At 43.0% G+C, this 71,596-nt stretch overlaps 5 protein-coding genes across 5 annotated transcripts in view; 2 read left to right on the top strand and 3 right to left on the bottom strand.

The window, feature by feature from the left end:
* apcdd1l (adenomatosis polyposis coli down-regulated 1-like) overlaps positions 1–5,429 on the top strand; it is an 11,877-nt gene extending 6,448 nt beyond the window's left edge. Inside the window, exons 2-4 of the mRNA XM_080001447.1 lie at positions 2,159–2,342; positions 2,503–3,022; positions 3,435–5,429. Of these exons, the coding sequence (XP_079857573.1) occupies positions 2,159–2,342; positions 2,503–3,022; positions 3,435–4,199 (1,469 nt within the window). The 3' untranslated portion in view covers positions 4,200–5,429. The remainder of the gene's footprint in view (positions 1–2,158; positions 2,343–2,502; positions 3,023–3,434) is intronic.
* A 6,996-nt stretch (positions 5,430–12,425) lies between these two features.
* On the bottom strand, positions 12,426–30,291 carry LOC307229889 (vesicle-associated membrane protein-associated protein B/C-like). Its single transcript, XM_080000002.1, has 6 exons — positions 30,049–30,291; positions 24,389–24,541; positions 19,403–19,506; positions 16,365–16,445; positions 15,237–15,416; positions 12,426–12,608 (listed from the first exon to the last, which is right to left on the bottom strand). Exons 1-6 carry the CDS (start codon positions 30,104–30,106, stop codon positions 12,447–12,449), a joined length of 738 nt encoding a protein of 245 aa, XP_079856128.1. The 5' UTR covers positions 30,107–30,291; the 3' UTR covers positions 12,426–12,446.
* A 1,298-nt stretch (positions 30,292–31,589) lies between these two features.
* Positions 31,590–46,699, bottom strand: rab22a (RAB22A, member RAS oncogene family). The gene is made up of 7 exons (XM_080000788.1): positions 46,288–46,699; positions 42,822–42,901; positions 42,223–42,304; positions 38,273–38,344; positions 37,392–37,498; positions 35,042–35,151; positions 31,590–34,882 (listed from the first exon to the last, which is right to left on the bottom strand). Exons 1-7 carry the CDS (start codon positions 46,321–46,323, stop codon positions 34,785–34,787), a joined length of 585 nt encoding a protein of 194 aa, XP_079856914.1. The 5' UTR covers positions 46,324–46,699; the 3' UTR covers positions 31,590–34,784.
* Positions 46,700–48,039: 1,340 nt separating this feature from the next.
* Positions 48,040–65,088, top strand: ppp4r1l (protein phosphatase 4, regulatory subunit 1-like). Its single transcript, XM_080001259.1, has 19 exons — positions 48,040–48,081; positions 49,252–49,381; positions 50,111–50,217; positions 50,377–50,519; positions 50,708–50,854; positions 50,955–51,062; positions 51,625–51,690; positions 51,922–52,080; positions 52,631–52,755; positions 54,338–54,870; positions 57,556–57,893; positions 58,000–58,086; positions 59,849–60,034; positions 60,785–60,946; positions 61,154–61,254; positions 61,859–61,979; positions 62,225–62,359; positions 63,380–63,521; positions 63,800–65,088. Exons 1-19 carry the CDS (start codon positions 48,072–48,074, stop codon positions 63,943–63,945), a joined length of 2,946 nt encoding a protein of 981 aa, XP_079857385.1. The 5' UTR covers positions 48,040–48,071; the 3' UTR covers positions 63,946–65,088.
* Positions 65,089–69,242: 4,154 nt separating this feature from the next.
* bcdin3d (BCDIN3 domain containing) lies at positions 69,243–71,060 on the bottom strand. Its single transcript, XM_080001664.1, has 2 exons — positions 70,681–71,060; positions 69,243–70,178 (listed from the first exon to the last, which is right to left on the bottom strand). The coding sequence occupies exons 1-2, from the start codon at positions 70,873–70,875 to the stop codon at positions 69,618–69,620; spliced, it is 756 nt and encodes a 251-aa protein (XP_079857790.1). The 5' UTR covers positions 70,876–71,060; the 3' UTR covers positions 69,243–69,617.
* Positions 71,061–71,596: the final 536 nt, after the last annotated feature.

Below are 71,596 nucleotides of genomic sequence, written 5' to 3'. Positions count from 1 at the left end.
AACCCTTTGGTGAGCGACTTGATGTCACAAAATATGTTCGATTCCTGAGTGAGCGTAAGCTTGTGCCCGACAGAAGCGGAACCCAAATCGGGGAAGCTGCACGAATGACGAGTGACCTCAAGAAACACTCTGCAGAAAAGCTTTGGCAAAGCAGAATGTGAGGTGAAACATGCCAAATGATTCATTGTCACATACTATAACTTTTTGCCTCCTGCTCCATTCATTGACTCGCTTAACTGTTTTGGCAGAGCCGCGCACCGTTTCAGAGCCTTTTTAACGGGAAACAGACCAATTTTTTTGTAGGGAGCAGTGGAATTGAATCATTATTAGTGTTTCAGATTTGAGTTCTGCCCTGGGAGATCAGGTGACTCCATCCGTTGGTCCTGCTCCAGTTGCCAAATACATGGAAGATAAATAAACATATCATCACACGTTCCAACACCTTAACGAAAGAGCCCAAATCAAAGCGCTTGAAGCGGAAGGAATGCGCCTCGGGCATAGGTTTGTCTTTATAGTGTGTGACAATGTACTTGTTTTCCACATCCTCGGCTGCGGGTGTTTACTGTGTATATGTCGGGTGAAAAAGACGTGAGGAAAAAGGAACCGGGCTGAGAAACCGTCGGCGGTTGCGGTCGACTCACAGAAACCGCGCTCCAAAAACATCCGCCTTCAGACTCTGGTGAGCCTGATAAACATCGTCCTCGTCGGAGCACTTCATGATGTATTTTTAACAACAAAGTCATTCGTTGTGTTCAAGCAAATGCAAGCCAAACACCAAAACGCCAGCAATTTCCCTATTACCCAGACGCAGGCCCTCCACGCCAAAGACATTGCCCAACCATGAGGTTGGAGGCGGTGAAGTCCAAGGAGGAAAATGGCTCCGAAGGACGTCCCAGATGACATATATGAAGCTGTTTGTGTCTACAATGGAGCCGCAAAAAGAAACGCGGTGGCCTCGACTAGAAAGGGCGACTGAAATATATGGGCCGGGAGAGGAAATAAAGTGGATTCGATGGGTTTAGGAATAACAGATGGGCCAGCGAGCGGACAGACAGCGAGTCTGATAGAACCAGATAGAGGAAGAAAAAGTGTGGGGACACGGGGGAAGGCTGTGATGAATGATTCCCCTCGCTGTTTCCTATTTGGCCACGGAGGATAAACCAACAGACTCACCCACACGAGCGCAAGCTCAAACGGTCTGCCAAGACCCCAAAGACACGCTGCTCACGCTCCAACCATCATGGTCCAATCAGAGATATAACTGGTCTTTGTCTAGACGACGGATCTCAGCCCCGCGCCGTCAGGGATGGGCATTTATCTTTGGTTCATCAAGTGGATACATCAAATTTCGCGGTCACGGCTAAGGACGGGGAGAGAGATTGCAGATGTGCATGTGTCAGATCAATACGCGAAAATAGAATGAGTCGTGTTTTCATTTGGATTATCTTAATTGTCAACGTTTGTGGGGAAACTCCTAAGCAATGGCATTATTCATCAAAAGCGCCTTTTTGAATAAGATCATCAGCAGATGTTTTTGGCTTGCTGGCAGCTGTCAGTGACCCACTGTTTGTTACACATCAAAAAAGGAGATGTGACACACACACACACACACATCTCGCGTTCACAGAGATCCATAACCAGGTTAACCTGGTTGCAGCTGCAAGTCTATTGAAGTGACAAGCCACAACTACTATCACTACAGTGTCGTGATTCAGGAAGATTTTGTACGGTTTCTGTAGTGGAAACGCCACACACTTAGAATCTGTACAGTTCCATTAAAAAGTTATTGTATTTCTCTCTCTCTCTCTCTCAAGCACGCACGCACGCACGCACGCACGCACGCACGCACGCACGCACACACACACATACTTACGTCATGGAGGATTTACAGACTTCACAATACTCACACTTTTTGCAGTCAACCCAAATTTTGTTGAAATTTAAAGAGGACTGAGGGTGAACATTTCCCTCCCGGGCGTTATTTGTTCCTTTGATTTTCTAATGAATCAGACTGATAATCATCTCTGTACCATGAGGTCAAATCAAGCCTCAAACAGAATGACTTGACTATTGCAATGAAGAATTGCAATGAGTTGTGTAATTGTAGTGGTGACTGAGGGTATTTGCTGACCGTAGTTTATTGGTTTTTCGCACACAGCTGTACTTGTGGTTGGGACGGGCAGTAAACTATGGGAGGTCCCGACGTCCCCATTCAGCTCTTCTTCCAACTCCAGTGAAAGCTTGCGGTGGGAGCCCTCCTGTCAGTACCGTCACCTTCAGGATGCGGTGAGAATCACGGCCGACATCCCCCCGAGACTGGAGGGAACTTGGGTGTCAACAAGGTAAATATTCTTTGGTTGATTGCATGGGTGGTATGGTTGAGGCAAATATGGCCGCCGACATCATAAGCTGTTGTAGTAATCAAGCAGACAGGTGAAGAGATATTTCACATGACCATTATACATATAATTATACACATTTTCTTTCTCCTCCCGTCCTAAGGTGTGAGGTCCGGCCCGGACCAGAGTTCCTGACCCGCTCCTACACGTTCCTCCCCAACCGTCAGTTCCGAGCTCTGCAGCATTACTACACCAACAGTGGCTGCGAGGACCCGGCCTACTCCCTGGTGGTCAGAGGGAAGCTCCGGCTGCGTCAGGCCTCCTGGATCATCCGCGGGGGCACTGAGGCCGAGCACCACCTCAACAAGGTGGGCATTGTGGTCCACAACCCCATGGTCATGCAGAGGCTGGCCGCCCGCCTGCCTCCGGTCTGCCTGGGTTTGTCCTTGGGGCAGATGGCACCAGGCCGGGTGTACGAGCTGTACAACGCCCGGGCTGGAAGGACCTGCCTGGGCATCCTGGGGTTCTCCATGATGGAGATGGCTCTGATCAGGGTGGAAACGCAGCAGCACAACAACGGAAGGGAGATCCAGGAGCTGTTCCTGGGCGATATACACACTGACTGGGCACAGAGAAGCCATTACAGACCCACAGGGTATCAGCAGCCACTGCAGAACGCTATGGTGAGACTCTCTGGTTATTTTTTTACACAAGTTATTTTCTGATTGCTATTGAACTCGGATGCTTGACATTTTTTCGAGGGACTATTGTGTTGTCAAGTATATAATCTACATATCTCTATTTACTATCACAATCAAAGAGAAATTCAAAAGCTGTTTTGAGGACGTGGAAAGTGTTAGTCGTAGGCTTTTCTGACTCAGCACATACCAGATGGCAAATGAAACTCATGCGCTGCTTCAGCATGACATTTTTTTGCTCGCTGTGTCATGTTGCATCATATTCATCTGTATGATCCCTCTAGAAATGACCTATGGAGGGACAGAAAATACTCATGGCCAATATATCCAAGTTAGATTAAAAAAAAACATCTATAAACAAAACATATTTTTAAACCTGTCTCTAAATCCTCTGCAGCATCACGTGCATCCCTGCCCGGTGTGCGCCCTTGTATATCGCTCCTCAGAACAGCGCCCTCCGGTGCTGCCTCAAGCCTCTACAGCGACTCTATTCCTGGACGGCCGATGGGTCAGCCGGCGTTGCGAAGCCCGGCCCGCCGTCCTCTTCCTCACCCGAGACTTCACCTTTGACCCTACTCGGCACGCTTGGGAGGGCATTTACCGCCACTACTCGGACCCAGCCTGCTCCCAGCCTACTTTTACCCTGAGAGCCACAGGGCACTACGCCCTGGGGAATCCCTCCGTCAAGGTCTCAGGAGCGACTGAGTTCATCTTCAAGGTGACCCAGGTGCGAGTCATGGCCCTGGAGGAGTCAATGGTGAAGGTGCTGAATGGGACGAAGGAGGGTCACTGTGGCCAAGCGGGGGCGTGGGAGGTCGGGGTGGAGCAGGATGTGACACCCACAGACGGATGCAGTGTGCTGGGCATCAAGCTGCCACACAAGGAGTATGAGCTCTTCAAGGCTGAGCTGGACCACAAGAAACACCCCTTGCTGTTCACGGGAGAGAGGCCCACCGACGGCTTGAGCCCGGACCGGTCTCAGAGGAGACCCACGTCCTTCCAGTCTCCCATGGTGCTCTGCAGTGGGAGGGAGACGTCGCCCTCGCGTCGCTCCGGCCCGGGGTCCAAGAGCGAGCAGGTTCAGCTGGCAGCCAGCGGGGCAGAGACCTTGGTCCAGCTTGTGCTGTTGGTGCTGGGATCTGCGCTGTGCAGCTGGCTCTGAGTGAATTAAGAGACGCATTTTAAAGAAATACAGTAACACATTCAAGCAGTCCATGGCCTCTGTATTCTGGCAGCTGTTTGACTCTTATTATTATTATCTGCCATATAATGGTCAAAAGGTTGCGTGAAACTTTGAGGTGGTGGTGGTTGGAGTGGGTGGTGCTCTGAGGAGGTCAGTCTTCCAAATGGCCATTGCATCCAGTCATCTTATTCTGCTGCCTGTAGCCTAATGACTCTTATTGCAGTGGTGTATAATCCATCTCTCACTGAACATCTGTTCTCCCTGTATAAATTGCCAATATAGACAAATGTCCCTTCAATGTGTAAACTATACTTTAATATACCATGTTGTTTTTAACTAATGGGCTCAAATTAGCATTCCTACACCACACAGAACATTTCATTTTAATACTCGGAACCCACACTGTCAATTCTTCACTAATTCAGCTCGGGGTGTTTCATTGAAATGCAAGTGATGGACATTCCACTTGGACTTGACGGGTGACCTCAGAAAAGCCAAGATGGAGTATGAGTTCATCTCTCCAGACAGAAAATGATTACCGTAGCATCTGTATAGGAAAAAAAAAAAGAAAAAACCAAAACAAGTGTAGTTAAATCTTAAATCTTTAATAGTTCACATCTTCATTGATCCAATGCCAGTATAGCAGAACATGTTATTATAGGAGCAAATATTTGATGTATTCCTGTCTTCTCTTTCACTAATGTACATAATTTCTTTCTTCCCATACCATTAACAGTCGATTTAATGAAATTGTTATACGTATTTATTTTAACCATTTACTTTATGTGATATTGAAAGAGACAGATTATAATGCTTTTACTGTAGATGGAGGTTTGTAGATTTGTCATTTATGTCCTTTGTGAATCAAAATGCCCTTGAATTCAGTTACTTGGAAACAAATCAACGCTTGCCTTTTAAATCCTCAATGATTCTAATGTATTCCGCTTTGTTTTACTGCAAGAATAAAAAAAAATAAAAATAAAAAAAGTAATTCGGGAATATCAAACCAGAGAGGAGGGCTGGATTCTGTTCTTCCATACTGTGGTTGGATCCAAACACTAGGATGTGGCGATGTTAAATAAATTACTGTCCTAAGTTTCACACATTACACGAAGTCCAACGAGTCCACACAGAGGGAAATGTGTTTGGAAGTGCAGTGTATCATGAGAATATACACCAGTCAGCCGACAAAATGCATTAGAAGGTTGTTCTGATGGTGAATGTATCCAGAGGAGCGTGAGTTAAGGGACAAGCGGGTCGGTTATTTTCAGATCAGACAAACTGGAGCTAACATTTCACCATTACGACTGAAACAATCAAAGCATTATGTTCAGAAAGAAATAGCGTCCCGATTGTTTTTTTTTTTTTCCTTTTGGAAACCTCTATGGAGGCAGAATGACTTCTGGCTTTGAAGTTTAGCTCCCTGTGGAAAATGGTCAACCCCATTGTTATATGATAGGAAATTAAACTAAGATAACCGTTTGGGCCGAAATGGATATAAACAGCATTTTGCAAATGGCACTCACATTAAACCGGTCTTTGTTCCAGACTAAGGCCGCATAAAAATGAGGAAATTAAGAAAAGGTTTATGAGTTAAAAAAAAAAAAAAAAAGAGCAAGGACAAAGAATAATCGCTGGCTTTGTAGTATTGAACTGGTGGAGAGAGAGAGAGAGAGAGAGAGAGAGGAAGAGTGAGGCTTGCGAGTCCTTTCCAGGGGCTACATGTTGTTCCTATTAACTCCTGTGAGAATGGTGATGGCAGCTGCTGGCTCCGTGAGGTCATTCCTTGGGTTTGAGCAAGTGTACTTCAGGGTTGGATGAGGAATATTGCAGGGAATACATATGTCGATGAATGGCGTTGTGCGCTATCTGGAGTTGAGGAACCATCGTTTAAAGAGCTCTGGGGGCCCCGGCGGGACGTGGATCCACCCAGCGTTGTGTTTTAGAGACGTTAGGTGGGAACGGTCTGTTTGCGGTTTCTGTTGCGCGCCGTAAAGTACAGACTGTCTAGCGGGAGAGGAGCTGTGGGCCAACCTGTGAGCAATCATGCCTAGTAGCTTGTTAAGAGTTCAAGAGAAGATTATTAAACGCTGCTCCAATTTGGTGGGAAGAAGAAGAGGAGGGGGAAAAAAAAAAAAACAACAACAACAAAAAAAAACCCCACACAACTGCATCCAGAACGGGCTTCTCTTGCGTCTATAATGCATGAGCAATCGAGAGTAAAAAAAAAATTTAAATAAAAAATCCGTGCATGGAACATAGTGGAAATCTCTGCGCAGGAATGCATGCACCTCGACGGCCAAGAGGATCATTCCTCGTGCTATTTCGGTTGATTCAGACACATAATGAGGCCGAAATCGCGAGGGATTTCTTTGAAACGTTACATGACTTTATATTTCGGTGACAAGCCAAATCGTTAACAAAAGCGACACAGTCGTTTAGAAAGTCTCTCGGGGATCCATCCAGTCTTGTGCATGAGCAAATGGCAAAACCTCCCTCACTGCAGAAGCAGTCATGTTTCCAGGGCCTAGAAGGCTCTTTGTCTCATTGTGGTTGCTAAGACATAAAGCTAACAACCAGAAACAGTGCGGGGAGGAACACATGATTTTACATTTTCACATCAAGCCAATCACACAGGTCACGAAATGTAAGTGAGCCACAAATATTTAAACAAAGGAACCATCCAAAGGAGTCTGGAACAACTGTAGGTCACTTTAAACAAAGTGTGACATGCAAAACACTGCTCTAAGTCATACAATTAAGGCGGTATTTTAAATTAAGAGCTTTACCTCCAAAGAGGCTGAATTAGAGCATGCTCTCTAAATTGCCATCCTGAGAGACTTAAGAGAAAGAACGCTTCTATAGATTAAAAAAAAAGAAAAAGAAAAAAGAAAGTAAAACGAGTCCTACGGAGTTTCCTTTCAGCCAAACAGAGTTTCCAAACCACTAACGGTACGGTGGGCTGGTCTGACAAATGTTCTGGGATAAAGGAAAGGCTCAGTGCTGCTGTTGGACTAAAACTCAAAAGTAAGGATTATGTTTTTCTCTACATCAATTCAATTCTCCACCAATCTCCTGCCTAACCAGGGAAAGAAGAATCTTGCGTATTATGCAGTTGATGTGCAGTCAGGCGCGCGCGCGCGCGCGCACACACACACACACACACACACACACACACACACACACACACACACACACACACACACACACACGTACGTTTGGGATGACATCAGTGTAGTAGTTAGTATGACTTTCAAACTTTCCCTCTTACTCATTTCAATTTCAAGCACTGTTAAGAAAATCCTATTATTTCTGAGGGAATATGAGCTACAGCTGCCCCATAAAACATAACATCAGCCATACGCCGGCGAGCTCTGGTGAACCAATGCATCGCTATTAAAAAATGCGCGCTCGTCCTGGCTCTCAAAGAGCAGCGAGCAGAGCGCCGGGGCCGGGGCCGCAGGACGGCTGCACGGGGCAGCAACAGCTCCGCGCTCCTTGATCTGCTGCCAAACCCAAGCAGGCTCCCTTCTGTCATGATGACCTCATGCTCATCTGGAAAAATGCAGAATAATGTTTGGTTATTCTCAACCATCCACCAGATCCAAACTATTCAACATCACGTTCCAGATCATTCTTTTCCTCATTTGGGGTTATTTTATTTTATTTTAATTATTTATTTTTTTTAACTGATGTCAAAGTGGACTCCTCATCCATCAGGACGGCCCCAACTCTCTCGGGTGACAAACACTTGAAAGACGTCATGTACGGACCGTAACTCTTAACAGCCGAAAGAGAGACGGAATAACTTCTCTTAAAACGTTAAATGCCAGGGGTCACATTTTGACGGAAGGATTCCCAGAGCAACTATCTATCAGTCACGTTTCTTGTTAAATCGGGTCATGTTTCTGTTTAAAGGTTAAGATCACACAAATGATTGAAAAGTTTATTACTGGGGAGAGCTGCCACAGGGCTTTCCTCCCAGACTTCATCGCTGTCTGCCAGTTGTCAGTCCTCCAAACCATCTGGCACGCGGGGAGCCCTATTCAAACAGCCACGGCCCCAAAGGTATGGAGAATTCCAACGCAGCCTCTTGGCTTGACCGTGGCTAAGCGGAGAATCTGCATGATATTTGGCCCATTAATATGCCAAACAACACGGCTATTATGGCTGTTTAGTGGTGCGCGTGTTGGCTTTTATGAAGTCGAACTAATCAAAACGCTTTTCATTCAAAAACTGTTATAAGAAAGGAAATGGATAGCTTTCACCTTTCAATATATGGCAAAGCCAAGGAATCTATTCACTAGGGTAGGTGTCCGCTCGGTGCATAGTTGAGCACAGGGAACACGGGCGGCAACATTTTTACACTTTTTCCAGCTGAGAAGCAGAGGAATTGGGGTTTATTGCACAGTCGTCAATTAATACAAGATCTATTTAACACATTCACACTTTACAGATGGTTGTTTAAAACTTGATTCAGGAGGTTTCCCACTGTTGTCTTGAATAGAAGTCACAGCGGCATGTCGGCCAATACCCGACAATATAACGTGATGCAAAAGCATAATCATATCAGATATTACCTTTAGAACCGACACAACAAATTGGACTGCATGCAGATAGCCCGTGTGGTTCGGAATATTCTAGGAATTATCTCAATATATTTAAGGTGATTAGGCAACGTTGCACTATTCAGCCAACTGCTCTCGCAGGTGCATCATTTGCATCATTTTCAGCAACATTAAAAACTTTCTGAATACCAGCTCTACGACCTTCTCCTTGGGTGAGTTGCAAACCCCAGGACCCCAGAAAAATGTTCCCTTGCTCAGTATTTCGAGGAAAAAAAAAAAAAAATCCTTTGCATTTTGACGTGGCACATGAATAATTTCCCCACTGAACATAAAAATGTAAATTATTTTTGGTTGGTTTGCACCAGTTAGTTTCCAGCTGTGACTCACCTGGCCAAGTCAAACAGCTGAGGAGCTACCGGGCCCGGGTGCATGCTGGGAGAGCTTCCTGATGGAAGCGGCCTCCACCATGAGGTGCAGACAGAAACAGTCCCCAGTTGTTACAGATACAACAACACTGGATGAATCAATGGGATTTTGTAAGACCCCACAACTACAGAGCCATAAGTGAAGGGACAATTAATTACTTGACAGCTATATTTTCACACATTATTCCCACTGAAAACACTGCTAATGCCAATGCAAGCAAAGTGTGTGTGTGTGTTTAAGGGGGGCTTCCTAACAAACCAGTACGGCTGTGGATTTAAGTTGGGGCGTCTCTGGCCGTGACGAAAGCACAAATTGCCAACCATGACAAGTTTCTCTGACAAAGTTAATACATCCTTTCCCTCACTAGACAGCAATGACTCAGGAATAGCAGATAATGAAAGAAATATCACTGTCAACCAACAGGGCTGTGAAGGAAAGAGTCCACACGGGAGTTATTAACCAAACAGCAAATGACAGCACACAGATTTACGTATGGGGCTTTATTTACTTAATTTATTAAGATGCTACATAGTCCAACAAGGTTGGGTTGTTTTTATACACCAGACTACTTGACTAGGAATATTCATCTTTTTCTCAGATAGACATTTTTATTATTTATTTATGTACATACAAAACAGTTGCCCGACTGCTTACATTGATCACGGTGATGGTCAGACTCCAGGATAGGTCAGTGTAGTGTGTTCACAACCAGGCACCCATCACTTAGTAAATACTGAGAATTCTCAGCCATTGTTTTCATCTTGCGTGGAGTCAAAAAAATGATTGGGTTTTACTGAATTGGGAAAAGAATGCGACAATATTGGGTAAGTTAGCAATCACACCAATGTACACTAGTTTACAAATGCATCCAAATAAATTCCTGTGACATGTGAAACGTTGTCAAGGCATTGCCCTACCTGGCAAAACCCAGTCGTTAGGAACTGCATGAAGGGACATAAATCAACTGCCAGATTATGTGCAATTACTATCTTGACCAGCGTCTGTTCACAACCAAGAATGGACCTGTAGCTCATATTGTGCTCTGCCCTCCCTATAAGCAGCAAGTCATCCTCAAAACCAAAACTCTGCAGGGATACAGTAGAAATCCATATTGCTTCTATATTTATCTTACCCTACGGCCCGATTCATTCTCCTTCACTCCACTCAATGTATGTCTCATTTATCACTTCTTTGTTTCATTTGAACACCAGTAGATACACTCTTCTCTACTAATGGCAGGTAGTTAAGGTAGAATGCCAAACTTTCTCTTTTTCACTTAAATAATGCAAAGTAGAAAAACACTTTTGAACTCTAAACCTTTGTCTGCTTTTTGTTTTATTTTTCCAATTTGTGATAAGACATATATATATATATATATATATAGATATATATATATATATATATATATATATATATATATATATATATATCCCACAAAGCTATACTGATGGTATGTTTTTCTTCCGGTTGCTTGCTGAACAGACAAACAAAAGATGCAACACAAAGGCTTTGCCGGAAGTAAATCAAAGGAGAGACATACTTTTTAAACCGTGGTACATTAAAGTGAACACAACTTCAAAGGTAGTGGTGGATATAATAGCTATGTGATCAACGCAAAACAAAAAGCTATACTGTGTGCACACGTGCAGTGTAGAGAGAGAGAGAGAGAGAGAGAGAGAGAGAGAAACCAAACACTGACAGTGTTTAAATGGAGAGCTCAAAACACCCGAATGACCTCAGACATTTATTTGCCCTTGCTGAACAGGACGTCAAACAAATGTATGGCTTGGTAGGAAAATATGACGCAATAAATACAGCAGGAAAACACTAACACATGTGCCAGATATACCTCGGATACACTGACTGGAGCATCGCACTTTAGAGGTGGTGTCGTCTGGTTAACAACCATTAAGCTCTTCATGACTGTCATGTCTGTGTGCCGTCTATCTCCATATCCTCCTCATCTTTGTGGCCCAAGGATAACTTGCCCAAACAGGTCACAAGGCAAAAGGATTACATCAAGATAAGCTCTGAATAAATTGATCTAACCCACACCAACACCGGAGCTCATTTTCGGTTAGCTGCGATATTCTTAAATGCCTTAAAGAGAATAATGATTAAAATCATAAAAATTAAACCAAACAAAAACAAAAAAACAAAAACAAAAAGAACAGACGATTTGAGTTGTGCAAACCTACAGCCAAAAAAATAACAATAAAAATAAAAAGACCTATTATCACAACGATAAAAGCAATTCAATTAAGATTCAAAAGTCCAAATCAAATACTCTGGATGCATGCAACGAAGCATCTCTTCTGCCAACAGGGGAGAGGGTGAGCGATGAAAGAAGTGGAGGGATCGGCTTATTTGAAGAATTTTTAAAAAGCGGGAAACAAACCCCCAAAAAAACCAAAACAAAACAAAACAAAACAAAAAAAAAAAAACACAACCCATATAAACCTATTTTGTGATTAATTGATCAAGGTTCTCCAAATCAAAGGACAATCCCGTCTATACAAAGCCTCTGATCGGAGGAGTCAGTTTGATTGACAATAGCCCTGTTGGTAAACCCCGATTCTCTGTCTGGAACATTTAACGTTTACATTCCTTCCATACGGGGGGGGGGGGGGGGGGTTTAGTCGGAAGAAACACAGCCAAACTGGAAATACTGTAGAGTTCGGGGGAGAGGGTAGGGGTGGGAGGGAGGCATTGCGTATATGCTGGCCCTGGCCTCCGTCACTTCGGAAGAGAAACAGTGGTACGCTTCGAACAACAATCACACAACGCAAACGGACTCAGCCTCACCACCCTCACCACCACAACCATGCCAGCGCCAGAAGACTCACCGGTCTCACTGGCATTATGTCATAATTCCATTACACCCCCCGCCCCCCCCCCACGCCCCCGCCCCCTGAACCGGCCACAAGTATATCTGAAGTTTTCGGGAAGAGGGCCAGAATGATTATGTACGGACTACGATAGAGGCAAGACCTGCAACGGCTGTTTGTTCATAACATGACTCCCCCCCCCCCCCCCCCCCCCCACTCCCCTCACACATTTCCTTTGAATTTTTTACATAAATGAGACTGGATGAAAACTGGTACAGCCCCCCCCCCCTCCCCCACCCATTGATATGGCATTTCTGATCCAAAATCCAAAAATCCGATGGTTGATTTCAACCCCCCCCCCCCCCGAAAAAGCATGCTGCTGGCAGCCCGCACCGCGCCGCCCTCTACAGGACCAATTTGCCCACGATGACGCCCACCAGGAAGAAGAGCACGATGAGGGCCACCGTGCGGGCGGTCAGCCCCTCCTCCTTCACCACGGCAGCGGAGGAGGAGGAGTGCTGAGATGACATCACGTTGCTCTTCCTCATCCGCAGACCGTCGTCCTCCTGAGAGGGGGGCCAAGGGAGGGGGGGGGGGGGGGGAGACAGAGAGTGGATAAAGATGGAGGATTGAAAGATCGGGAAAATAAGGGAGAGACCAGAGTGTCAGTCAGTTAGCAAGGTGGTTCTCGGTGTGGGGTCCGGGGACATCCAGGGGTGCTTCAGGAGGCTCCAGGGGGGGGGGGGGGGTCTCTGGGAAAAACTATTAATTATGATACTTCACCATTTTTTTTTCTTTTTTAAAGATGTTAGAACCATTAGAGAATGTATCACCACGACTGCTTCACTGTTACATCCCTTAATATAGTTTAAGCACAGGGCTCGACAAAAACGGAGTCCCTGGTGCCCCGGGAAACACGATTTGGGCCACTGTCAACCATCTTGTATCTTGTCTGGTTGCTTTTTTGTCAACCAGTGTATTTATAAATTACACACAATTAAAAATCTATTTATAAATCCGTCTAAACTTTTGATCTTACTACATTTTTAACATAATTGAATTGTTATTTCTAAAATTTGTGTCGGCCCTGAGACAGATACCAAAGTTTGGACTGAATCATATCTAACAATAAAAAAAATCTTCTCGCTTTGATCTCCCAGAGACTGAATCCTATCAAACGCGTATGAAAGGTGCTTGATATGAAAAAATGTTTGGGAATCACTGGGTTAGAGGGATAAAGCCAAATTCTCACTCTCTTTCAGTGAGACAAAGAAATGGGATAAGTCTCGATCTCCATCAGACTCAATCCCCAAAGACTGCATCGGGCGCCAAGCTTTAACACACTGCATTTCCCAGCAGCGGGAGGGAGGGCGCCCTGTTAGTTTAATCTCAGCCTCGGAGCGGCCAACAGTCATTCTGCCTCTGGCAATACTTAAAGGGGAGGAGGGGGTCTAATTGAAGGGGCTCCTACTTGTGTGTGTGTGTGTGTGTGTGTGTGTGTGTGTGTGTGTGTGTGTGTGTGTGTGTGTGTGTGTGTGTGTGTGTGTGTGTGTGTGTGTGTGTGTGTGTGTGTGTGTGTGTGTGTGTGTGTGCGATCAACACAGTTCAAGCATATATGAGTAACTCATCAATCCTGAACCCTACTTCCAACAATTGTGATTGATGGCACACTCACCGATGGGCAAAAAATACATTATGGTTTTAAGACCCAGAGATCTGCCACTGATTACAGCTTTGCAGTGTCCAGTCCATTCAAAGTAAAAATGACGCGGACACTGAATGTGTGTGTGTGTGTGTGTGTGTGTGTGTGTGTGTGTGTGTGTGTGTGTGTGTGTGTGTCTTAAGACACAAACAGAATCCGACACCTGTCTTTACAGCCAGTTTCAACATGAGTTAGGGCTACACAATATTGGCAAAAACTGACATTGCAATATATATATATATATTTTTCTTACGATATATACTGAGATATGAAAAAAATAGAGGAATCTTCACCAGATGACATCAATAGCTCTTTTTGGAAATAATTAATCATTCAAGAATAATTGGGGTAATTTTGCAGGGGAGTGCGACTGCATAGAAAATAAAAATAACATCTTTATTCTTGGCACATTTAGGCTATTATCAGTAAACTGGCAACTGTGCCAGGAAGGTTTCTTTTTCCTCCTCATTTATAAAAAAAATATATTACTCTTTCTTATAAGGAATGATCAACAAAAACAAACAAAAAAATAAAATAAAAATGGAAAAATATTAGCAAAAAAAACCCTAAAATTTAAATTTAGTGAGGCTAAGCCAAACTTTGGAGCTTTTGCTGCGGTCAGTCATGGTCCAGGACGTAAACAGTGTGTGTGCACCACAACACAGTTTCCATGGCTATGTCGCAAATTAGCGGCGGAACTGCTTTCAGGCAATGTCTTACGCCATGGACCACAGGGCTTTACGTTATCTGCATGTGGGAGCAATGTAAACAAACATAGGGGGAACGTGGCACTTCGGGAAATAACTCATTGAATGGATTATTAATACATTTGCCCGTCTGCTGCCGCACCGAGACAAAATAATGTGAGCGAGTCGGGGGAGTGACTGAAGTCAGAATCAGAGAAAGCAGAATCCAAATGCACGTGTCTTATAGAATCCACAGTTCTTGGAAATTTGGAACCGGTTCCAACTTGGAGCTGGTTCTTTATTCCCACCGGACCCTACCAAGAACACTTAAATCGGAGTAAATTATGTTATATCAGACAGACTTCTCTCTCTCTAGATTAGTCATGGAAAATGAGAACCGTGCGAGTTTTCCTTTTGTATCAAGCAGCAAAAAGGTTGTAGCATGACGTGTTTGAGTTAATTTGCCTTACTGGACACTGCACGCCCTGCCATGTGACTACTGCGCATACGATTCATATTTAGTATGATTTAAAAAAAAACAAAAAAAAAACTCTTTTTTTTTTTTTTTTACCCCCCCATCTTCAATATTCAAATTGCAGGCCAGCTTGTTAAAACTGATCAATAAGCACACCCCATTCATCACATCCATTAAGGTCTCAATGGATTTTCAACATGTTTGTGCGTTTAAATCTGGTCGTGTCTGCACAGAAAGGCTTTATTTCCACTTTCACAGCTGCTCTCAACAAACTGTAAACATCGCATTTATGATTTAATGAAGGCCCTGGCCCTCAGGCTGATCTACACACCCTGATCTGTTTGTTCTCTTCCCGTAGCCTCTGAGCCTCCATCTGCAGCCTCTTGCACTCCTCCATGATCTTCTTCACTTCGCCGTCGTCCAGGGTGGAGCCCATGGACTTCATGGACAGTGTGGAGGACTCAGACTTCAGCAGGTTGGACGACATCATCTTGTTGGACTCCATGTCGTGCTGTTGGAGATGGAAGTGTTGGGATGGTCTTAGCCACATTGATAAATGCTTCGCTTCTCACTGATAACACGGACGTGTTTTCTCTACAGCACAAAGAAGGAGGCGAGGTAGCTTATATAACAGTGTCTCAAGGTACGAGTTCAGATATGAGTTTGGAAACATTTGTGAAGTTTTGGTCTTATATCAAATTAACACTACATATAGTATTACTAATACCAGATATAGCATCAATACCATATTGTAATCAGTGAAATTCTTTAACACGGAATTTAGAATATACAAGCAGACATTGTGAAATATGATGGCACGATAGTACATTCTCCTAAATCTGTCGGTCTAAGATTTGCGGAGAATTCACCCAGTGGGTGAAGCTGGTTCCTATCAGCGATATCTCAGAACGACTCTGCGGTTCACCTGGAGGCGTGTATCTCACAGCTTGTGACGAAATGTAAACAACAAGAACACAACACAAGCCTGCCCCCCCTTGGTGGTCAGGAAGCTTCAGATAACGTCCCCACAGCTGCATGGAGCTCGTAATGAAACGGAAAAATAATAATAATAATAATAATAATAATAATAATAATAATAAACTGGAATATGAAAGTGGAGAGTGGCCGACTGAATGTCCGTTCACGTCTGATACTGGGGGGGCAGAGATGAAGGGGGGATGCTGAGGAGAAAGACAGAGCGATAAATATAGATAAAGGGAGAGAAAGACAGACACGAGAGAGAGAGAGAGAGAGAGAGAGAGAGAGAGAGAGAGAGAGAGAGAGAGAGAGAGAGAGAGAGAGATGGAGGAGATGAGGTGAAATGGAGAATAGGAGTAAAAGAAAAGAGAAGGTGTTGTGTTGTGTGCAGCCGAGAAGTAAGGCTTGTATGGGGTGTGAAGCGCAGGGTGTTGGATGGCAGAGAGGGAATTGAAGAATGTTGAGAGACGAGTGTGCTCACCGTTTTCTCATTCTCCGCCGGTAGCTCAAACACACACCTCAGCTTGGAGTCCATCAGCTCCTCCGGCTTGGCCTCTTTCCACTGGAGGGGCGGAGAGCATGAATGTTGGGACAGTCATTTCAAGGCTTTGCATTTTTTAAATTTTGATTGAAGCATTTGCTTCAGACGTCCTGCATCTCAATGGAAGTCCAAGGAAAAAGTCAAACTTCTCTATAAAAATATTAAAACTCAATCTTGACATCTAGGTTTAATTCTTCTATTGGAGATCCCAGTTGTGACTTATATAAAAGGTGATTTATATCTCTGTATGAGAGAGACAGACAGATATTCTTTCATTTCAAAGAATGAAACTTTAGCCCTTCCCTTCATTCACAAGTTCTTAGTTTAGCCCTGATGTTCACCAACACTCTATTTCTACCGAGTGAGAGTCATGCGAGCATCGCTCTTCTCCCTTCACACTTCCAGCGTTCCCAACTGTGGTCCAATGGTAAAATGATCAGCTCTAGCTGCTGTCGCCTGGGACTTTGGTTGTGAAAGACGGATTTATTACTTAGAGGCTAAGTTCTGTGTTGTATTGTGCTCTTCCTGCCATCCACCCACACCCACACCCCCACCCCCACCCCCACACAGGGTTGCACAATACTGCAGCGCTGCACGGTGTCTCCCTTGTTTAACCACTTTTCAGTGCGTGACAACATTTAAAAGATAATATAAGAGTGTATCCACCCGTTCGATGAACCCCCTCAAGTTTAACCATTTGTAATTGCTTTTTATATATTATTTATATACATTCAATTTTCTCAATTGTTGTGTTATACGTGGGAAATTGGAAGGGATGCCCCCGACTTATTTTCCGAGTTAACTATTAGGCGTCAGTTCAAGCCATTAGTGGCATGTTCATAATATTAATCTTATTTTTGAAATATATGTTATTGGGGCATCAGAATAATGGGTTGAATTCCAGGGCTGAGAAAGAATGTTACAACATTGTTAACACTGTGCTACATTATAGATAAATACAAAACCTCATAACCAGCCAGCCTTTAAAATATACATTTAATTTACGCGCACTGCATGCACAAAGCGAGCCGCCTGTTAATTATACCGGTTAAACCTTACATCGGTTTAACATATTAGGCCCTATTATTATTTTATTAATAAACACATTTCAATTACATATAATAACATAATTTGTACTGAAATGTGGCGTAGGGAAGATAGTTTTCCCGGTGTCAGTGTCCCTCTTAGTCGCTGCGCCTTCCTTGTCCCCGGCACCACCTGCCTGGTCCGTCGGGACATTTAAAACACGATTTAGTTATTGAAGAATGTGATTAACAGTAACAAATGGCTCTTATAATATACAGAATATTTTTTATAATATACACTTTTTTTTTCTGACTTTTAGACTAGTCTAAGTTTAAATGTTAAAAGGTCAAGGAAATTTGTCTTTAGGAACATCCCTATTCTGAATGTGTCGGAAAAAACCCGCAGGGGGGCTGAACATTTTGTTAATTTATCAGTAACACCAACACAATAATTTAGAACCAGCCTTTAAAATATAAATTCAATTCACGAGCTCTGTGCAGGGCGCACGCATGAAGCGAGCCGCCTCTTAATTACCGGCAAACCATCAAAAACTGTAATTATTCTTCTGAATGTGTCGGAACAAACAAGCAGGATATAATTTGTTTCAAATTAAAAGCTCTCTAGTGTTTCATACATAAGTCCAGCAATATACTGGAGGTGTTAAGGTTGATTTTAGGTGCAGGTTGATGGTGCAGCTCCTGAATGGACCTTTTCGTTTTTCTGCGATCAACCGACAAATGAAAAACTTGGTTGACCAAGACTCTTCTCATCAACTAACTAACTGACTCTTCTCATTCGGTTAACTATTTGGGGGCAACCCTAGAAATTGGAGTATGATATGTTGTAGTGTATTCTTATCAGTTATTAGGGGTCCAGCTCGCAGGGCTAGAACCCTATTGTTATTGTTCAGATTTCTATTATTATTATTATTATTATTATTATTATTATTATTATTATTATTATTATTATTATTATTATTATTATTCTCCTTGTCATTGTTCAGGCTAAAGTGTATGGAACACAACCGCTGAACCCAGGGACATGGTTGAGGTCTCTTTAGAACGTCTCGTGGTTCGAAATTTGATCCATATCGATCTACATTTGGAGCAGGAATTAGTAAAAAACGATGAAAATTGACCAGAAGTAGTAGCACATTGGCGTACCTTGATTTGTTTGTGGAGCGGGTGCTTTGTGACATCATTATCCAATTAGTTATACATGGCCAGGTTTCGTCTCTGCGGGGGCATTCAAACCCGGCGAGGTACGTGGTGGTGTAGGGCTGCACGATCACGTTGTATTTTCATTGTCATCGTGATATGAACATGCGTGTTAAAAGCATGGCAAAAGACTGAAACGCAATGAATAAGAAAAATCTTTTTATTGAACAAATCGTTTTTCTATTTTTTTATCCGTCCGAGATAGCGAAGCCATCCATTGTTGAGATGTGAAATAATTGTATAGTTTGTGTATTATCATGTTCCAGATGCCAAAGAGAAGCCGAAAATCTAAGACAATAAAGAAGCAGTGGGCAGAATGTCCACCCTGCGTTCCATGTCAACTCGGAAATTTGTAATTGGTGTCGGTAGGAAGTGATGCAGCGTTTCATGGGAACTCTGAAAACTGTAATTCGTAACTAACACGACTAACCTGGATTGCCGCCTGCAGCAATATTTGAATTGGATTCTTGTAGTTTACAGGATAAATAATTTCATAAAAAAAAAAAAAAAAAAAAAAAATACTTCTTTCTCATCAATTTACTCAGGTTGTGGTTTTCCATCTTAGTAACTCAAACTTAGAACTTCATTTCAAAGTATATTGTGTCAAGTTAGTAACTAAAGGCGATGTAAAGGCAAGCACATGCCTGGCACCGTCTTCTAGCTGAATAACGGTGGTGTAATTAGTTTTACACTAAAGAGAGTCAAAGGTTGAGTAAGTTGACAAAGTACACTCACCACTCCTTCCATGTCAGTCATGTCTGGTGGGGCCAGCACGGATTGGACCATGAACTTGTGTTTGCTCTTCTCATTGGGATCATAGTCAAAAGGCTGCAGCATAACTGAAACAAGAAATGAAATTAAAGTGGAAAACGTTCATTCTTCACATGTAAGGGGATAATTAGGTCCGCCCCCCCCCCCTTCTTCAATAAGTTTGAAAATTTCCATGGCACCGTGGCTCAGTGGTTAGCTCTGTTGCCTCACACAGCAAGAAGGTCCTGGGTTCGAACCCCGGCCATCCCAGGTCCTGCTGTGTGGGGTTTGCATGTTCTCCGCCGGGTGCTCCGGTTTCTTCCCACCATCAAAGACATGTATGGATCATGAGGGGATGCTGGCGTGTATGTCACTGCTTCTCAAATCTGAGTCACAAAACTCAGATTGCCTCACTCTGTGTGTGTGTGTGTAAAGTGACCTTGGGTCCCTTGAAAGGCACTATATAAATTAAAGCCATTATTATTCAAATATGCTCGTTACCCCAAGCATTTTGGAACAATCAGTGAGACTACTAGATAATTGGTTTGCAAGATATCTCATTTGCATCATCCAAATTACAGCAGACAGGCAGGAGGAGCACTACTTGATTTGTGGGTGAAGAAAGTATTATAAACCGTCGCCATTCCAAAAACATAAAAACGCTCATGGAATGCTGGCGATTAGGCCCTCCGCCCTCTTTGTCAGGAACTTTTCCCTCTCTTAACTTAACGTTCCCCTTCAGCTTTTCGGATTAAAGAGGCATTAGCGAGTATCAAATGCAATGCACACATATTTGTCAAATGGTAAAATTGAGCCTCTCCACAGAATCAAGGATCTGCACTTACCCCTGCTGCTTGGAAATACGGTGGAGATGATTCATGTCCGTGTTCGTGTTACCATGACAGTGAAACATTGATGGATCTACAAATATCCCCAGGGGGTAATCTTTTTAACAGCTTCCAACCCTGTAGTTTTTCATCTCAACATTACATATTGCTCTAACAAAAAACAGGTGTGGGGTTGGAGTGCTTTAACCCATCGCCACATCAAATCACTCAGTCAGTTGCGTGTTATTTGATGTCGGTCCAGAAAAAGAAAAAGGTATTTTAAAGCTGTGACGATGATTTACAATGACCACTTTCTTATGTTGAGGTCTAAACTGAAGGAGTCAAGAGGGGATGAAAATGGCTATTGATGGGCCTTCATTACTGTTTTTGTTTTTTTGACAAAAGCATTTTGACGCTGGAATTCAAAAAGCAAATTTTGACATCAATGCCAACTCTGTGTGCAATGCATGCGTGCCTCTTTGACTTTCATTAGAAACAAATGACCTCTTAATTTCAAAGCCAGTAGTGGTGTTCTCAGATGTGGCTACCAGGACAGTTCTCATATATGGCACATGCCAATTCTCCACAGAGTGGAAAACCTCAGAGTTGTAGTGCACCATTACAGCAATCAGAGCAGTTCGATATTACAAACCAGAAACAGACGGCAGGAACAGATTGAGAACGTCCTGTTTCAGTCAGACCCAATTTACAGGGCCATCCACCTTGGGTCCAAGGGGACAATGCTGGAGAATGGAAGCAGGAGAGCGTGCAAGTTCTTTGAGGAACACCAAATAAATGGAAAAACAGACAAAATGGGAGGGGGAAAATGAACTAAATAGTCTTTGATCTGAAGACTTGAACCAGGCCTTGACAAAAGCTAATGGTGTGATTTAGTATTCTTACTTCACGCTGGACAATCATTCATAAACTTCATAGGGACTAATTGCAGTCATCACCCTCAAACAAGCTGGTAACCTGAATGTTTTTACTGACTGTTTGTTGTTAATGAATGTAGCTATATCAGGAGAGCGGGACAGTGGTTAAAGGAATTCTTTCTGTCTGTAATTAATTGGGTCCTGAGAGTATAGATGTTAAGTTCAGGATCAATTACATCTTCACCTTGAAGTGTTTCCAGTGGTTCACTGACAAATCTTTTCCATTCATTCATTCATTTATACATATGCCATGCAATGGATTAACTCCTACATAGGAAAACATACATCGGAAAATCTTTCAATATAGGGAAAATCTCTTCGGACCGTAGCCTCAATATTATACAAAAAAAGGAAACTTGTCGCCATCTCTACTGTCGGTATTCATCATTAATATTCATAAGGAGAATTTGGTCAGCAAACCTACTGATACGTTAAAGCTTGAGATTGAAAATGTAACTAAGATCAAAAGTTTTGAGATATACTGTAGGCCTCGGCTAGGCTTCACAGCGCAACCGCCCTGATCTCCGACTTCTGATTGTGTTCTCCGCAGTCAGACACATTCAATAAAAATCATTATAAAACAAAAATAATTGCCGAAATCGAAAATCGAGCAATTCTCCCTGTGTTTTTGACAATTGTACTGTATTTTAATATTGTCCTAGATAGTAGCCATATTGGGGTGTTCAAAATCTGCCAGTGATCAAAAAGCAGTGTGCATTGGTGCGAGCCTATTTTTGTAATGGCCTATTCAAAACATTCAAAAAACTTTACTGTTTTCCTAAATAGCCTAATCAAAATGTTCAAAATAAAATAAAGAAATATCGTTTCTGTTTTGAAATGGGAGAGGGAGCGAGTGTGCACCTGTACCACCGCACTGTGTGCATTGCAGGAGTTTCGCTTTCTTACTTTGCGTGCTTGAAAATGGCGTAAGATTCGGAAGGTCTCACGATACCCCGCGGTGCAATGAAAGTGATGAAAGATTCCATGCATCAGAATGAAAGATCCGAGGTGGGGGCTCGGGCGCACCACCACCTCCCCCAGTCCGTCGGCATATATTTACTCATTTATATATTTATTGCCTTGTTTATTTATTTCAGGATTTATTTCCGAGGCATATATATTTGTATTTGTGTGCTATGTTCACATACATCCTCTGTGTGCACGCAAGGGAATGGGCTCCGGACCGCACCGGGTGACTTCTGATGGACTGTCCCTTGCCCCTTCTATTCCGGCATAATCATGGCATGTGTGAAAAGGCGCAAGACAGAAATGTTTCTGAATGTAGCTGCATGTGTGAATAGTGAAACTCACTAGCAATGCAGGAAAGGTTATCCTGGTAATTTACCGGGAACTATGTGTGAAAGAAAGAAAAACACATGTTTAAATCGAAAAATCGAATCCTTAAAATTGCTTGAATCTTCTCATAATGAGAATTTCCTGCACTGTACTAATGTGCATAAAATTGCACTGAACTCTTTGTCAAAACTAGGGACTGTTTGCATGGGCATAGTAATAAGGATAATTCAACAAATGAATTCAGTTCTCTGATTCCGGAAAGAATGTTCATATGAGAGAAGTTCTGACATTTTCCTAAAAGGAGATCAATATTAGTTGACACAAGTCTTGTTGAGACGTTCACACCACATTTTTCCACTCGACATGCGTAACAACAATTAAGCTCAGAACCATTCCTGCGGCGAAGGCTACATTTAGCATATAAAGTTTCAACAGGGTTAGGCCTTAAAAGCACTGTGTGCGTATCCTCAACTGAGCCAGCAAATGACACATCAGAGGTTTGTAGGTATCCAGTGGCAGAACGTTCCCTTTCATTCTGACAGGGGGGGAAATTTCCACATTGCTTTTGTGCCACTCTGCCGACAGTAAGAAGTCAGACTTAACCACAAACACACGGGACTTGAGGAAGCGAAGGGTTCCAATATGGCGCTAAAACTGGTTGTTCTTTACAATTAACCTGGAATTTTGCAATTTCAATGTACAAGACCTGAAACTAAAACAACCCGCTATTATATAGACTGTGGCCTGATTTAAATTACATACTCAAAGGTTTCACTGTAGCTGGACTGTACAAAAAGAGGTAAGTGCTCATTCTTACATTCTCAAAACACACACACACAGCTCATTATCCTGGGACCCAAATCAATGTCTCAGGCTGGCCTAATGAGCCTGACAAAGGTGACTTGGTGTTTTGGATCTCAAGTAGGCCATTTTTCAGTTTTTTTGATTATGAAATTGTTGGTTGCAAGCTTTCGAATGGTGTGTCATACGTTGCAATCTGAAAATATCTGAAGAACGTATGCTTATTATATTGTTGGTACACCTAAACTCCTCTAGCAGGGAAAATGCCCCTCAAGAGATCCTGAAGTTATTCCACACTTCGGAGGCAGGTAATGGGTGGTAACATTAGCTGGTTAACTCCACCCCCATCCACTGCCCCACTGGACTACCTGTCAATGTCAGTGGGTTAAAGTGTGTAAAGTACAAAAAATAACGTGCGAAAATATCTGATACTCGCCCTAAGTATGTCCTTTAAAAAAAAAAAAGAAAAAAAAAAAGAGAAACTTGCGAGTTGATTTGCAGGACTGGATGACATTGGTCCACCTTTCACCACCTTTCACCAGTCGCTGTCACAAATGATTTCAGCTAATCGATTGGACTGTGTTGTGATTTGTCGCCCACTAGTGACCACTGTCCCAAGTGACATGGTGTGCAGGAAGTGACACCAGATATAAAGGGGGGGGGGTTGTAAAATGAGTCTGTGGGTATAAAAGGCAGAAGTGGTGAGACACTGAAACCTTATATGATAGCTGTCACCCTCACTGAGCAAACGGGAAGAGAAAACGGGGGAGGGGTGGCAGTTGAGGTGGGATTTGGGGAAATGGCTGTGAAATACAGAGCTATGAAAATAATTAAAGATACGGTTTACTGGGCCACCCCTCAGTAACATATCTTTGGTATATCCAACCGATTTCTGTTCGTGGAAAAATAGATTGTAGTGAGAAATGTCACCTAATACACTTCAACACAAATAACTAAGCCTTTAACTCACAGCATTTTGCCCAAATAAAACAAAGTCTAAATTGGCCCAAAAAATAAAGCTGGAGGTATCCAGACAGCGGAAAACGGAGACGGGCAATTGAAAGCGGTTTAAATTGGCATGGTCTCTCCTTCACAGCTCCTCAGCTTCTTACCTGAGACATTGATTGAAGTGCCTGCATCGATGATGCCGCTGTTTGGCCGTACACAGTACCGACGAGGCGCTGTCGTCTTCACCTTGAAACACACATTCCTGTCTGTAGGGTTGGAGAGCTTGAGAGTTGTAGTCACCACGTCTGAGAATGGACCTGTTAACAAAACAAACAAAAAAATAAAAAATAAAAAAAAAAGGAGAAATAGCAAGGTTTAGCTTGGTTTTGTATTTTGACTTTTGACTTTTTACTCACTGAGAAACCCTGAACTTTCAATTCATACAGTGGTTCCTCAATGTGCCTTTCAATAATTTGCGGTCAGATAGAGGGCTATGTAACTTCTGATTTAAATGAAGTACAATTGAAATTAAATAGAATGTTGAATTTACCTACCAAAGCATTTTAAAAAGATAAAAGTCATGATGAGTAGACAGACTCAATGTTGCTTATTTTACAGAACAGCACTGAGAGAGAACACAAAACCCAACATTAACAATAGAGGAGGAATAACGTCAGAGGTAAAGTGGATAGTGCTACTTGGTTCTGATAGTAATAGAAAAATAATCATAAAATTTGCCTATGCACTGCAATGTTAACATAAGACAATCGTAGATGATTTAAAATGACACAACAATGAGTACACAGTAGTAGTAACCTGAGCCAACAGCTTATGTGAGCTGTGTAATAATTGTGAGCTGTTAATGTTGTGAGCATCAGCAGACTAAGTCATCGGGAATGCAAATCCACCATGAACTGCTGCATAACTTCAGTTATAAGCAGCACCGGTTTAAGAAAAAAAAAAAGGACAGAAACGGGAGGGGGTTCATCATCTTCAGGCCTCGGGCAGGCACCGCTTACATAGGATCAAACGAAAATGGCAAGGTTTACAAGATGTCCAAATACTGAGTTACCAGGAAAAGGGAAGAGCAAGGGCTTTGCTTTCTCTATGAAGTCTACCACAGACAGCTGTTGCCCACTCTGGGACAGAGATCGCTAATCTCCATTCTTACCAGAACCGTGGTCAGTTCTGAGGATTTGGACTTTGTTACTACCACTCCTGTCCTTAAGATATGTAGAATGCAGCACTATGTAATTAGCTAATTAAAAAACTATTTTAGCTCAGCATTACTAACTATGTTGAAAAAACACTATCTTTTCGGCCAAAAATATTTCTTGTATCATTTGTCACCGTTGAAATTTTAAAAAAGGATGGATAATACCCTATATTCAAAATGCAAAATGTATTTTTTTTATGTCAACGATGATCAAAATGTTAAATGGTGAACTACTGTATTTGCGTCCTATTCTATCTACAAAAATCCCTGCTTCGGGACACTAAGGCCTTAAGAAAGCAATGTCACAGACAGCAATGCCAATGCACAATAGATCTCTGAGGATTGTTTTTCAAAGCCACATTTGTTCAACCCATTACAGTAGCTGCATTTCCGATTTCTCACTGGTGGCAAAATCCGTATTACAACTCCAGAGAAAAGTCAAATACAGAAAACGGTTGGAAAAAATAGAGCAGAATTTGCATTATGCGATACAGAAAATTAGACTTTCAGAAATCTGCGTAAAACAATACAAACATAGCAGCAGGCAAAAAATAAACGATAATATCCAAATATATTTGTATGTAGACATTGTATAAGTCAATATGAGGATGCAGGTGAGAGATGTTTATAGTACAACCAGATTTAGCACAATTTCTGGGGAAAGGGGGGGGCTGTTTTGTTGGCGTCTGCTTGAAAGATGCTGAAGTCTAAAGTTCAAGCCTGTGCTCTTGTTCTTTTGATGAACATACGGATAAAAATGTGTCTATTTTTACATTCAAAATTATTCTAGAATTCGACCTGCCTATGATGTTTGATAGAATAGTCAATGGAAGATAATACATTGATTTTTATAATGGCCTAATTAACATGTGAAATTAACACATACTTCCATGTTATACATGTTTTTTATTCACTAAAATATGATTCGAACCAATAATAACCAAAATACAATGAATATAAAAAACAATGATTTAAATTAATTTCAATGATCAAGCATTTACAACATAAATTTATTATATGAAGTTGTAATTAAATGCTAACTCAACCAACATATGTGACTAAGAGAGAAGCCATGAATCGCTGAAGGATAGAATGAGGTTTAAGTAACACCGAAGTGTTGCACAATTAAGCCCCTTCCCCACGTGCACTGAGAGCCGAAATCTACCAGCAATGTTCTGTATCGGCGTCCTGTGGGAAAGGGAGCCGGTGAGATATATATATGAGCTCGCCTGCAAAGATGGGAAACTGAAACACGTCCAGTCTCTAAAGAGACAGGTCTTCATATTCTTAAATGTTATTATTTTTCTTCTAAAAAGATGCCACTCAGACTCTAGATGTTTCTTTTAGAGTTAGGAGTGCGGTGACATCGGGCACAAGCGCTTGGCTGGCTCGCCGGCTGCACCGCAGCGTGGAGCTGGAGGGAGTGAGTGGACAGGGAGAGACAGAATGTTCATTCTCCGGAGGCAGAGAGTTGTCGGGCAGGTTGAAAATGATCACACTTTAATAACTTTGGGTTTGGGGTTATTGCGTCTGGGGACAGGGGCTCTGTCCCCTCTCAGTCAGCGGAGGGAGGCGTCCGCAGGGTGGGGAGAGAGATGCGCTGGTCTAAAAAACGATTGTGTTGCCTTGTCTCGCGTGATATTAGACACCTCCTGCGCGAGTATTACATAATGTATCCTGAAGAGTCATCAAAGCAGGAACAAACTCAATACAAAACTTAGCAGTAGAGCAGGCTATGTGAGCTGACTATCTACTGCCTTTGCCGGATAATTTTTATCCAGCAATGTTACGGAACCATGTGGCGAAGGGGCTTTTTGTTTATTAAAGATGGGTAATTAACAGTTATATCGACATTAATGTTGTTCAACAGAAAGATAAAGCTATGATTTCCAATTATCCCGAGCCAAAGGTACTGACATATGGCATGAAAATAATTATTTGTATTTAATTGAAGGGAACTTAACTGATATGTATTGCTAGTTCTTGAGAATTTCCATCCCATTATTTCCTAAATATGGAATGATGCAAGTATAATAAATGCTGCCACTCGTCTGTTTTGTAAAACCTGTTTGATAAGACCCAAAAGGTTTGAAAACAGGTCGAGGTAGAAGACATTGAGTATCCAAGCAGCTATTTAGAGCCTGAACAGTTTACCGTCTCAAAGGCAAATGTCACATATTCCATAGCAAGTGCAAAGGATTCCATCCATTAGGGCTGGGTATCCATCAAAAAATAGTGACGTGGTTTAAGGGATATTCCTAAATAGTGGACATTTCCTTGAGACTATCAATAAAATAACATAAGCAGTAAGTACAGCAGGAGCAGGTGTTCACTGTAAAAATGGAAAAATGTGGAACTGTGCCATTTTTTTTAGAACTAACACATGCACCAGATTCCAAATAAATTCCTGTCCCAGTTGATTTTTGAGAGGAACAGGATCGTTGACCTCAGAACCTCAATCTTGGCCCAAGATCTAAGCCCACACCACTGACTACTGTACACTGTCATGATCGCGGGCGGCTAGAGAGAGCATGTTCCGCAAGACGCCGTCATAAAGCGTTACGTCATGAAGCATTACGGCATAAAGCATTACAGCATAAAGCATAGCTGGCAGTGCCGTGCCGGCTATATCTACTGTCTGTGCCTTTTCCCAGTTGCTGATTCTTGGGCAATTCTTGGAACTCATCTTGGCCTGAGCTTGGGCGAGCTTTCTCCGCAGCAAACATCAATCCCTGTCCCGGTTGACTGTGGACAGGGAGGAAACTCAGAACCCCAATCTTGGCTCAACACCTAAGCTGGCACCACCAACGACGATACACGTCATCTACAACTTTGGAACCTGGATGAGAACCCAACTTGCAGAATCCACAACCGAAACTGATGTTTCTGAAGGATGCCATTTTTTGGTGACGTTATCACTGTAAGTTCGATACAGTCGTGACTTGAAAACATTCTTTAAAATTAGCCTAGACATAAAATGGCAATGGAAAGAAAATGAATATATTTTTCAATTAATATAATTATTATTAATTACTGAATGACTGTCATCAAATATATTAATTTTTTTTGCTGTTTACTCATTTTCTGACGCTCTGCCTTATGTTTTCAAGCGAGCCCACCAATTAAAATAGAACTAACCATGTTGATATGGGAATTTTAATCTTTTCAAATCTTGCATCGCTTCAGAGATGGTTTGGGCCCATGTATACAATAGCGCTCATTGACAGTCTTATACTATTATCTCCAACCTTACAAAATGCCCTACTTATTAGCTTAAGTACGACCGACCACGTGAAATCCAAGGTATGGCCTGACGTAGTGACAGAGCCTTCCTGTTCAGCCAACGCCTACAAATCAATGAGTGATACTATTGCACAATGGATGCCACCTCCACTGTCAAGGAACAACACATAAAAAGTATGGGCAGACATTTTCAGGAATGAGTGGGAGGAAGGAGTGGTCATGCATTCGATCGATTTACGTGATATAAAAATATCTTGGTTCCGTGCGCACGACGGGTTGCTTCTGTTTTCGGACTCATTCAGTAATTTAGTGGTGGAAAAAGTATGCAGACCTTTAACTTAAGTAAAAGGACAAACATCCCATAGACATAGAATTATTCTCGTAAAAGTGAAAATACCACAAAGATATTTCCACCTGAGTAAAATGTATTTAGGTACTTGCTCTGAAATATACTTCAAGTATTGAAAGTACTTTTCGTATCTGTTGCACCAATACAGCATGACGTGTGACTGCACCGTCTCTTCTGTAGAGAAGCGCTCATGGGATTTTTATATTATAAACAATGATAAATATAAATCCCGATAAAAGACCCAAAACTTAAGTCATGTGACGTCTGCCATTATGTCAATGTAGTGGAGTAAAAGAGCGAGGGCACAGTACCTAATCAAAGGAGAAAAAACGAATACGATGATTAATTCATCACACGTTTACTGTTTGACAATATTTATATTCTATTCAGTCACTGTCGTAGCGAATATGACAGTGTTATTGAATATCATCGCATCCTTATTATCAGGATGTTACAAGACAGGCAGCAGGATACAATAATATGCATAATAATATATACTATTTTAATCAGAATTAATATTTGTATTATAACTGAATAATAACGATCCCTATTTGCTTGTTACGTGACAGCAGGGTGACGGACAGAGCCAGACAGCCAATCAGAGGCTGAGCTGGCGCTAGCTAACCGGGGCTACTCAGACGTTTGACGGCTAACACGTACTGCACAGTCACCATTCGAACAGGCGGCTCCAGTTCTATGGCCAACCCCACGTATATACAATCGCGCAGTGGAACCCCACGATCACGCCTTTCGCCTCCACGACGATTTGCGTCTGCGGCAAAAACGGTCTGGACGCGGCCTGGCTAGCTGCGGAAGCAAATCCTGCTAACCGGCTAGCAGCTACCCAGCTAGCCGTTGACCTCACAGTGCTCGATTTATTGCGCCTATCACTATCTCAAAGGAACGCCACGGTGTGTGATTGAGTGCTTGTCCACCGTGTTGCCGGCCTGCGCGTCCCTGCCCAGTGGGCAGAGCCGGACCCCGTCTCCGTGCCGGGCCCGGGCCCTCCCTCCTACCTCGGAACTTCAGTTCGTGCGGAGGCTCCAAGAGCAGGACCTGTTCCGGCCTGGCCATGTCCCGCAGCTCCACGGAGGCTGTCGCAAGCGCGGCTAGCTCGGGCAGGTGAAGTGTTGCGTCGGCGGCGGCGGCGGCGACTGTCCCGATGTGCGGTGGCGAGCTGCGGCTGTGTCCCTTCCCCCGGGGGGTCGCTGGGGCTGGGGCTGGAGCTGGAGCTGGAGCTGGGGCTGGGGCTGGGAGCGCTGTTGATGCAGCAGGAAGGGAGAGAGCGGCTGCGTGACGTCACAGCGCTGCATACCTATGCTGCGTTCAAGCCGCGTGGGAGAAAGGGGCCAACTATCGCTTGGAAATGCCATCTGTCGAGTCGCACGCTCGTGTTTAGCGCTTTGTTTTTGTGCGGTGATGGTACAGCACGGTGTTACTTGGGTTAGAAAGGTGCTATATTAATAAAGTGATTCTTTTTATTTATGATAATTATTATTATTTATGATAATTAATAGGCTGTAATATAATTGAAGATATTCGAATGTATACTGCAATATCCTACATATGGCCTACGTTGCTTATTTATTCATCACTTGAAACACTTTGAGGATTATTCACATTGCTCTCGTCTCTGTTATTGTGTGATTGTAATCTATGTTAATAAAATAGCAGATAACCCATATACATATGTTGATAGTTGACGACTGCGTAAACATATGCTTCCAGCAAAGCTCCATCTTAGTGTAAAATGGGTTCGGCCGAGGCAGCAAGCCAGCCCTCGGCCAGTAGTTCCCATATGACTTGAACGCAGCATCACGTAACCACTCAACCAGCAGTGAGAGACGAGTCAGCGACACTGAAAAATAAACGTTAAGTGCAATATTTACTCATTTATTAAATTAATTTTGCTTTTTCCATTCCTTTTCTGAGATATATATATATATTTATATATATATTTTTTTTTTACACAAGATCACACCCTCTAAAATGGGATATATTTCTAACTTCAAGCAGTAATATACCAGATTTCTTTCCCATCTAATTTCAAATGTGTCTCACAGCTATTATGTAAATATGTGAGGTGTGAGTTCTCATCCAAAGTGCTGTGTAATACCTGCTCTGTTGATGTGCTTATATTTATACATCATGGAAGAAAAAAAAAAAAAGACTATGCAATGTTAATGACTTAAAAGTCATGCATCGTGAAGTCAAATGTTGGCCCAATTCATGTCAAATATAAATACAACCTTGCTGGGTTGTATTTAAGTGTAGTGTGAACCTCGTGTTGAGAGGTTGTCAAGTCAATGTTCGGCCTTCTCAGCACTATTCAAAGTGCAGAGAGAAGCCCTTTCCTCTCAGACAAATCTCAAATGTCATATTTATATATATAGCCAGGGGACCGACTGCCAGAAGAGCAACACAACCAATTACTAACAACACTGTCACTGTATACCGTGAGAGGAAGTTAATATACATTTATGCCCAACACCCGACCCAGCCTGAGTGGAAAACACTCACATGTGGCTCTAGCTGCCTCACTCTCTCAGACACACAATTTAATACTTTTTTAATAAAGAAGTTAACAATTCCCTTTTTAGACATGTACAAATCCACTTCCAACAATTATTTTTAGGTATTTCTGTTTACAATCAATATGAACGGTAATATAAAGCTTAACATGCCAACTACAGTGCAGATAGTTACTGTGAATGGTGTACAAAGGTCTACGGCAATTTTATAGGTCACTAGAACAGTTAAATACACTTCATTTATCTGATGGTTAAGTCTTTGATTTGTATGTAATTTCACTGGATCTGATCACACTGAAAAACTACATAGTTCGCAAAGAGTCACATTCCTAGGACCAGCCCAAGACTGTCGGTATACTTAATAACATTGTTCATGCAAAATTTGCAAACAAGAGCTGATGTCTCATATTAGAAAATTCAGCAAAATGACCAGTCTCAAACCAAACCAATATTCAATCGCAACTGTAGGACATTTGTTAGATAGTTTGAAATAATCAGCTTTAAATCATTAAATTACATAAACAATGGAAACACTGCATGTTGTGGTAAAGTGGCTTTGACACAACCCAATGTGCAACATGGTTTTGCATTATCACCTGTCAATTTGATGAATCTGATTGTGAAGGGATTTTATGCAGATTAAAGGGTGCAGACTATTGTTTTACTGTGAATATGATGTCTGTAAATCATCTGCATGGGAGTGGGATTAGGGTTTGAAGAAATAATGTCCAATCAGTTCAAATGATTTATAAAAGTGCAGTTTTTGAAGTACCAGAGGTTGTCCCTTTTCTCTATAATGCCTTGAAGTTATCAAGACTATATGTTATAAGTAGTACTGGTGACTTGTATAAAAAAAAAAGACAAAGTAAATCAAAATTATATTAGAAAAAATAATGTTTTGATTTGGGAATGACACTGTGGCAACTATGAACAATTGCGAATGCCATACAATTAACTACAAAACGGGGTCATCATGGGGTTATGTCTTTTTCATGTTAAATTAACATGATTTCTGGGATTTTGGTCACATTTTACACTCGTCGTAATGACAACTATTGCACTTTGTAACAAAAAGCCTGAATGAATAGGCAGCCTTGCTTATTACACAAATCAACAAAAACACCTAACATTTAAAACGCAAAAAGGCAAATAAAATGTAATATGTTTAGAAACAGAAATAGACAAAGGTAATATACATCACCAATTATAGAATTCAATTAGGGAAAATTTTAACCCTTAACTGTGCCATATCATCGAGGTAAAACTGTTCTTATGAATGTAAGGAAAATAACAAATCGACTTTCAATGCACTACTGTAATTGAGTTAAAAACAAAAAATACAACCTGGCCTAATGTAATTGCAGACAATATTCGATGGGCCGTTAACAAGCAAAGAATAGGGGGAAAAACATCAGGAAACAACTGAGTGCCCAGAACATGGCAAATACAGTAACACTGAGAAAACACGAGGCCAATGTTTGTTAAGGTCAGCATGTCAACGCAGTGCCAGTTATGTAACAATTACACCTCAAAGTGGCCGTTCTAGATATCACTCATCCTAAGCCAGGCAGTAAAACTATATTTGATGTGCAGGCCCATGCATATTCTCTAAAAATTGAAATCAGATGAAATATGTTTATGGGACAGTTCTATCATTTGGCAACACCTCACCAACATCGGCCTTTCCTGTAAAACTGTTTCAGCTCAAACAGCAGGACATTCAGGACAGGAAGGCATGCTGCAAATGGTATTACTGAAAAACTGAAGCGTGCATTTACAACTTTCAACCAACGGGCAGGATTCTCTGAACTCCGCAGAGCAATTCCCAGTCAGAATTCCGGCAATATGCTCAACTATTGAGTGTAAATGTGAAAACGGTGAGCGGTTGGAATTGTTATCATCTCTTCCACTTGGAGCCAGCTGAGTCAGCATTATATAGACACACGCTATCTTAAGCACCATCACTGCTGCGGAGCTGCTGACAGCAAAGTTCTTGTCATTGTCGAGTTAGGAGTTAGCAAGAGCTCTTTAGTATTCTCAGAGGCATCTGACAGTAAAATAGGCACGCAGTCCAATACCCAGTCCAATAGAGAGGAACGGCCTGCGCCTCACGACCGTCCACGTGGTGTCGGGAAAATCTAACCTCAAAGTTTTAGAATTCAAGTAGGGCGCTTTTGCATCGCCCATCGATTCCCTTCCTTTAAAATTACGGGGGGAGCTTTGTTTGTGGCATGTTGATCATCATAATGTCTTTCCCATATGGGCAACAAGTTGGTGGTTCCCAAACACATATACTACATACAGAAGAGCAGTGTCTAACTAGTGTGACAAAAGGGACGTTCAGGATTCTGTTCTGTTTCTAGTTTCAGCCAACTGATGTCTCTCATTGGCATATCAGCAAAAGAAAGAAGGGAGTGAATGAATTCAACCAGTTAAGTGTTTGAATGAAAACCTGCACACTCCTGGCCTTTCATGGCACACAGCGGAGAACACATTGATGTGGAGCGGACGAACAAACTATTCTTCATAAATCGTGTAAATAAGTGATTTCACTGATTCAGTGAAGAAGTAGACAATAAGGCGGGACTTGGGCGCGATGTGAATGGCCTAATGGCAGGATTTGAAACCATATTCAACCCACCCTTTGGGGGAACCCGATACACAAATGGTATAAACAAATGGTGTAATAAAGCAAGTTGTACAAGTTCTAAAAAAGTTAGTAACGAAGGGAATATAAATTTCAATAAGGCCTGGGTTGAAAGAAGCAAACTTATCCTTCAAGTTGGGTTTACAATTAAATGACCAGTCTGTACTTTTAGATAAAGAGCAGAGATATAAGAGTTCAAGGGTAGGATTCCCTAATTTATCAATTCAATTTAACCAGAAAAAAAGGCAAATTAACTTACAATGTTTAAAGAAAATGCTCTATAGGCTACAGAGCAATTCACTGTAAAATTTGTCAAAATGAAGCTCTTAGACAAGTACTTTTTCACATTTAAATACAGAAAAGGATGATGATGTGCTCTTGATGATGTACTGCATTTCTGAGGCAAAATGACAGGTGTGTTAGCCTTTTGGAGCAGTTGCATCCAGGCTTTGGTGACAAAGGTTTGGACTTTGCTTTTTGTTGTCTCTGTGGATGTGATCATCTGTAGCAGCCCAGGGCTAGCCGGTCAGCACAGGTCAGGGCCCCGGGGCCATGGTGGGACAGGATGCTGGCATCAACAGCAGGTCCTGCGGGATTCTGAGGCCTGACGTCCTAGTTTGATACTTTTCCCCGAAGTCCCTCCCGCTGCGTCTAGAACAGGGATGCGCTGGCCTAAGGATGTAAGACAAAGAAAGATGGAAACATTTTTTCCATACGCTCTAAATACAAGTAAACTACATTTATAGCTCACTCTCATAATGCCATATTGTTCAGTTCAGGATCAATTTGATTTGAAATTCAAAGGAATGAATGCTTAAGCTGTTCACTCACTAATCTCTATGAAGACCTCGTTGATGTTAATGGCGTTCTTGGCACTGGTTTCTACAAAGATGGCGTGGATAGAGTCGGCATAGTCCTTGGCGTCCTTCTCTGACACTTCCCTGAGAAGGCATAAATTTAAAATAATCACACTGCAAAAATCAAAAAAAAATTACTTTATGGATGCTATACACATCAGATACATTTCTATACCCCTAATCTGGAATAATTACTGATTTCATGGATGGCTACATCACAAAAAAATGTACAAAAAAAAACCCAACATAAAAAAATAGTTACGATTTCAGGATTGCCGTTTAAATGACCAGCTGAATAAATCGCTTCAACTAATGAAGGAAAAATGAAAAATGGAAGAATATATTGTAAGAGAGAATTAACGAGGCCTGTACTGTTAATAATCCACAATGATGGATCGTAGCACCTAGACTTTTACTCTACTTCTATTGAATCCCAATGTTGATCACGACGCTACGCTACCAAGGCAGAGTGAAATGAGAGATTGATACGTGTTATTATTCCACAGTCTTTGCTCAAAATTTATGATTCAGAATACAGAATACAGATACTGTACGATTCAGAATGTGAAGCGGTGACAAATAAAATAAATAGATAAAAACAGATTTTTAAAATAAAAGGAGAATTGCGCTCGAGCTTCAGATGGAAGATGTATTTGTCAATACCACCCAGAAACGTCTCACGTTGGTAATAAAAGAGGAAAAAAGAAACCACGTTCTGTGCTAATATTGGTTATTTGGTGTGTCTCTCAGGAAGGTGCGTAAAATTACTTTATTTGAGGGCTCCTTCACCACCATCAAAATCTGGAAATACATTTTGACTAATGAATTTCCTGTTGAAGTTACGGAAGGTCATAACTATTTGTTCTACATATGACCAGTCATGGAAGCCAAGCGAAGATAACCTTGCATCTAATCTCGGATCCTGGCAGTACTTCTCTGAAAGCACCTCTGGGGGGGGGGTTTGCCCCTCCGAGTTTGCGCTGGAAACTAGATATTCGATGAAGTTTTAAGCCGGTGTGTTGCGGGGACATCGTACCGAAGAGAAACTCCATTGCGAGTGGCGAGACGGAGCTCACAGATGAGCATAAATAAGTGATAAGTGTATTTCGGCAGCGGCAACTCTACACGGTGTTGGCGATTGGAAACCTTTACAGAAACTTTGTCTGAGAACGTTGGTGTCCGGACAGGATGTTTAAGCTTGCCTTCCCACCGGCTACAGGAAAAGTCTATAATTTATCAGTGCTGGCCAAGTTTATGTTTGCTATGAGCCAAGGAGTAATCTCAGATCCCAGCAGTCCTTTTCAAAAGGAGTTTTTTAGTCCCTGGCAATCGATGGTCAGCCAGGTCACTTTTCAGTGAGCATTGGGGGTGTGTAGCCCTCCCTTATAAGACGATCCGGTACGTATCTAGATACATGGGCTACGAAACGATTCAGGGACAATACACATTTTTCATACGGAAACATTCGACATGATGCAACACGGTGCAATCTAATACTGTTCTTACCATGTTGAATGTAGGCATCGATTTTACATTATGAATTCAAATAAGCCAATTCTATAAAAGTGGCATTGCTTACCTTCAAATGGATACATTTCATAAAAGACCAGGGAATCCCAAGTATTTTATGGAATTAAGATATAAAAATACAATAATATACTGTATATAATATATTATTGTAATGACCCTGAATGCCTCGGTTACTGCGAGCGATTCACAGGTCTCGCGAGAGGGAATGTGCGTGCGTGCCCTGGTACAGGGGTGTGTGTGTGTGTGTGGCGAGGCGAGGCGGTGTTGGGGAGAGTGAGAGCGGAGGAGGGAGAAGTGTTTGGTTGTTGGTTCAATAGCACAGGTTATGGCCAAAACAGCTCTGAGCGGCACGCTGAGATGAAGCGCGGGGTTCAGGCCGAACAGGGATTTAACGAAAGATTTAGATTGATTTTGTTTCCTTAGTTTCTTACCTGGGTGGAAAATGAAAAAACGTAAACCTAATTTAGAGAACTGGAGGGGAGTCGGGAGTGGAATCAGGCCATCGACCGGTTTGTGGTAAATTTAGATGGATCCAGGGTATCGATGTAGTCTCATCTTTAACGTTAAAACCGGTTTCCGTTTTGTATCGGTGAATCATTACACACTTAATTATTATGTTGTTGTGGTTTGGCTGGTCAGGTTTTTCCAGTGGGGACTCATTCCATGTTACGCATGCCTACAGATTCCCACCCCCTGCAACGTGATTAGTCGAATTATATAAAAAATGAATGAACTAAAATGCCATGTTTACATACAGTTGAGCGCTACTCCCATCAAGTGGGCTGTGACATTACCTTGCGTCAGAAAGGTCACACTTGTTGCCAGCGATAGCTACCACGATGTTGGGTGGACCATGCTGCCGCAGCTCCTTCACCCAATTCTTAAGTGTTTGGAAGGACTCCTGGTGACACAGGTAATATGCAAAATGTAATAATGTGTGGATAAATAAAGCAAAAGAGAGAAAAAAACCCCAAAAGATTTTATACTTAGATAGTAATCCAGAAATTCAGGGGATTGTGAATAAGAAATTAAATAAAGACATGGGAGAAAACTATGAAAACACAAGAAGCCTGACGAAAATCAAGGAATATTCACTATAATTTCGAAAATAATTGTAAGCCATGCTTAAAAACAAATGGACAGGAAATAAAGCAAAGGAACATGAGGAAAGAATAATAACATTATCGCCACTTTTTACAAACCAGGCCTAAATATTGGTTCCCATATTATTTATTTAACCTCGCAGAACACTTTACGACCAAACGTACTGCTCTGCTGTAGATTGGGAATATGCTTATTGCAGTCCAATAAGGCAGACATTTAAGCCGAAGAAAAATAAAGTAAATCTCCTTTTTAATAATCGGGAAGCTCGGAAGTAAAGGAAAAAAATTGCTGAGGTGCATTTTAATTATGTCTGCCAGGGTTTTATTGACTTTTCTACATTTGCAGATCATCACAGCTGATCTGCAAACCAGCTCTTTGGAAACATGAAGTTATAAATGATGGGGACCAACAATTTAGGCCTAGGTTGGAAAAAAATAATAATAATAATTCAAACCTAATCAGTTCACTCTCGTTTTTTGTTACAAGGATTAATAAAGGAAGCAAAAGCTAAAATTAAGGCATTGGCAGTATTATTTGGAAAAAAAACTGTCATAGGAAACCATGTATATACCTCTTTAGTGATGTCGTAAACGATAATGGCCGCCGCTGATCCTCTGTAATACATTGGGGCCAAAGCACGGAACTATGGAAGACAGACAAGAGATTGGGGTTCAGCTAAACAATGGCAAGTACTGTCCTGTAATCATTTTTCAAATGGTTGTCCACTAAACAGAGGGCTGGCTTGGTGAGGTCCCATGCTGTGATTTAGCCCTGGCAAATCTATAGATTCTTAAAATACTGAGGTTAGGTTTTCATAAAACTTATGCGAAAACTGCAGAGCATAATAACCAAAAGACACCCGTCCAAGAACTCAGCTTTTTACCTCAAGATTTAGATCTTGACTTGTTCTTGAGGACTGTTCATCTAGATTTCATCGCAAATATATGTACCTTAACATCAGCAGTAAATTACAAATGCACTATTATCTAGACTTCTGATGTACTACATCTCATAATAGGAAAACACAGTATAATGATTAATAACGGGTTCCTCGCTAGAGTGAATAATATAAAACACACAAACTTCAAGTGGAATATAAATACAATGAAAATAAAAACGATAAAAAAAATATATATTAAAAGAGAAGGCTCCAATTTTAAGAAACCAGAAGACCCCATGTTCCTTGCTTATAGGCCAAGTGGCTTTATTTAAATGGAAGTATGGCAAGCCTTCCCACCAAGAAATCACACATGTGGTAGCCATCAAGAGAAAGATGAGCAGAATGTGTCAAAAGCTTGCGTTTCGATATTTATGGAGGACTATACATTTGGTCTTAACCCAATACATAGCAGAGCCTTGCTTAATCAAAACAGTCTGTACACAATTTGCAAAACCCATTCTCTAGGATAACAAAAACCCTAAAGTCTTGGTATTTTTTAGTGAGACATTTTCCAATGCTTAACCTGGCTTTAACAATTTGGCCATCGTCATGAAACTGATTTCCATGATGACGCTGCTTTCCTGTTAGGAATGATGGACTCAAGAATGTGACTTGCTGTGAAGAGGAGCAGCTCAAGATGAAGCTGAGCTTGTCAATGGGACATAACTTCCATTACGTTTTGTCAACAGATTGGTTAGCTGCAAAGACATAATCATAGATCATGGTAATATTTAGATCTTTCGAAAGAAATATCTCTATAATAGCTCGACCACCAACTCAAGAGTTGTGTTCCAAACTCTGTGTTTAAGACCACCTATGGAGCCAGTACTGTGTATAGCCCATCGCTATTTCCCATTTCACCGAAGGCGTTTTTATTATAGAATTAGACCAAGTGTATTGCCGGTGACAGGAACATCAGCTAACTCTTGACACAAATAATGAGTCATGGAAAAATTGAGCAATCGGTTTCACACGATTTTAAAGTGTGCATACATGGAATTGTATCCATAGAATTGAGCTTGTTTCCCGATGCAATGACGTGCCAAAACATTTGAAAACACAAGTGTACAAGCACCAGTTGTTTTTGATCCTATCTGAATATCTGGAACCTGGGCGGGCAGCTAGTGTGGTCTAGTACATCAGAGTGTAGACATCGTTCCCTGAGCTGTCTATGGCAGCACTTTTCCCAGCCAATATCTGCTGAGCATCAATTAGTTATGTGTTTTTTTTTTTCCTTTAGCGCTAAACTCAAATGACTTGCTCTATATTGTGAAATCTGGAATTTAGCAACAAAGACCTGATTTTCCATCAGGAAGTCCCACCATTTGAAAGTCTATGTTGAATTACCATTGATAGATTCAAATGAATTATTAACATGCTTGATTTGGTAAATGCAGAGACTTATAATCAGATGCTTTGAGTTAATATTAATACAAACAAACTGAAACCCCAGAAGACATTCACTTGGAATGACCCTGCCTTTCCCGCCAAGATGGAATAAACTATCCATCTTGGAGTGACACAGTTACCTCAGGAAAACACACACATTCCACATAATTATAGCTGTTACAGGCCCAAAGTCCACTAAAGGCAGTCCAACTTGGGATACTCGGCGGAGGCGGTGTGGAGAGTGCTGTCTGTCTCGCTGGCTATCACTGGGCTGCTAGCTAGACTACCCCCAGTCCTGTGTGGTCTCTCTCAGCCTTCACCCTAAGAGCATTCGCAACAAGGCCAGACCAGACATCTGGCCACAGAGCAGCCTTTAAAAACAGTCCCGCTGATGCCCGGCTTGAGCAGATTAATTACTGAAACCATGAGTCTGGCACCGAATGAAAGACATGGTTCCATGCCAGGGGAAGCGGAGATGGTCTTGCTTGTTTTCTGGGGGGAGAAATGGTCAGTGGGTAGGGCTGGGGTGGGGTGTTGACAGCAGGGCTGATATGTACCCTCATACGGTCCAGGGAGAAATATGGATTGTGAAAATCCCAGAGCTCACTTCCTGCCCCCGTCTGCTCTTCATATGCATTGGTTGGCTCCAAGTTCCCCTCTCTCAACTCAACAGGTTTTGATATGCCAAAACTCCAGAGAGGTTGAAAACCAAGCAATGAAAGGTATCAAAATACCACAGCAGCTTCATATGAAAACCAAGACAACGCACGCACGCACGCACACACACACACACACACACACACACACACACACACACACACACACACACACACACACACACACACACACACACACACACACACACACACACACACACACACACACACACACACACACACACACACACAGAAAGAGAGAGAGGGAGAGATGCTAAACAGAAAATAACAGCCTGAAATTGAAGAAATAAAACCTGACAGATAACAAAGCGGTGGTTAGAGAGAAATGACAGGGGTGCTGCAAAAGATGGAAAAAAATGCAGAAGAGAAAACCAAACGACCAAAAAATAAAACAATGCACACACAGCACGACATTTAGCAGATAGGACACAGTCGCGGCAGGCAGAGGTTGGTGGAGACACAGCTTGGGTTTCAGTCTCTCATCTTATCTTGAACGGGGAGCCATTTATGCACCCTCAAGGCCGTGACACAAATGAGCCCTCGGAGGAAGGGACAAAAGACGGGTAAAATTTTATCTCATGGCTCTGGAGGGCAGAGCAGCAGGGAGTAAGCCATTGAAACAGCAGGAGAAAGAATAAGAAAGTGGAAGGTGCATGCAAGAAAAGGGGAACTAATGTAGATTACTAATGCAGTGAAATGTAGGATGGATGATGAAGCCTTTTCTACAGAGAAAGGTCTGCTTGTGCTACTGCTTGAGCCATGTTACTTACGCAGGCTAAACAGTTTAATCAACCAGTTCTTTTCATATTTCCTATATCCTGTAGCATGATTAAATATGGTAAATCTGCATTCTTATTTTTAATGAAGGCATTTCAAGTTCTGCATTTTACAGATAAACATTTTGAGAGGAAGAGAAAGTAGTTAACTTGCCTGCCATGTCAAAACTGCTGAAAATATTATCTTTATCAGTCGAAATAAGGCATATACAAAATGATATCTATGATTATGAATGATAAATATGTCTTAGCAGCACACACTGAAACCTTATCCCCTTTGAAATCCGGAGTGTTGTGAATGGGACAGGAGATTAACACTGATATAATATACAAATATGGTGCGTGTAAGAGAGGAGAGAAAAAGAGAAAGGGGGAAATCCATGGCCGATATCATGCCATCCACAGGATATTAAACAGACTACTGCAACTGATCTATTGAGAGAATTCAAATCACCTCCTGCTATTTAGCTGTGGAAAATGCTCCTCATGAGGCAAGTGCTATGAAGTCTGACATATTTGTCAAGGGGCAAATTCTTTCCAATAGAAAGGTAAAGATTGCCCCCTATCAGAAATCATGTATTACTACACAGAAAACCTCATTCCCTGGGTCAATTCATAGAAAATATGTCCATCAATGTGGTTTACAAAGTAAACCATAAAACCATGACCTATTAATCACCAATTTCAATTTAGGAGTACTACATTACCATGCCATACACAAAAGGTGTTTATTACTGACCCGCTCCTGTCCCGCCGTGTCCCAGATCAAGAACTTGTGAAGTTCATTTTGGTATTGCACTGTCTTGGTCATAAAAGACGCCCTAAAAAAAATAATCAACAAAAACAAAAAATAACACAATTACATGGTTTGTTGTTACATCACTAATAATGCTTGTTTAAAGCATTAACAATCCTGTGAAGGGGACCAGACATAGATGTGGTTTCCCTTATTACGGTCCCAAAGTTCCTTCAATTCCTTTCACAATGAGGTTTTTTCCTCTGTTTCTGGGATACAGCTATTACAGTAGAAAAACAGTGCTACTGTCAAGTCAATAGAGATAAAAAAAATGTAATGAAATAAAAATTACATATGTACACATCTATCAACCGAAGTTAACCGGAAGTAGCACTATGCTTACTCATGAGCCCAATATGGAGGATGACACTAACGCTAAAGTAAGTACAAACAGTATATAGCATCTGTAAAATGTGGGCCTGTAAGTCCCTTTGACTGTAACTGTAACCTAGGGAAATATATAAGCTTGACTTAAATGTTTAAACAATTTCGACATGCCGGCATACACAGGGGGTCCAGCCTGACAGACCACAGTAACGTACCCGATTGTTGGGTTGATATTTGGGTCGAAACTGTCCTCCACAAATCTCCAAACAATACTTGACTTTCCAACACCAGTGTCCTGAAAAAGAAGAAAGGTGTTGGTTACCAAACATATTTAGAAATACAGACTATCACCGTTTAAAGTGGTAATCAATAAAATGTTCTGTGTTGGGCGGATTACACGCAGTCGCAGAATCCCATTCAAAACGCCAACTTTCTTTTCCCAACAACCAGGTCGATCGGTGCTCCAAGGTGGTCACTTTTTTTTTTCCCCCCACAAAGACATGCCTTCTTCTGATCAACCAATTTTTTTGCGAATGTTCATTCTTACCAACAGTTTACTGCTCCACAACTGGCTGAACGTCTTTAACAACTTCACCATGGCTGCCTGTTTAGTGCATTCTTGCCAGGAAAAGAACCAAGTACAGAAGCAACACATGTAGAAAACAAATAAATAACTTAATGGCTGTTTCTTACAGAGTGCCAGCTAAATAAAATAGCAAATATGGGATTCAAACAAATTAATCATAAACATAATAATAATAATAAACAAAATAATTACCACTTTAATGGTGAATTTAAAATGGTATTATTGAATAATAACAATGTGCCATCTTTGATTTGATCATAGGACCGGTCACTTACTGTGGGATTAAGCTGAAAATGCCCCCCCCCTTTTTTTTTTATCTTATTCAATCGTTGATGGAGAGGAGTCAATGGAGAGGAGCAGCAGAATAAACACTTATAATTGCAATGTAAGTGATGACGCGTGACAAAGTCAGGGATAGTAGGGTCCCTGCTTTCAGGTTCCAGGGTACGCACATCGCTCAAGACCTCTTCTGGACTACCAACACCGCCGCAGCAGTCACGAAGGCACAGCAGCGACTCCACCTCTGGAGCATCCTGAGAGAGAACCAACCGACCTGCAGCAGAAGCTGCTGGTGTCCTTCTACTGCCGCTCCATAGTGCTGGCGTACTGTATCCCTGTGTGGTGTGCCGGCTGCTCGGCAGCAGACAGGAGAGCCATTCAGAGGGTCATCAATACCGATCTGACCATCACAGGCTGCTCACTGCCCTGTTTGGAGGATTTATTCAGCTCTGGCTGCCTCAATAGAGCAGCAAACATGACGCTGAAAGACCCACCAAGCCCTGGACATCACCTGCTTGACCCTCTGGTAGACACTTCAGGTCCATTAAATGATGGACAAACAGACTTGAGAACTATAACACACATAACACACTACTATAACGCTAACGCTGACCCTGACTGTCTGGGACCTGACCCTGACTGTCACTGTCAGTACTAAAACGCTGACCCTGACTGTCTGGGACCTGTGTGACTGTCACCGTCAGCACTACAACACTGACACTGACTGTCTGGGACCTGTGTGACTGTCACCGTCAGTACTACAACACTGACACTGACTGTCTGGGACCTGTGTGACTGTAACTGTCAGTACTACAACACTGACACTGACTGTCTGGGACCTGTGTGACTGTAACTGTCAGTACTACAACACTGACCCTGACTGTCTGGGACCTGTGTGACTGTAACTGTCAGTACTACAACACTGACCCTGACTGTCTGGGACCTGTGTGACTGTCACTGTCAGAACTACACTATGACACTCACTGTCTGGGACCTGTGTGACTGTCACCGTCAGTACTACAACACTGACACTGACTGTCTGGGACCTGTGTGACTGTAACTGTCAGTACTACAACACTGACACTGACTGTCTGGGACCTGTGTGACTGTAACTGTCAGTACTACAACACTGACACTGACTGTCTGGGACCTGTGTGACTGTCACTGTCAGTACTACAACAATGACACTGACCTTCTGGGACCTGTGTGACTGTCACTGTCAGTACTACAACAATGACACTGACTTTCTGGGACCTGTGTGACTGTCACTGTCAGTACTACAACACCGACACTGACTGTGTGGGACCTGTGTGACTGTAACTGTCAGTACTACGGAACAGACACCCCCGCTGGGGATGCTGTCGGCCGAACCGAGGCACGCGTGCGCCGCCCCCCCGCCACTAACTGCGGCGTGTGCCTCTCCGCGCCGCCCGTGCGCAAAAAACGAATTGCACTGCTGCCTCAGAGCAAGAAGGTCCTGGGTTCAATTCCCGCCTGGGGCGCTGTTGGCACCGTGCTCCGGGCGGGTTATCTCCCAAATAGTAGCCTTTCTGTGTGGAGTTTGCGTGTTCTCCCCGTGCTCACATAGGGTTTCCTCCACCTAACGTCAGTAAGGACCCCCACCAAAAACATGCACACATCATCGTCCGACCAGCGATGGACACTCGTTACCAGGTCCCCGGGCACGTTGACGAATGCTGCCCCGTGGCTGCCTCCCCGGAGGAAGGACAAGCCAAGGGTGGGTTAAATGCAGAAGCCTCATTTCACCAGCCACCATCCAAAGCATGTGCATGTGTGTGCATGTGTTGTAGTGTGTTGTGTGATAATAAAGATTCTTCTTCTACTACAACACTGACAGTGACTGGGACTGTGACTGTCAGTAGTCTGACACTGACTGTCTGGGACCTGTGTGACTGCTACAACACTGACACTGACTATCTAAGTGTTGTAGCACTGTCAGTACTACAACACTGACTGTCTGGGACCCGTGCGACTGTCAGTCAGTACAACAACACTGACACTGACTGTCTGGGACCTGTGTGACAGCCACTGTCAGTGCTACAACACCAACACTGACTGTCTGGGACCTGTGTGACAGCCACTGTCAGTGCTACAACACCGACACTTAATGTCTGGGATAGGCGTGACTATCACTGTCAGTACTAAAACACTGACACAGACTATCCGGGACATGTGTGACTATCACTGTCAGTACTACAACACTGACGGTGACCTGTGTGACTGTCAGTACTACAACACTGACACTGACTGTCTGAGACCTGTGTGACTGTCACTGTCAGTATTACAACACTGACACTGGGATGTTTGCATAGACTCATAACTGCATTCCAGTAAAGGCGCAAATAAAAACATGTTTTAATTGTTGTCGCATTGTGTTATAGGTGAAATTGAACATATTTATTTGTTTATATATTATTAACCCGTCTGTTCTTTTATATTTTTAATTGTTGTTTGTTATGTGTGAATGCACCGTCAGGATTTCCTCAATTTAGTTGTACTCTTGTGCAATGACAATAACAGAATTGTGTTCTATTCTATTCTATTTTATAATATTGCATCCAATGTGAGCAGCACTATTATTCCATCTTATATAGATTATAAATGTTAATATAACACGTAGAGAAGATGAATCAACGAATGAACGTATTTTCACAGGTAAACAAACACATTGACGCGGCGTAAACAAACCGCCGCCACTTGAACCTTTCCACGGAAACACGGCAACAAACAGACGCTAAGACCCGAAAGGAACGTCGGCATAATCACAAAATAACATTTAAATCCTTCCAACTCACCCCCAGAAGACAAACTTTTAACTCTCTCAGCGCCATCTCGGCTCCCGGAGCTCCGCTCTGCGATCGACGTTCCCGGACGCTCGACGCTTCCTCTCAACGCGCGTTCATCGGGGGCGCCTCGGGGCCCGGGAACGACGTGGGGCGGCTCTTCCGCCAGAGGCCGCGCGGGCGTTCGACGAAAACGACGGGGTTCTCGTGCGCGGAGCCCCCCGCGCTACTTCGCCATGTTCCGGCGCCCGTGGGCAGCTAGCCGCTCAAGCTAAGAGCTAGCGCCCGTCGCGCCGCCGCCGCCGCCATCTTGGACCGCGGCCTGTGGTCACGTGACCTCGGGGGTTTCTTTCTGCGGGCGGAGCGGAGCGGAGCGGGCGGCGCGCTGTGCCGATACTCACCGGGGGTTTTATTTCTCCATGGACTGAATTATATCCGTTTTGTGTAACTGTTCCGTTCGATTAGATTGAACCCCCCCCTCCACCCACCCCCCCCGATGAAAAGCCGCAGCAGGAAGTAGTTTGAGGAAGTCGTTTTTTTTTTTTTGTTTTTTTTTTGAGTGACAGCTGAGGTGGTGACAGCGGAGCGGGTTTCAAGATGGCAGGTACTGAAACAGCTATTCGGTAGTTTGCGGATATCTGAACGCGCTCATGGGGCCGGTGGATGTTCTGCTGTGTATGGGAAGGCGTGCGTCGTCGCGGGAGTCGCTTCAACTGTTTGCGTTTTGTCAAACGCGAAGCACCGTGTAGGGTGAACCAGGGGACGGGGCTGGACCGGCTGTGTGGGCTAGCGGAGCTAAGCTAACTGAGCTAACCAACGGTCCTTAACAGTAAAGTTACTGTGGTTTTAAACCGGTTTCAAAAGTTTCAATAACAAGTATTTTATGATAGACCGGTCTCGTCTCACTGTCCGCCGTAGTTTGGTCTTGGTTTCTCTCCCACAACCTCGTAAAGAGGTCGAAGTGTTGCCCTGGCTAGCGCTAGCGAGCTGACCATGCTAACGTTAGCGCGTTGCTAACGTCATAAGAGACTCAACCTAGCTCCAAACACAACAAAGGGACGGGGGGCTTATAACTAACATTGCATGCATCTTCCTAGTTATTTCCACACCTAAAATCATTAAGCGCTGTTTAAACTCCATTTGCGTGTGTGGTTATAATTTTAAGTTTTGGGGCCCATCATCATGAATATTCAGTTGTAAACATTTGCAGCAAGCCCCTCCATCACATGGACTGTTTTTCTGATGCCACCGAATTGACCAGATTCCTCAAGATGCAAAAAAGATGTTGATGAGTAGTTCTCAGAATGTGATCGTTCATATCCTAGTTTGGTTGTGTCAAATAGTCACAAACAAATAGTCACAAACCCAGACATTATACATGTCTAGAAGATTCATAGATGCCAACTTCTCTCTGAAAATTACAGTTTCAAGTCCTTGTCAATCTGTCAACTCCTACTCAGTGTCTTGAAAAATAGGGAGTTTGTTTATTCATTTTGTCCATGCTTTTTGGGTGTGCTTGTCCTGTGACTCAAAATGTCTCTGCTCTAGGCTCTCTAAACCTCTGGTTCACTTGCTCAACAGAACTCTTTCCTCCTAGTGGAGTGGTACTTAATCATTGCTATAGTGTTAGCCAGCTAGCTGGTGTCCCTTATTATGTTAAAGTATTATGGTGTTTACAGCGATGGTATGCATATGAGTAGTGGTATGTTGATTACACACTTGCCACTGTGTCTTTCCCCTCTTATTGCCTTACTGTTTCAGGTCTGTCTTTATATTTTGAAGATGGTCATGACGATATGGATGACTGTGAGTATTCTTCATGTCCCGTTTGTTGGGGCTCTAATGTATGTTAAACGATGGGTTTGTAATTTTTCAACCAAGGCCTTGATAAAATATTGTTTCCCATAATTTACAACGGTTCATAGCGTGACCTCGCTCAATGCTTTACTTTTGAGATACTTGCCACTCTGCTGCAACTTCTCACTGTGCTTAAATTCAGTCCAATGAGGCAAACGTTTAAGCTTTAAAAATACAAAACTATAACTCTCCTTTTAGAAAACAAGAAGCTCACAATATTGTCAGACAGTGTTTAGATGTTAAACCAAAAAACAATGTTGCAAACTATCCTTTCATGAAGTTTTTCAGGGTTTGTTATTGACTATTGAAGTTGTGCTGCTTTCATTTATTATTTAGAAGAGTGAAGGCAACTTGACGGCAGTGAAACTACACTTTTCATCTACTAAAGTAATTGCAAACTGTTATTCAACATATGTTTAAAAAATAATTACTATATAAACACGTGACTATAATGTACGTTTCCAAAAAGGATCTTCAAAATTTTTAGCATTTTCCCACTGGATTACATTATTCACAACGGTGAGTTTCTTAGTAGTAAAGTATTCAGCAAGGTTGTGCTATGAACAGTTCTAAATGACAGCAACCAACAGTTTAATAAGGCCTGGGTTGAAAAAATAGACAACACATCCTTTTAATCAGCTCATGTTCATGTTTTCTGGTTGAATTTTAGCAAGCATGTTGTTGTCTTCCCCACAGTAACGCACAGAGCCTTTGGAACATGATCTTTACAAGTCACTTTTTTTCTGCCCTTGTGAAATTCAAACTGTCATCATGATGTTAAATGATCCCTTCAGGGTTCTGTGCTATTATTGGCAGTTATATGGACCATCCTATCTTTGTCTGCGTTGGCCATAGTGATGAAATGAAATTCAAGCACTGCTTATTCATATTAAAACTGTTAGTTAAGCCCGGTCATTTCATTTTTTCACACATATATGAATGATACATTTTGGCCTTTGGCAGACTTGGGTGTACACTGACTGCCAAGGCTACTATGGCAGGACTATTTATTTTTAATTTTTTGCTTGTAATGGGTTTGGATTGTTGTGTGCTGTCATATTCAGGCATACAATTGCATCTGTATGGTTTACAAATTGTGATGATCATCCTCGTCCGCAGTTGGATTTGATGACTACGGCTCAGAGTGCGATGGAATACGCATCACAGCCTTCCTCGATGCGGGACAGGACAACCTCACTCCTTTAGGGAGGTTAGAGAAATATGCCTTCAGCGAGAACGTGTTCAACAGGTAAGTGGAAGCCCTATTCATGGGATTTCTCTTTCACACGTATGTAAAGTAGACAGAATCTAAAATATCACAAATTGATGCCAGCGCACTGCTGTCACAACAGAAAGGCATCTTATGTCATCTGTTACATGGCATGTTCAGCCACTCTGACGCAAAGATTTTTCTTTTATTTAATTTTTTACAACCATCTATAAGGCTGTCTGCATTCCTTTCTATTGAATACACTCATACCTGGGTATATACGTTGATTCAGGTATGCCATAGGTTTTGATGTAGAGCCATGAGCTGATGGTTTTTAAAAATCATCTGACACTGTTTATGACCTTGCCAGTTGTGAATTTAAAGTTATGAATCGTGTGTGTCGTCCCCCCCCCCCCCCAAGGATACTTTTTGTTTTGAAACATGCTTTTTTATGATTAAGTTCATTTGGTCTTCAAATGGGAAGTGAAAACCTGTCATCAAGCCTCAGTGGTTTTAAAATACCTCAGGGTTTGCTTTTTAGCTCTTGAACTTAATGCCTCTGCAAATAATGGCTCCGTTGCCCCCACTTAAACCCGTTTTTAAGTTTTGTTTTGCGCTTTCCATGCTCAGCTCGCAGGGTTTAAGCCCTCCTGGCATTTCCAAGTACATTACTGTAATGTACTTGTCAGCTCTGGCACTGCTCTGTCATGTTGTGTGCACTTTTAGGTATTGGCGGGCGACTAACGCAGGTGGTCTGTTGCTTTCTAGGCAGATCGTGGCACGTGGGCTGCTTGATGTGCTTCGAGAGTTCAGTGACAATGAAAATGACTTTATCAGTGTCATGGAGACAGTTGCCAGAATGTCAGAGGATGGAGGTAGTTTTTTTTTTTTTTTTTTTTTGTCTGCATGTAATTTCATCAACCATGAAATGTACACAGGATTTAAATATGACTCTGTTGGACTTGGGCTAGTAGTCTTAAAAATGACTGATATTTATTTGTTGTAATTCTGCTAACATTTAATGTGTCGTCCAGAGCCCACAGTGCGTGCAGAACTTATGGAACAGGTCCCCAACATCGCCATGTTCTTACATGAGAGCCAGTCCAACTTCCCAGCAGCTTTCTCGAGATACTTGGTTCCTATTGTGGTGCGGTATCTCACTGATCCAAATAATCAGGTATGATTCTGTGTTGTTTATGACAGAGAACGCATATTGTATTGCTTCTACGTACCTACCTTTGATCATGATATAATACATGACATATATATATTCATTTTTTACGTTCCAGATTTCATTGTTCCAGAATTTTTCACCGGGGATTTAAAACATTTTATCTTTTTATTTACTTATTTATTTTTGTATAGGTGCGGAAGACAAGCCAGGCAGCCCTGCTTGTTTTGCTAGAGCAGGGCCTCATCTCTAAAGCCGACATGGAGACCAAAGTCTGCCCAGTTCTGCTGGACCTCACAGAACCCAGCAGTGACGACGACTACAAAATAGAGGCTGTGGCTGTGAGGAACCCTCCATGGTTTTTTTTTATTGCGGAGTACAAATACAATATTCAATTTTTCTTTTTCCAGTTCTAATCTTAATGCACAATGACCCCAACAGATCATGTGCAAACTGGTCACCATGCTGAGCAAAGACACAGTGGAGTATCTACTGCTGCTGCGCTTCTGCGAGCTGTGCAGTGATGCCCGGCTTTTCCAAGTTCGAAAGGTAAGTGCCTGCCGACCCATCTCAACGTCTCTCCTTCTCCTCCTCTCCTGTGTGAAATCTTTAAGAGCTCAGTGTAGCTACGACGCCATCATTTTCTGTGATACAAGAACTGTGCACTAGATGAAATGTAATTTGCTTGAGAAGTACATATAAATGCATTTGAGTTGTATTGAATTATAAATATTCCATTGGAGTGAATCGCACTTATCAGTAATGCAATATTATTGGAGTCAAAGTTAATTCTATTGTGCACAGAGCCAGCCTATTCCACCCTGTGTGGAATGTTAATTCCCTGGTCTAAATGGTGCCAGTTGGGAAGAGTGTTTAGGAGTAGCAAATATGGCAAAACCTCTCAAGGCTTTTCTCAAGCTTTTGCTAATGACAAAATGTTTTGTTTCTTTTGACCGTTGTGTGCCCTTTTAATGTACCTCTTAACCCTGGACTTTCATGATACAATTTACTCGCTGTGTAGTCTATAACTGTATGTTTTCTTTTTTGTGATGAGATATTTGAGAAGAGCACTAGTTGTCATAGTAATTTGGCCTTATTGTCTTGCCATCAGGTCTGTGCAGCCAATTTTGGAGAATTTTGTTCTATTGTGGGCCAGGAGGCAACAGAGAAACTACTGGTAAGAGACTTGGTGACCCCACTAATCCAAAGATTGCAGATGCTGAAATGTTCTTCATGTGAAATTTAGCTCATTCATGTGATTGTTGAGTCCTGTAACCACTAATTCACAGCAAATTATATATCTTTATTTTCAGTATTTATAGTCACCGTTTTAATAGAACTCTTTGGCTATTATCCTGACACAAAGGTCAAATGACGACAACCTTAAACCGTTTTGGTTTTCACACAGATGCCCAAGTTCTTCGACCTGTGCTCAGACAGCCTGTGGGGAATCAGGAAAGCCTGTGCCGAGTGTTTCATGATAGTCTCCAACTCCACCTCTCCAGAAGTGCGACGGACAAAACTGTCTCCCCTCTTCATCAATCTCATAAGTGACCAGTCTCGTTGGGTAAGATGCATGATCATGCCGGTTAAAATGCTATTCATATTTCATATCAACAGCTTGTGTCAGGGAACCTATTCTCATATATGTCCTGGCAACGGCCCCTTGGGAACTGAAACATTAACACAGAATAAAGAAAGTGCGATAATTTTGCAAGGTGGTGTTATGGGAGTTTTTTCTTTCTTTCCTTTTTTCTTTATTGAACCTGCTGAAAGGCTGTGGATGTGAAAGAAATCTAAACCGTCCAATGGGTGCCGTTTCACTGATAATGACAAGAACAGATTATATTTTAGGTCACAGAAGCAATCATTTTTTTCTCCTATTTTAAAGGTATTCTAGTTGTTTTCTTTTTTTAATTATTATTTGATTACTTCTGGCACTTTATGTGTATACAAGTACAACTGGTAAAACGTGCATATTTGACAGAAGTCAAAACTGTTTGTGCAGCAAAGGTGGACATTTAAGTTCTCAGAACTCTTGTCACTTTTGTGTTCACTGTGTTACTGTAGTAATAATGAGCAAGAAATGAGTCACCTCTACTTCCTGTTCTGTTCAGGTGCGCCAGGCTGCCTTCCAGTCGCTGGGCCGTTTCATTTCCACCTTTGCCAACCCCTCTAGTACAGGTCTCCACTTCAGAGAGGACGGCACCCTTCTGGAGGTCCCCAGGCGTACCTCAGACAGGTGGGAAGTCTTTTTTATTTTATTTTTTCCTTTTTCATTTTTTTTTGTTGCCCTCGACAATTTAGGTCGGATGTGATGCATTACGTCTAAGTCAGGTCAAGCGCTAAGTTGTATATACTTTAATCATTTATTCATGCTCAATCAGTGCCCTGTTCCTTGTATGTAGATAGCTTGAGTTCTAAATCCTCCTTATCCAAGAAGTTGTTTTACAACGCAGTGACGCATACTTGGTTCATAAAACATTAATGCCCTTTTACATGCTGCCACTAATTGATTAAGACTTGGAAATAAATCATTGTTATCTTGATCCTGCTGTCCCCTTCCTAATAGAAATTGTGTGTGGATCATAAATGAATGTTGCCTGCAAAATCATGGTAACCAGTGATAAACAAAAGGCGTTTTCACATGAACAGTTCTGGGGACTCCCTGAGGGGAACTAGGAACTGGGGAGGATCCCCGAGAACTAGGTCAAGGGCTTTTTTTCTGGTTGTATTCGCACTGCACTGGAACTCTGAAGTCACGTAAGCCAATTGGGTATCAGCGTGAGTTCCGTGTTGTATTTACTCCGTAATGTTCCCTTATTTCACATCAATCGATCCAAAGCTGACCTTTTACCTCTAACCAATCATGTTTATTGATATAGAAATAAGCCCCGTCCCCTCCCTCCTCATGGTCAAGTTGCGCTTGTAAACACACACACACAGAATTTTTTTGGGATATTCAAGTTCAGACCCAAAGCAGAGGGTAAATAGTCATTGTGTAAAATATATCGACAGGATGCCCGACAAGGACGGACAACACCACAAACATTATTATTTATTTAGATCTACTTGCCATATGTATTTTGTTTTTGGTTTCATCTAAATTGTATATAAGTGAGATTAAAGTAAAATGAAAGTGAAATTAAAGCAACTGCACTTAGTACTTCACAAATGGAAATTATTTGATTTCAAGTATTTATTATTAAGCATCAATATTTTTAATATTCATTAATTTTTAAAATAGGGTTAACTGGCGGGACTTACTTTATTTTGAATATTCAATAATAAAATATTATTAATCTACTTGCCTTCATGATTTCCTTCATTATATAGCCAGCTTATCAATTGTTTTTAACCTCAATAATACAGATAATATTTGACTGGAATCTCTCCCATTTGTCTGGGACATTGAAATCTCCCAGGACACATTGACTGGCACCAATTTTTTCTAATGGAAACCGTGGTGCGGACACAAAATAAGGGAAGGTTCCTCCAAAAAGTGCTTTGAACTATGAAAAGGTTCCTGCTGTGTGAAAACACCTAAAGCGGATTCTCACCAACACTACTAGTTAACTTATTTTGCGGTGACTGGGCCCGCCAGTGCTTGGATAATCATAGCTCACTTTTTTGTTGTCGAAAATATGTATCAGGGAGTGCTAAGAAAGAAGCTCTGAATTGCTCAAAATTGCTGGAGGTGGCCTTTTAATGTTGTTTCATAAATACTCCTGATTATTGTGGTAATGATGTGTTTCATATCGCCCAGCCCTGCAGTTGATTTTGGTCTTACTGATGAAACGTTTTTGCTTTGGATCTCATTGCAGTGATTCCTCCATAAATGCTCTGAACTGCTCCGACATGCTTAGCTGCCGCACAGAAAGGACCGTCACCCACACGCCTGCCAACCAGGATGGCCGTGCCACGCCTTCCCCGGAGCGGGCGTTGCTGGGAGACAGTGAGGACATGCACACACTCGGCGATGACTCGGCGTATGCTCCCACAGAAACGCAGGATGTCTATGCTCGCACCACCCCCTACAACAACAACAACAACAACAAAACCACCACCACCACCACCGACAACGATAACAGCAAAACAGAACCGGAACAGGCGGATGAGAACTTCAACTCTTTTCGCTACTGGAGGCCTCCGTTACCCGATATCAGCGGGGAACTGGAGATGCTCGGCAGCCCGACCACAGAGGAAACAGTAGAAAGGAAAGAGGAAGTGGAGGAGGGAGAGAAGGTAGAAGAGGAATACCCCGCTTCAAAGTCCATCCCTGCTAAGGCCACCAGCGACCAGATCCAGAAAGTCTTGGACTGCTTACAGCCCCATATGGATGACCCAGACGTCCAGGGTGAGTAGAACGAGCTCTGGGGTGATCAAAGTTCAAAGTGTTTTATTTGTCAAGTGTACAGTACAACACAAGGTCATTCAGTACAATGAAATTCTTGGAGCATGACAGGCAACAACTGCGTAGTGGGCATAAAAAGATAAAATAACAAGGCAACTATAAGGAGGAATGAATATATATATATATATTAAAATAAGAGTCGAATATTAAAAAATATAAATAAAATAAATAAAAAGGTAAGAGTCGATGCTACAAATACAGGCAAGAGGTCACAGTGTATGTACATAAAATGAAAATAAGAAAAATAATCCTAAAACGGAAACTAAAATAATTGGAACATTGTAGCAGTTCCAACAGAAATAGGTCAGTCTATTGCACAAGATATGGATATAATTATAAAGTGAAGGAGTGCGGTGGATATGTACATGTAGTTGTGGTGCTGTACATTTAATTTACATAGGTGACTACAGATGTTGCAGGTTGAGAAGCCTGATGGCCTGAGGGTAAAAAGTGTTTGTGAGTCTGGTAGTCCATGCCCGGATGCTCCGGTAACGTTTACCAGACGGCAGCAGCATGAACAGTCCATAGCCTGGGTGGCTGTAGTCCTTTATGATTTTCCGGGCTTTCCTAAGGCATCATGTGCGGCAGATGCCTTGCACGGAGGGGAGGTGGCAGCCAATGATGCGCTCCGCTGTCTTCACCACCCTTTGGAGCCCCTTGCGATCAGCAGCGGAGCAGCTGCCTTACCAGGCGCTGATGCAGCCAGTGAGAATGCTCTCAATGGTGCATCAGTAGAAGCTAGTGAGAGTCCTGACATGCCAAACTTCTTGAGTCTCCCCAAGAATAGGCGCTTTTGGGCAGTTTTCATTCCTGTGTCCGATTGCCTGGACCAGGAGAGGTCATCACTGATGGACACACTGAGGAATTTGAAGCAAGCGACTCTCTCCACTTCAGCTCCGTCGATGTGGAGGGGGGCGTGCCCCCCCCCCCCGTTGTTTCCCGTAGTCCCCGATCATCTCTTTAGTCTTGCAGACGTTGAGAGAGAGGTTGTTATCCTGGCACCATGTTGCCAAGACGCTGACCTCCTCTCTGTAGGAGGACTCATCGTTGTTGGAGATGAGACCTAGGATGGTGGTGTTGTCCGCAAACTTCAGGATGGTGTTGGTGCTGCGCGTGGCCACACAGTTAAGTGTGAACAGTACAGGAGGGGACTGAGTACGCAGCCCTGCGGGGCTCTGGTGCTCAGGGTCAGTGAAGAGGAGGAGAGATTTCCCAGTCTCACTACCTGGGGTCTGCCCATCAGGAAGTCCAGGATCCAGTTACAGAGGGAGGTGTTAAGACCCAGGATCTTGAGCTTGGGAACAAGCTTAGCGGGCACAATTGTGTTGAATGCTGAGCTGTAATCTACAAACAGCATCCTCACATATGTGTTGCTCTTGTCCAGCTGGGACAGGGTGGTGTGCCCTGCCAGGGCGATGGCGTCATCCATAGATCTGTTTAATACTTTGTTTAATACTTTCATAGTTTCATTGTGTTTGTTATCTTCTCATAAAGGTCTGTATTGTCCATTAAAAGCAGCAGATAGGTACTCTATCGGCCGATACTGAAAATGAAGGACTCTAGGTGTAACAGCATATTGCCACGAAACTTACCAGTACAAAAATGTGACAATATGTATTGTTGAGCTGAAAAATGGATTGCGATATACTGAATGAAATCCAATTTGAAATTTACATACTTTACACAACCTCATAACACCAGAGGTCAGAATCACCAATCAACTTTGCTTGATTGCATTGACACCATAGATATCGATAGAAACTTAGAATAGAATACTCAAACCACTGGAGTTTGAGTATTCTAGGCTAAGTTTACCGAATTTTACCACTAGGTGTCGCACTGGACTCACCAGCCACTCCTGAGCTGGTCGTTGTAATGCACCTCTACACTAAATAATAAGAAGAGATTATAGCAGCGCCACAATCAGCTGGACAGCTGAGTGACATTGTGATTTTATTTCTCACAACAACTATTCAACTTAACTTTTGTTCTTCTAAACATCCAAATAATAAATAAAATTAGACTATGTTGTCGTATCGCCTATTAATAATGTAATACAAGTTGGATTTAGCGATTTTAGGCTACTTTTTAATTTGCCACAACATCTCATAATGACAAATGCTGGGAACAGGCGGTTTGCATAAAATCAAACTGGTTAAGGCTTGCAGTGAAACCGGAAATTGATCCAACTCGTCTTATAACTTATACTTACTAATTTATGAAGCATTCATTACAAGCATCAACTTTTAAAAGTTAATTTATTTCAAAAGTGAATCCACTCTTAAAAGAGGAAAAAAACTTAAACTGTGAAAAACATTTATTTTCATATTAATTTGAAAATATATTCATGTTCGAATTAATTCACACTTTTAATCCTGAAGGAATTTTCTGCAGTCATATTTTGTTTCCTTTTAAACTTTGTTAAAAATATCGGAGTGTGTACGGTTCTGAACCGTGATCTGAGTGTATATTTACACCCCTATTTGCAAAATGAAAGAGAGATACTTCTCCTTCCAAGCAATATACTTGTGTGTATAATTGCCATCCTGTTAAACACGTTCACTCACAATTGTTGCAGATTGAGCTCTGTCTGTTTTTTTTAATTTCATTGTTCTAACTTTTTTGCAGCTCAAGTCCAGGTTTTGTCAGCAGCGCTCAAGGCGGCCCAGCTAGACAGTCCCACAGACACCAGCCCAGCAGAACCCGAACTGACGAGTCCACGCGGGAACAGCCCTGACGATGATGACCTCGAGCTAGAAAGCAAACCGGCAGAAGTCCAGACTGAGAGTGTATCCGGTCCCTCCGAAGAGGAGGCGGGAGAGGTGGAACTATCTCCGTCCTCGGAGTCCTGCCCCATCCAGGAGCAGGGCGAGATGGAGACCCAGACGGAGCCCCAGGACTGTGAGGAGGAATCGCCTCCAGACTCCCCCGTTCTGGTGCGGGACGACTCGGACCACAGCAGTGTAGTAAGTCTTTATGAAGAATTAGGGATGGGGTATTTAAAGTTAAAGGGGTTGTATGCAACTTTGGTGGTTTGCATAAATTTCATGCACGTGTTTGTTGGTTCTCCAGGAATCTGAACGGATAGAAAGTGTGGAGGACGAGGAGAAGGAGGACTCTGCTCCCAGCCCGGGGCCCGAGGAGAGGCCTAAGATCCAGGTCAGTCGTTTTTGTCTGAAGCAACTTACACATTAAATGCAATTCACTTCAAGGTGACCTTGCTACCGGACACAAATGTGCCGATTGCAGCAATTTTGTCGGAAATTTTTGCGTAGAGGTCAAACTCAACCAATAGTAAAGCATTAGTTACGCACAGTTCCACAGCTCTGATCAGAGCAATCTTTTCTCCCAATAAAGCAAATAAAAGCTTTAGGTGTAGTTCATTTACTCCGTTTCCTGCTGCTGCAGAGCACATCGCAGATGGCCTCTGAAAGAAATTCCCGGGTTTCCGGTAATATTTCTCTCTGTGTGTTCACTGTACAACTAACTGGATGAACTTATATTTATTGTTCATAACATGTGAATTGATTTGCTAACGTTAGCCAAAACATTTATATTCAATTATTTATGTTTAAAACATTCACAATCTAATGGCAATTTCAGCATTTGAATAGTGTTTTTTTGGTTGTTGTTTTGTTTTTTTTCAAATTCTATTCGAATTTTGCTCCTGCACCCCTAACTGTAGATATCAAAAGTACTCAAGTCTAGAAATAATTAATGATAATCGGACACACACTCGGGATGCCACTGTGAGGATTTTTTCACACGGATTAATAAACTCATGACAACACCGTTGTTACAACACACAAAATAAATCCCCCATATGCTTAATGGACTGTCCCTTCCCCCTCGCTCATGGTGTGCAAAGCTGAAGTGACGAGCGGCGCAACTGAAAGGTTTTGTTTCTCCGGAAGCCCTTGAACATAGGATCAAAGACAGTCAATGATGATAACTAAACAATGATTATCAGGGACCGTTTTAGACTGAAACCTTCTCAAAAACGGGAACCATAAGGCGGAGGCATACTGAAGTAGAACTTTTTTTTTTACCAAGAAGACTTGGTAAAAAAAGTCCAGAACAAGAGAACAGCTCCCCTTGTCAGCGATTCGTCCAAATGCCGTCGTGTCATGGCAGGAGACGGACTTCAAACTCCTTTTCCGGGTCAACCCCCTTTTCATGTTTTATTTTTTTCCTTTTTAAATACACCAAAGCCACCGCCAACTCCTCTCGGTGTCGCATTCCTGCTTCTTTCGCCACCACCATTGTTGTTTTGCTCTGTTTTTTTTCTGTTTCCGGCACCTCGCTCTGGAAATAGATGCCACTGAATCACTCCCGTGCCCTCTATTTGTATGGAATGGTATATAAAGAAGTAAACAGAGTTAATATTGAGTATTCTTACAACCGTGTTCTGGGACATTTTCTCAGGTGGTCACTACGTCTTTTGTTCTTACATTACGTCTTTGTAAGAACCCTGCTAGATGTTAATTGGGCGCATATCTTAGCAGATAAAATGGGTAAATTTATCTGGAATTGCCGTTTGGTGGGCAGCTGGTAATCCTCACTATGAAAGTGGGTATTCGTGCCTGCTTTGGCCGCGGTTTTGACACGCAAAAAGAGGATGTAAGTGGACATATGTGCAGACTTTTTTTTATAAAAAACATAATACATTTCTGCTGAAACACTGCATTTTTCTTGGGTATCGATTTTCAGATTGTAACGTAATTTTTTTTTAAATTTCATTCAAATAGCTTTTGAATATCGAACCATCGTTTGCCAGCCCTAGTAGCTCTATAGTAGTAGTAGTCTCTATGATATCGAACAACCTTTTTAAAATTTTGACTGCTCCGTCTTTCACCGTTACACCATTGCTGCCTTCTCTCTGACTTTAATAACGATCTTCTTTCCTCTGTTCTGCGTCCAGAACGTCATCCCCCAGCAGCTGCTGGACCAGTACCTGTCCATGACGGACCCGGCCCGGGCGCAGACGGTGGACACGGAGATCGCCAAACACTGTGCCTTCAGCCTGCCCGGTGTGGCCCTCACGCTGGGACGGCAGAACTGGCACTGCCTCAAGGACACGTACGAGACCCTGGCGACGGACGTGCAGGTGGGTCACGGTTGTAGGCTCATAAATTTCATTTCATGTAATGTTTGACTGATTGGGCATTTGCTCAAATTAATGCACACTAATTCAGTATTTTGATTGTTAAAGTCTGTATAAAGTAAATTCAGTGATTTGTTTCTCAACACATTATACATGTTTTGTATTATGTGTATTTTTCACATGTATTGCTGATAACCCCTCAGTCGCTTCATCCTCATGCCTGGCCTGCACTTGAAAGGGCTATACCTCTCCTGCAATTGGGCGTGGTTTCAGCGCCTTCAGCGGACACACCCGCAGCGTTTCAGAGCAGAGAATACTGCTTATTTTCTCACGATTTTGAAACCTAATTTTATATACTTGATTATTATGCCTTATATGTGATTTGGCCAGGCGGTTAATAACACCTTTTTCTGTGGTGTGACAAACTCAGAACACATGTTTATTTTAGCTTTACACAAACTTTAATATTCGCTTAAAACACAGTCGGCATGCAATTACGATATTGTGATGTTATGTTGGCTCACAATATAGAATTCAGCGTATATATCACCTTTAGCAGCAATTGTTGTCTACAGTGTCATATTTATAATTAGTTATTAGAGGATTCATCTAATATTAAATAAACAAGACAATTATATTAAAGTCATCCCCATTTAGAATATTTTTTCTTGCGCCACCATTTGAATATTTCTATGTTTGTGGTTTTTCCTGGTTTGTTATATTTCTCTCTCTCCTCTGTGTGTCACTCTACAGTGGAAGGTGCGTCGCACCCTGGCCTTTTCCATCCACGAGCTGGCAGTGATCCTGGGAGACCAACTGACGGCCGCCGACCTAGTGCCCATCTTTAATGGCTTTCTCAAAGACCTGGACGAGGTCCGCATCGGCGTCCTCAAGCACCTGTACGACTTCCTCAAGGTTAGGCTCGAGGCGTCGCGCTAGAATTTGTGTAGCTGTATTCCAGATTACGTTATGAAGACGATTTGCATTTTAAATAATTTAATGCCAGTATTTAGAAACACCGTGATTTTGCTCAAGTCTCATTTTGAATAATTCAATAGGACCTCATTAGCATCCGAGGCAGAAATTGCAGATTGTGATAACGAGGCTTGTTTTCCCCTCCAGCTGCTCCACGCTGAGAAACGGAGGGAGTATCTGTACCAGCTGCAGGAGTTCATGGTAACTGACAACAGTCGCAACTGGAGGTTCAGATACGAGCTTGCAGAGTAAGCCCCACTTCCTTTTGTGATACATTTTGCATTGCATTTGCATTTTTGGCAATTAGCTGCCGCTGCTTTCCAGACTGGCTCTCGTAGGTGCGAGCGGGTGTTGAGTGTTTGGCTCGAGGACAACGCACTCTTGGTGGATGTGGTGGTTTTCCACACGGCCTCTATTACTTTTTAATATTAAATGTAAATTATTTCATAAAACTATACAAACTAAAAAAAACGATGACAGATGCTATTTTTATGCTCTGCTTACATTGAATATCAGTGGTTCTCAACGATACGGTCTCGATCCAGAACTGGGGTCCATTCCCAGTGGGCGGTGGGGTGTATATACTCACTTCTTCTAAATATTTCTGATGGCGTCCTTTTAATTTGAAATATTGTTTCCATCTGTGGCGCATGGCCGTCACAACCTTATATCACAGATGTCGAGCAGGTCACCACAGCGTATAGTTGTAAAACCAAGGTAAATGTTACCAGAAACCTCCCCACAACAAAGTTGACTGGTTTTTAACAGTGCACAAAAAGCGTTAAGGGTAACTGCACTGTTCATTTTGTGAAATAAACCACATCTCAATCCGACTGAATCTCTCCTCTGCAGGCAGCTGATCCTGATCATCGAGTTGTACAGCCACTACGATGTATACGACTACCTCAGACAGATCGCTCTCACACTCTGCTCAGACAAAGTGTCAGAAGTCCGGTGGATCTCCTACAAACTGGTAAATCTGTAGCCGCGCGCCTGAAAGAGGTGTCGGCTTCCATAGCTGCTCGTAGTCTCAACATTTTATTTGTTTAATTTTTTTTAAAGCACATATCAAAATCGATCACTTTTTTTTGTCCCCCTTCTTACAATTAGGATCCCCTCAATTGTTTCTCGATTTGGTGTTTTTGTTTTCGTGATGCGCCCCACAGCAAACCAACAAACCCAGTTCAGTCTCTGACGAACCTCCACTGTGTCACTCAGGTGGTGGAGATCCTGCAGAAGCTGTATGCCAGCGGAGCCAACGACCTGGGCCTGAACTTCATCAACGAGCTCATCGTCAGGTTCTGTCACTGTAACAAGTGGGTGGGCCGGCAAGCCTTCGCCTTCATCTGCCAGGTCAGCGGGCTGCTCCCACGGGGTTCTAGTTGAATAAACAACAGGATAATAGATTAATTGATTGCAAAATGTAGCACAAATCTGTATTGTTTTAAGGTCTTATATTATATATGAATATTACATATTTTAGAAGTTTAAAAGATTTATGCTGACCTTCAGCCAATTTCACTTCCTGGTTTCCTCGATCATTTTTTGCATGGAAAATAGGGGGGCAATTAATGATTACCAGCTCTCGACTACAGTAACTATGAGCTAGCATCAATAATGGAGCGTGGAAGTGAAAATAGTGACCACTCAAATTAAGGTTTTAAGGTGGAGAATTTGCATCCATTGTTGTCCAGTCACAAGCAGGGGGAAGAGTGTGAAGATTTTTTATTTTTTTTTTGCAATATACTGTACACGATTAAGTGGCAGTTTGTGGCCCTGCCACACGAGTGGCGTTTTCAGGGTCCTCCGGCACAGAGACACAGATGGAAGTAGAAGAATACCAGTTTATTGTAGAGAGGGGGCTAGGTGGAACAAGCCCGGAGCAGATGTACAACGTGTCATGACAAGGGCTCCTCTCCTGTGTGTGGGGGGGTAGGGGTTTTACCTGTTGCTCATTGATTACTCTAACAAGCGACAGGCGTACAGCCGCCCTGATCCTGGGCCCAATCACCTAGAACCAAGACCGGTGTGGCTGCTCGAACCACAGCACAGTTTGCGACCGTGAAAAATTGTAAAGTGATTGCGAAATTTAATTCCTACATATCAGGTTTAAGTAGAATTTACAGTTGTCTTAAGGTTAACCTTCACTTCTATTTAAAAAAAATCCTCTGATCTTTATTTTATCTGTTTATCAGCAATTTGCAACCTGTGAGCTGTCCTCCAAGTCATTGGCAAAAAAGAGATGATAAAATAAAAAAGATTAACTCATTAAATTGTATTTTTCTTTAGCATTTTCAAAAAGTGTCACCGCTGTTATAAACCAGGAGCTTATGGGATGTGCTGTATCTCATATGTTGCTTATATTGTGTTTAGGCAATAGTGGAGGAAGACCGCATGCCCATGGACCAGTTTGCCCAGCACCTCCTGCCCAGCTTGCTCAGCCTCTCTTCGGATCCCGTGGCCAACGTCCGAGTGCTCGTTGCCAAGGCGCTGCGGCAGAGCGTCATGGAGAAAGGTAAACATCTGCTTTTAAGTTCATTTTGATCCTACCTAAGATCGTTCAGTGATGTGTACATGTGTGGTGTGTACAGTAATCACACTACAGGTGATTACTGTAGTGTGGATTTGGGTTGGTTATGTAACCCTGTTGACCAGCCGCCGGTGATACACTGACATTCCTGGGTTGACCAGCTTCTTCCTCTGACTTAAACATACTTCCAGCTTTTCTTATTTTGTTTTTCTTTGCCACCACTCGTGGATTCTATACATCAAGCATATTTTGTCCGCCTCCAGCGTTCTTCAAGGAGCCGGGCTGCGCCTACTCTGACGAGCTGGAGGAGACGGTCATGGCGCTGCAGTCGGACAAAGATCGCGACGTGCGCTTCTTCGCCAGCCTGGACCCCAACAAGGCCCTGATGGACACGGCTCCGCTGATCTGACCTCTGACCTCTGTGTCACCCGACCGCTCACCCGCCTGTCTGACCGTCTGACTGAGGCAGAGTCAGCCTACTGCCATCACCAGCACCCCCCACCTCCCCAGAACACACACACACACACACACACACACGCACGCGCACAGACACACACACACACGCGCACGCACACGCACACCAACTGTTAAACATGCGCTCACGTCAAAAAAAAAGAACCTTTTTTTGCGTTGTGAGCTGCAAAATGCACATCGTCCTCCCGCACGACACGAACCCATCAACAAAAAAGAAACATTTTTGCTTCTTCTCGGAAAATTTCCACCGACATGGGGGGGAAATAAAAAGTGAGCAGGACTCAAAGGTTGGATTGTGCAGCGGTAGCAAGCGTATCTTCACTTGGACCCTCCTCCATTCTAGTAGCTTCCTCAGACTAAGACCGAGTTTCTCTAATCACAGACTTGTAAAACCTGAGCAACACGCTTGCTCTCCAAAGCTAATTATAAGCTTGTGATATAAATTTGTATTTCATTGGTTTTGTTTTGTTTTTTTTTTGTTTGTTTTTTTTTCCTCTCCGTGGATATTTTTCTTAACGAACAAGCAGACGCCGCCGCCGCCGCCGCCGCCGCCGCCTGCCGGACCGACGTGTGCACTAACTCAGGGGGACTGATCTGAACCGAATACAGCATTAGTTTAAACACGACAGCAGCCGCTGCCGCCGAGGCGGCGCCGGATCCCAGGTGAACGGTAGACCAGCCAAACCACCACGTAGCTCTGCCGCGTTTGTTTTGTTGCCTCACCGCCTCCTTAACGCCAGCTCTCTCCGAGACGTCCTCTGGGTTTATTGTCTCTCAGTCTCTCTTTATTTCTCCTCCCGTTTCTCCTTATCGTGTATTCATGGGCCACGGACACCACTACTAATACTACTACTACGGAGAGGGGCGAGTGATTCTGCCACTCGGTGAAAAGCATATCTTATCATTTCTGAATGAACATCTTGATGAACTGTTGATTGCTCCCGTGTGTGTGTGTGTGTGTGTGTGTGTGTGTGTGTGTGTGTGTGTGTGTGTGTGTGTGTGTGTGTGTGTGTGTGTGTGTGTGTGTGTGTGTGTGTGTGTGTGTGTGTGTGTGCGCGCGCCAGAAATGTGACAACACTTAATCCAAAATGGCAGGAGACCACTAAAATACCTCTCTTGTTTGGACACGACTCTGGCCAGTGTGTTGTTTTTCTCGGAGGGTGTGTCTTAAGGTTTATCAGGTTATCAGACTGAGAATGTGACCGGGAGTTGCTCTGCGGTTGGTTCCGAAAAACGTCCCAGGGAGGACTTCTTAGCAACACAAGGTGCTGGGTAACCTCAGACACGAGAGAACGGAGGCAGGCACACCCACACCTTTTGGAATATGTATGTTTCTCTGTTTAGACCTCTGGTTTCTACCATCTTGTGTATACTCCTCCCAGATTCCTTTAAGTTGATCGTTTATGTGACCATGGTAGTGTTTCAGTGGAGCTGACGACCAGTTGTACAGTAGGTAGTTTGAATGGCTGTTTGGCGCTGTATAGAGTTGAAGGGACTCGACGAGGGCGGTGTGTATTTTCCCCGTGTGGGTGAAGTGAATCAAGTATGAGGTTTCTCAAGAAATTGCAACTATTTTGTACAGCTTAAACCTGTGGAAATGGTGTTTATCAAACTACGGCCAGTTTTGTGTGTGTGGTTTTTTTTGTTTTGCTTTCTTTTTAAATACGACGTGTGTGAATATGTTGGGAGCAGTCACCAAGTCACTTTCTGAGTCTCTAGTCTTTTTGAACACCCCCCCCCCCCCCCCCCCCCACACACACACACACACACGCCAAGTGTATAAATGGGAACCATTTGACCATCGACAAAACTTGACAACTGCAGCTGATTGTGGTGTGTGCTGTGCATCAAGTCTTTATTACTTGGAAAAGGAGAGCTCACTGCGGTAATGCGGTGTCTACTCATCTCATCTGTCAAGCAATTTGTGCCCATCTCATTTTTTATGTGGTAGAACTGTTAATATATGCATTTTATGAAAATTATTTTTCTTTTCAATTATGCACCACTGTTCAAAGATTTTATATCCTAACTTTGCAAAATCTACAACCTTTGTAATATTCAATGGTTTCTTTTAAAGACATTTTATGTAATGTTATTTTTAGCATTCTGTAATTAAAATGATGAAAATTAAATAATGTGGTCTTGCATTCAGAATATTCACAAGGATGAAATAGCCGCTGGGGGCTGGAAAAACTACACCGATCTGAAAGTGGATGAAGGTTTACTGCATCTGTTTCCAAATCATGGTGGGGATGAAGCGTCCATTGTCTGCTCAATTCCAGCGGCAACAGTGTCCTTCCACTCTCCACAGGTTTTAGTAGCTACATTGCTTCATTAGTATTATTTTTGTTTTATTAAAGTATTTTTTTTTGTTTTTCACATTCTATTACAGGTCCAAACACGCCCAACAGGAAAATAAACTTAAACAAATCCCCCAACCCCCACCCTCCAGATACCAGACATAAACATATGAACATCATCCATGGCCAGACATCAAAGAAGGAAATAAATAACACTAAATGGAGTGAAATGACAGAAAAAAAAATGGTTACATTCTTGTGCTGTTAGCTTCCATATTTCTCAACAAAGGTTAAGAAAGGCTGCCAAATTGTATACAACTTCAGAGTAGACCCTCGGGACAGTGTATCTCATCTTCTCCAATTTAAGATGAGACATGACTTCCCTGACCCCAAAGGCTAAATGTCGGTGGAGTAGGATCTTTCCATTTAAACAATATCAGTCTCCTGGCCAGGAGAGTACAAAAGGCCATTATGCTTACTTACCACCGGTGCCACACCAAAGAGTTCAATATCTCAATATCCCAGAGAAGATTGTTTGCCAGAACATGTGAAGTTTTGGGCACGTCCAGAACATGTGCAGCAGAGTGGCTGGAGTGGCCTGCAACGATCACACGTGGGGTCCATGTCGGCACTGATCTTAGAAAGTCTTGACTTTGGACCAGCGCATGCGGTGTACAATTTTGAATTGGATAACTGCGTGCCGGAGACATATGGAAGAGGAGAACATTCCCTGTTTTATTTTGTGCCAAGTTTCATCTGAGATTGGTTCACCTAAGTCTGATTTATTTTTTAAGGAGGGTGCCGAATTGTATGTCTTGAGTAGTTCATCGCTTGTTTATAGCCCGTTTTGTGACCGATTTACAGTTGAAAAATTAAGTTGTAGCAGAGAGGTGGGGGGGCATGATGGAAAGCAAACGGGAGTTCGAGGCTACAAGGATCTGGAGCCGCGAGTACCTATAAAAGTGTGATCTGGGAACGTCGCATTTCTGCACCGGCTGCTCAAAGGAGGCAAAATTGCCGTCAATGTATAAATTGGACAGTGAGGTCACACCCCTTCTCGACCAGGTAGCAAAGGCCTCTTCCATCCCCGATGTGATAGACATGTTTTTTTGCAATTGCCGCAGCTTGCGACAGATCCTTCAGGGAGAATGACCCTCTTTACTGATTCCATATTTTGATTGAGTGTTTGATAACCAAGTTAGGAATCGTCTGTGTGAATGGTTGTTTAGAACACAATTAGGCTGCAAGAGAAGGGGACCCAACGGATGCCCCCTCCAGCATTGTCCAGTCGGGATCGGTGACATAATTTCTCACCCAGTATAGCAGTGCTCTTATGTTGGCTGCCCAATAATAATACATGAAATTTGCTTTATTTAAAAACATTTTTTTTTAAGTTATTTATACCATGCAGTTTCCTTATAATGGAACGGAAGGCCACACCCCCATTGTGACATCATCATGCAGTGAATGCCTCACTCCTATTGTCTGAGTGAATACTGCACTCTGTGATTATTGAGGCCCCGCGCTCAAGTACATATTGCATGAATATTATATTGGGCCACTCCTAAATATTCATAGTAAAGGAACAAAAAAAAACACACACACACACACACACACACACACACACACACACACACACACACACACACACAGTGTGTACACTGATCAGCCACAACATTAAAACCACTGACAGTTGAAGTGAATAACATTGATCATCTCATTCCAATAACACCTGTCATGGGGTGGGATATATTAGGCAGCAAGTGAACAGTCAGTTCTTGAAGTTGATGTGTTGGAAACAGGAAAAATTGACAAGCGTAAGGATCTGAGCCACTTTGACAAGGACAAAATTGTGATGGCTAGATGACTGGGTCAGAGCATCTGCAAAATGGTAGGTCTGGTGTGGTGTTCCCAGTATGCAGTGGTTAGTACCTACCAAAAGTGGTCCAAGGAAGGACAAGCAGTGAACCGGTGACAAGGTCATGGGCGCCCAAGGCTCATGGGCGCCCAAGGCTCATTGATGCGCGTGGGGAGTGAAGTCCAGCCCGTCTGGTCCAATCCCACAGAAGAGCTGCTGTAGAATTGTACTGTTTCTATGATAGAAAGGAGTCAGAACACACAGTGCATCACAGCTTGTTGTGTATGTGGCTGCGTAGCCGCAGACCGGTCTGAGTGTCCATGATGACCCCTGTTCACTACGGAAAGCACCTACAATGGGCACGTGAGCGTCAGAACTCAACCATGGAGCAATGGAAGAAGGTGGCCTGGTCTGATGAATCACGTTTCCTTCTAGATCATGTGGATGGCAGGGTGTGTGCGCGCCGTTTACCTGGAGAAGAGATGGCACCAGGATGCACTATGGGAAGAAGGCAAGCAGGGGGAGGCAGTGTGATGCTCTGGACAATGTTCTGCTGGGAAACCTTGGGTCCTGGCATTCATGTAAATATTAATATTCATGTGGATCTTACTTTGACTCGTACCACCTACCTAAACATTGTTGCAGACCAAGTGCACCCCTTCATGGCCACGGTATTACCTGATATCGAGCATCTGTGGGATGTGCTGGAACAACAAGCTCGATCCATGGGGGCCCCACCTCTCAATTTACAGGACTTAAAGGATCTGCTGCTAACGTCTTGGTGCCAGATACCACAGGACACCTTCCGAGGTCTTGTGGAGTTCATGCCTTAACGGGTCACTGTTTTGGTGGCACAAGGGGGAGCTACACAATTTTAGGTAGGTGTCGTGGATGACCTGTGTGTGTATATATATGTGTGTGTGTGTGTAATTTTTTTTTTGAGTATCCTTAAAACAATTGACACAAAGCATATTAGAACGTTTCTATCTAAAAAGTATTTTCTAACATGTTTGGTGGCAAGTTATGGCAGTATAATCATGCTTTACCCCTCAGACACCGATCACGTGTGTTTGTTTCTTTTTATTTGTAAAAGCCTGCATCACATAATTGACGAACAACCTTAAAAACTTTTTAATGGGATTCATCCAACCCAATCCGCCAGGTGCAGAATGTTCCGCCCCAACCCCACCGCTGCTGCTCCATACTGTGAGGGCCCAATAAGGCCTGTTGATGATTCTCATTGGTTTACTAAACACAACCCACGACCGTTTTATTCCCCTGAAATCGTGCGGTGTTTACCTCCCACACCTGTTTCACAGAGGGGGGGAGGCCCGGCAAACGGAGGCTAAACCCGCCCCATAACAGGAATCCCGTTTTTGACCCTCATATCAATCGGACGCTCCTGTCTCTGGCGCAACCACCCGCGCGACTCATCGGACACTGTACGTCTCACGTCCTTTTGAAGAGCAGCAGCTCGCGGTCCCAGGCGGTGCTGCCGAAGCTCCGCACCAGCTCCATGCCGCACCGCCTCTCCAGGTGCTCCCTGGCGTGCTCCGCCACGTCCCCGCGGATCTCCAGCGTCTTGAAGCGCTCGAGGCCGGGGCGGCCGAGCTTCCGCAGCCGGCGGGCGGCGGCGCGGTAGCACTTCCAGGGCTGGGCCTCGAGCAGGAGGTGCCGGCTCATGGAAGCGAGGCGAGAGAGGAGCTCCAACAGGGCCGCGTCGCCGTGGTTCAGGTGAACCCACATGGTGACGGCGAGGCACAGGCACAGATCGAACCGGGCGCGGCCGTGCCCTCGGAGGTAACCCCGCAGCTCGGCCGCCCCCGCGCCGCGGGTGATGTCGAGAGGAACGAAGGAGATGTTGGCGGGGAATGGGTTGCTACGTTCGGCGCGGCGGACGAGGTCCGCGTCCAAGTCGAAGCCCAGGAGGTGAGTGGCCGCGGCGTTTGGTGCGCTGTCCTCGGGCGTCGGCTCTATGACAAGGTGCCTGTACAGCGCCACGCTCAGGTCCTGTCAGTCGAACGGGGAATGAGATTCAAGATTCAAGATTTTTTATTTGTCACATACATATACATACTTCCATACATATATGCAGTGAAATGTAATGCAACGCACCCGGTGATAGCACACAATATGTCCTAGGAAAAAATAGAAAATAAAATAAAAAGTAGAAAATTCCTTTCTAATAGACCGACTAACTGACTCCTAAAACGTAATACAGTAAGTGGAATACTTATAGAATAAGATAAAAATATATAGAATAAAATACAATAAAAATGAATTGAAATAAAATGGAATAGATAGAAGGAATATGCCTATGTATATACAGATAAGTGCATTTAAAGTGGAATGATATACGTTTTGCCCAAAATAAGCGGAACTTTTCACACAATGTGTAAATGTCAGTAGATAGGTAGATATGTTTTACTTCCAGAGTCATACACCGTTTATACTCCATGTATAAACGGAGTTATTACACCCGGAACAGCGTCTCATCTCCACCTCCACGTACCCCCGAGTTGCATCCCACGTCCAGGATCAGCGTGGTTTGTTGACCGTCCCCGCAGCCCAGATCTCGGAGGAGGGTGCTGGGGATGAGACTCAACCGGTTCCGCGGTGGGTTGAACGTGTAATAGTTGACGAAGTTGCCGTACGGCGCGGCGCCCGGCTCCCTCCCCGCGCCCCGCGGCTCGCAGGCGTCCGCCATTGCGTTGGCGTTGGTGTGCGCCTCCAAAACAAGTCCGGGTGGAAACAAGCCGCCGATATCACGCGTACGCGGCCAAATTGTCCCCGCGTGCGCTCTTCCGCACCCCGTCCAGCGACGCTGCGAGAGCCTGACTGCTGCTGACGTTGAGGGCGAAGCTTCTGGATTCGTTTTTAAATCAACCGCTGTGAAGGTACGAGACGGGAAGTCCCCGTTCGATTCTAGAGGCGGGTTCCTGGGGAGTGGGGGGGGGGGGCTGCCGTTGTTTGGCTGATTTTCCCCGCACGGTGACTTTACCCGAGTCCCGTGTGTTGCCTGCTAAGCAGCGAAGCGAGACTGGGCTCGTTTAAGGTGCGTGAGTTGACAGTGCATTGTGCCGTGTGTCGGGTTTCTACCCTAACGTCGGAACGTTGTTGCTGCTGTGTGTAAAATAGAATCAGTCGGATTTCAAATGTGTTTTTTTTTTTCTTTCCTTTTCGACTTGACCTTCCGCCGCACAACGCACTTACAATAATGTAGCGCTAGTGGGTGTCCGCTGCCCCCCCCCCCCCCAGTGGCCCCTTGGAGGAACTGCAGGGAATCCGAAGCGAAATAAGCGCCGTGTACGATGAAGCTTTCGCTCGGTCCTCGAAGGGGCCTTTTCTAGGGAAACGTTCGCCCCTCCACCGGTTCCCGTGCGACCCTCGTGTCGTTTTTGCTCACCGCACTGCGTTTTGCTCCATTT

This window comes from Zeus faber, assembly GCF_960531495.2.
Source record: "Zeus faber genome assembly, chromosome: 5".
Lineage (NCBI taxonomy): Eukaryota > Metazoa > Chordata > Actinopteri > Zeiformes > Zeidae > Zeus > Zeus faber.
This window is presented reverse-complemented; position numbering and strand designations above follow the sequence as displayed.

Excerpts from the sequence above, each read along its gene's own strand:
- rab22a (XM_080000788.1), bottom strand. The coding sequence starts at position 46,323 with ATGGCGCTGAGAGAGTTAAAAGTTTGTCTTCTGGGG. Across the intron at positions 42,305-42,821 it reads AATATCAACCCAACAATCGG|GGCGTCTTTTATGACCAAGA; the intron begins GTACGTTACTGT and ends TATTTTTTTTAG. Across the intron at positions 37,499-38,272 it reads TTTACGACATCACTAAAGAG|GAGTCCTTCCAAACACTTAA; the intron begins GTATATACATGG and ends CTGTGTCACCAG.
- LOC307229889 (XM_080000002.1), bottom strand. The coding sequence starts at position 30,106 with ATGGCCAGGCCGGAACAGGTCCTGCTCTTGGAGCCTCCGCACGAACTG. Across the intron at positions 24,542-30,048 it reads GCACGAACTGAAGTTCCGAG|GTCCATTCTCAGACGTGGTG; the intron begins GTAGGAGGGAGG and ends TTTTGTTAACAG. Across the intron at positions 19,507-24,388 it reads CACTTCAATCAATGTCTCAG|TTATGCTGCAGCCTTTTGAC; the intron begins GTAAGAAGCTGA and ends TTCTTGTTTCAG.
- ppp4r1l (XM_080001259.1), top strand. Across the intron at positions 52,081-52,630 it reads TAAGTGACCAGTCTCGTTGG|GTGCGCCAGGCTGCCTTCCA; the intron begins GTAAGATGCATG and ends TGTTCTGTTCAG. Across the intron at positions 58,087-59,848 it reads AGGAGAGGCCTAAGATCCAG|AACGTCATCCCCCAGCAGCT; the intron begins GTCAGTCGTTTT and ends TTCTGCGTCCAG.
- bcdin3d (XM_080001664.1), bottom strand. The coding sequence starts at position 70,875 with ATGGCGGACGCCTGCGAGCCGCGGGGCGCGGGGAGGGAGCCGGGCGCC. Across the intron at positions 70,179-70,680 it reads ACGTGGGATGCAACTCGGGG|GACCTGAGCGTGGCGCTGTA; the intron begins GTACGTGGAGGT and ends TTCGACTGACAG.